Raw genomic sequence first — 72,089 nt, forward strand, 5'->3', positions numbered from 1 at the left:
CTTTCTTGCGTCAATCAGTGGTGCTCTGGTGGTTCTCATGTACCTCGACATTAGTGTGTTGACGTCTTCTGCACTGATGAGAAGGCATAATGTTGTGAACAACTGGGGATCCAACAAACTGGGTCTTTCACAAGTCCCGGATTTGAGGCAATCTAAGCTTTTTTTCGCGTTTCTATGACTTTGCACTAGAAGTATGGCTGGCTTTAAATAAATAATTATTGGAATAAGTGGAATGAACCTGGTTATCAGATGATATTAAACCAAATGCCCATACTCCTCTTCTAAAAAGCCCATAAACCAATAATGGCTAAAGGAAGAAAGATGAGAAAATCCAGTCTTGATTATATCCTACAATGACTGTAACTTGCACACTCCAGAGTGCAAGCTTCCCTGCTGAATCACCCACAAGAAGCTGAACAGATCAACCTTCTCTTTTTTTTTCTTTTTAAATTTTTTTTAACGTTTATTTATTTTTGAGACAGAGAGAGACAGAGCATGGACGGGGGAGGGTCAGAGAGAGGGAGACACAGAATCCGAAACAGGCTCCAGGCTCCAGTCTCTGCACTGTCAGCACAGAGCCCGACGCGGGGCTCGAACCCACAGACCGCGAGATCATGACCTGAGCTGAAGTAGGCCGCTTAACCGACTGAGCCACCCAGGCGCCCCCAGATCAACCTTCTCTTAACTGAACCACAGTGACACCTTTCCCCCTCCTCTGTGATAAATGAATTCTTACTTTCCATATTAGATAAAGCCACAAAATCATTATCGGCACATAGTTAGGCACTGCAAATTTAAAACTGCTAATTCCCAGGGCACCGGGGTGGCTGTCATTTGGGAGCCCAACTTTGGCTTGGGTCACGATCTCATGGTTTGTGAACTGGAGCCCCGCGTCGGCATCACTGCTGTCAGTGCAGAGCCTGCTTTGGATCTTTAAAAAAATTAAAAGGCTAATTAGTTAACTAAACAATATTTTGCTAAAAATTTCAGAAGAACCTCATGAAGGGCACACCTATGTCCTACTCTACCTTCCTGAAGGCTGGCGAGATCTTGTTTAGTCCTTTCATTATAACACAACCTAATGGCAGATCTGTTTTCAAGTATGCCATGTTTAAAGCATTGGAGTACAACTCAGTACATGGGCAGAATATTGCGAGTGGCATAGGCTTGCACCAAACGTGATCCTGTATGCATCGTGACAAGGGCTCAGTTGCTAGTAATGGAAGGAGGGACAGACACTAACATTTACTAACAATCCACTACATGCCAGGACCTACTCCTACATTTTTCTCATTTACTGCTCAGGTAGGCTATGAGGAGGGGTAATACTTTTCTTGCTGCAAATGAGGAAATGGGTAAGAAGATAGCAAGCAACTTGTCTAAGGTCATACAGTTACTAAATAGCCTTGTTGGGATTCATACTCTAAATGAATGAAAAATGTGTCAAACTCCAAAGCTCATGCTCTTTCCACTACAGCACATGGGGATAAATCTATTCCAGACAACCAACTGCAAAGAGGCAGAGCAATGTCAAAAAAAAAAAAAAAAAAAAAAAAAATCCAAGTAGTTGTCCTAATATTTAGTATTTCCTAATTGTTTGATTTGAGATACCAGTATAAATATTATCACAGTTACAAATAAAACTATTAGGTAACTAGTATAACTATTATCAAGGCAGAGCTATTATAGTAATTTTGAGTCAGAAATAAAGTAAATGAAGAAAACCAATAGACTAAAAATACGTTAGGCCAAGAGATAATTCTGAAGCCAACAAGATTTATTAAAGGCATTCTCTTTATAACATTCTTATCAGTGCACATGATTCTATAGCAAATATATGTTTCATCATTCATTCAAATACTGCATAACAATTTACTTGAAAGTATAAATATATATATATACATACGCAAAATTTTACAACACTAACAGATTTCTGACCAATGAACTTATGAGTTTAGAAAGCAGAGGGTAAAGATAAAGTACCAAACATTAAGATGAAAACTACTGTACTGATACTTTAGAAAATTCTTCAAAGAAGTACAACCTTCAAGAAAAGTTCTTTAATGTACATCTAAGCGATAAACTTTATAAAACTTGATCGCAAAAGTGCTACTTGGCAGAGCATTGACTATTAAAAGTATGTTTAGAACTTCAGAAAGAATGCAAGCTCAAATGCCAAACATAGAAGGAAAAAAAAAAAAGAAAATGAAAGCAAAATTTCCTACTCTGCACCATTTGAAAGCACCTGGCAACACAGCACGTGGTGTATTAACATTGTTCTGGCTACGATAACCGGTATTTATTTACAGTCTCTCCCTAACAAAGAAATGATCAAATTTACTTATGGTATTAACATCTGATTTTCACTAGTCGTGTCAAATGTGCAAGTGGTACCTGCAAGTGAAAAGGACAAATGCAAGAATCAAGTTATTTACAAGAATTATTCTCAAGGAACTACTCGTTATCATCTAAGCAGAACCATTAGGTATCTTCCCAAATTACACATATGTGTGTGGTCAAAAACCTCAAGTCAGTTCCTTAATGAAAGATCCCAAAAGTAGAATATTCTCTTTATTACTTGATTGCAAATCAAAAGTGTTTTAAGCTGTGAGATATAATAAAGATCTTTCATCTTTACCAAATCATGTACAAACTCTTTCATTATGTATTTAACAAAACAAGCATTATCAAGAAAAGGTCCAGCCTCTGATTTCCTAACCCCATTCAGTAAGTGTGATTCTGTCAATATTTAATAGGTTTTTAAATTATATTCATACAGCCCTCATTATGGAACAGAGATAACATAGTGAATTATTATGCCAGCAAGTCATATTAATATATAATCATACTATATTTAGGTAGCTACTTATAATTTGGAAAGAAAAGGAAACCATGCCTTGAACACACTATTCAAAATGGCAACCAGTTAACCTTTCAAGAAAAGAGTTTTAGATTTAACAATGTAAGTTACGTTGCCCTAGTTAAACACATTGGCAACTTGACCACAAACCTCATCTTAGCTACTTGCAGAGGAGAGAAGGCACAGGCACAAAGGTAGCTGATTGTTCACATGTTTCCACTCATGAGAAAATAACTTATAATAACTATAGTAACCATTTACAAACAAGCTAAAGAACCAACCAGAAATAGTATATCAATATTAAAAACAAACACTTAAAAATTCAAGGCAATGAGAACGTGGAGAAGAGACCATTCACTTGTTTTCAAACTCCTAATTTCATTCTATTGCCACCATGTTCCAATACAGAAAATGTCTATTCAAAATTGTCTCAGAAACTTCTGAATGCACATTCTGAAATCAGGATTCCATGCTGCTTATGCTGTCCCTGCCCAGTGGAAGACCACCAACATACATGCACTTCTTTGAAACATTTATGCTGGTTTCCTGCTTTTTATATTCTATGTGAGGAAAATTGCCTGCCCAGTGTTCTCTCTCTTTGATGGATGGGCGTAAAGTGCCTACGTAGCAGAATTCATACCCACTGAATCCTACTGGGTGTGCTTTCCTCTGACGCCACTGCTGGGTATGAGCCATGGAGTTCATAGACACGCTTTGGTACACCTTTATTCCTCACGGAGTCAGTCCTGCTTGATTTAGATTGTTCTTCTTCTCCGGTATTCTGATTACAAGTTTCCCAGGGTTTCAACAAATTAGGACTCTCTTCAGATTCAAAACAGAAGAGGAGTGACTTGACTAGAGACTCTAGCCCCCTGTGGCTGCCCTGAGGCATTCTCTTCTCACAGCTGTCAAGAGAAGCAGAGCGAATGCTGAAGTCATCTTGAAAATCCTTGGTCAAGTTGCACAGACTTTCAACACAATTCTTGAGAAGATTTTTGTCACTGTGGCATCCTATGCAAGGAAAAGAAAAAGTTAATTAACCTTTTCATTTTTTATCATGTATTTATTACTGTTATATGACTGTAAATATCTTTTAGGTCAAAGTAACCCTATCAAGACAAATCTAAACTACTTAAGATTACTCAGTTTATCTGCTAACTAAGCACCTGGTTTTTTAGGATCTAATTATTTAGGTAATGTACTTATATATATTAAGTGGGAATGCAACCATTCAAGTTCCTATATTGGTAATTAATGTCAAGGAAGTAGCATTAATTAGACTTGGATTCATGAATTAAACTAGAAATTAAAAGAACAGATGTCTGAGAGTCTTTATACTATAAAATTTTGATTAATTACAAATTCCATCTGGAGCATATACCTCTCAGTGCAGAAATAATAATTTGAATAGTTTGCTCTAAGCAATGTTTTAACTTCAAGAATTTTGGAGCAAGATTAACCATCTTCTTCAAATCTTGGTATCCAGAATTTTCTTGTTGTAGTTCGCTTCTGAAACTTTTCTGTAAATAAAATTAATATTTTTAAAACCACACAATAGACTACATGACAGTAAAGCTTAGTCAATATGATTTTAATCACCAGAATCTTATGTTCAAGAAAGAGTTACTTTCCTCACGAATGCTTAATTCTGTTTCCACAAGCAAGACCAAATACAATATTAATAATTACTGTTTTCAAAAGAAATAAGAATTTTATTTTTTTAATTAAAAAAAGTTGGTTTTTAAATTTTTTATTTTTATTTTTATTTTTTTTGAGAGAGAGAGAGAGAAAGACAGAGACAGAGCATGAATGGGGGAGGGGCAGAGAGAGAAGGAAACAGAATCCAAAACAGGCTTCTGGGCTCTGAGCCGTCAGCACAGAGCCTGATGCAGGGTTGAACTCACAAACCAAGAGATCATGGCCTGAGCAGAAGTCAGACACCTAACCAACTGAGCCACCCAGGTATCCTCCACAAAAAAAGTTTTTTTTAAGTAAGCTCTACACCCAATGTAGGGCTTGAACTCGTGACACTGAGATCAAGTCACATGCCCTACAGAATGGGCCAGCCAGGTACCCCAAGAATTTTAAATTAATTTTAAATCAAAATCCAGTCATCCTATTACATGGGAATGAAATAAAACCTTAGTACCCTTTATTACCCAATATCATAAACGATAAATTTATTTAATTTTTTAGAGTTCAACTTAGTATCTCCTATTTATTTTTATTTAAGTAAAAATTTTTAGGACATAGATATTTCCCTCCTTTTTAACACATTGATTATATACTTAGTTTATATTTTTCTATCTACTTGTCATATGAAAATAAAATAATTTGTCTAATTCACCTATATTTTAAAATCTTTAAGCATATTATTAACCACATTTTTCTAACCTTTAATGTACTTTATTGTTTTTCTTTATTTTTTTAATTTTATTTTTTATTTTTTAAAATTTACATCCAAATTAGTTAGCATATAGTGCAACAATGATTTCAGGAGTAGATTCCTTAGTGCCCCTTACCCATTTAGACCACCCCCCCCCTCCCACTACCCCTCCAGTAACCCTCAGTTTGTTCTCCATATTTATGAGTCTCTTCTGTTTTGTCCCCTCCCTGTTTTTATATGATTTTTGTTTCCCTTCCCTTATGTTCATCTGTTTTGTCTCTAAAAGTCCTCATATGAGTGAAGTCATATGATTTTTGTCTTACTCTAATTTCATTTAGCATAATACCCTCTAGTTCCATCCATGTAGTTGCAAATGGCAAGATTTCATTCTTTTTGATTGCCGAGTAATACTCCATTGTATATATATACCACATCTTCTTTATCCGTTCATCCATCGATGGACATTTGGGCTCTTTCCACACTTTGGCTATTGTTGATAGTGCTGCTATAAACATGGGGGTGCATGTGTCCCTTCGAAACAGCACGCCTGTATCCCGTGGATAAATACCTAGTAGTGCAATTGCTGGGTCGAAGGGTAGTTCTAAATTTTTAGTTTTTTGAGGAACCTCCATACTGTTTTCCAGAGTGGCTGCACCAGCTTGCATTCCCATAAACAAAATTTTTTAAAGTTTATTTATTTTGAGAGAGAGAGAGAGAGAGAGAGAGAGAGAGAGAAGGATGGGGGGAGGGACAGAGAGGGAGGGAGAATGAGAATCCCAAGCAAGCTCTGTGCTATCAGCCTGGAGCCTGACAGGGGCTCACTAGGTCTCAGGAACCATGAGATCGTGACCTGAGCCAAAATCAAGAATTGGATGCTTAACCTGCTGAGCCACCCAGGCGCCCCTATTAAACACAATTTTTCAGCCAATGACTATCTCAGCAAAAGCTGACAGTTACTAAACTAAGAAATAGATAAAATACATCAATATTAATCAATTTCTATACAATATCTTATGTATTACTAAAACAAATAAGTTATGACATCCAAGAGGAAGTAGCTAGGGAGCTACTGTACGTGCTTCAACTAAACATGCACAAAGGAATTATCTGGCTAAGGATAAAAACAGAAATAGGGGCACCTGGGTGGCTCAGTTGGTTGAGCATCTGACTTCAGCTCAGGTCATGATCTCATGGTCTGTGAGCTCGAGCCCCGCGTCAGGCTCTGTGCTGAGGGCTCAGAGCCTGGAACCTGCTTCAGATTCTACGTCTCCCTCTCTCTCTGCCCCTCCCCTGCTCACACTCTGTCTCTCTCTCTCTCTCTCTCAAAAATAAATAAACATTAAAAAAAATTTTAAAAAACATAAATAAACATATCATATCTACACTTAAACCAAATGAAATGATAAAATACACCAAGGAAAAGTAAACACAAAAACAATTTAAAGCTTCTCTTACTGTTTTCCACTCAGCAAAGATGTTTTCAAGAGATCCAATCAATCCCATGGCATTAGCTTTCATCTGTTTGGTAACCTATAGAGAATGTTAACATATTTTATTATACAAATAATTATTTAGAAGTTTAGAAATCCTAGAATTCTATGGGACAAGACAGGGAAGAATTTTCGTCTATGAAGACAAAAGACTCGAGTTCTTTTATTGGGACTATAATTAAACAACTGGGGTACCTAAATCATGTGAGCAAAATTTCTTTCAAAATAAATTGCATATTGATTCTACATTAAATATAGATACCCTCTGAAGTTTGTTATAATAATAGCATTTTGCCTTATATTTAAATATTTATAGGAATGAAATTTCCAAGACTTCCCTTGGAAGAGTATAACTAATATAAAGCAAATATTATGCTCTAAGAACTACAAATACATTTCCCCAGTTTTATTAAAATATATTTGACAACTAACATTGGATTAGTTTAAGGTGTACAACATGATCCAGTATACTGCAAAACGACCACCATAGGGAGTTTAGTTAACATTCATTACCTCATATAGTTACAATCCTTTTTCTTGTGATGAGAACTTTTAAGATCTATTCTCTTAGCAACATTCAAATACCCAATATAGTAGTACTGTTAACTATAGTCACTGTGCTGCATTTTACATCCCCAGGACTTATAACTGGAAGTTGGTACTTTTGGACCACCTGCACCCATTTCCCCATCCCCACCCTCTGACTGGTAACCGCTAGTCTGTTCTCTGTTTCTATGATTTAAGCTTTATTTTTAGATTCCACATATAAATGAGATCATATAATACTTGTCTTCCTGTGTCCAAGTTATTTCACTTACATGTTTTATTATTTGCTTCTCCATTACAGCCCTATGCTGCATATGCAATTGTCCTCCTTTTACAAATAAGAAAACAGATCCCGCGCTCCTACGACTCAGAGCCAGGGCCGGAACCCCAGTGTAAATTCTAAGCCTTTGCTTTTGTGCTGCTCAATGCTGCCCCCTAAGGTGTCTTCTCGCTTAATTTCTGCCAGGGGATTCTATTTTAAGAATTTAATTGGCTTTACCCACACAGCTCTTCCCTACGTCTTAGATTTCCTGTATCTGGTTGAAAAAAAAATCTTTTTTCCCCTTGACTCCAGCTTTACAATTATAACTCCTATGCCTTATGTTTGAGCCTATTTTCTATTTCTTTAGATTCTTTGCTTTCCTGCCATAGGTTCTTGAGTTTTAACTTCTAAGAATACGATAAGCTAAAACCCCACCATGACTAAATAAATAGCTGTGGCATACCACAGAGAGAAAATGAGAGGAAGGGAGGTAGAGGTCTGCATGAAATGCAGATAATATGAATTTTATGCAAGATGGGCCTGACTCATTTGCTGTTTATTTCCTCAAAACAATAGCAAAGCTAACATCCACACCCTGCTTTGCTACTTGCTGTGCACATTCACATGCATTACTTCATCTCTGCTTTTCATTAACTTATTCTATAGCCTCTTGCACTTACTGCCAGCAGACATTCAATCTGCAAACAGTGATAGTGTTTTAGTGATAAATGTGCTGCTGAGCAAAACCAAGCTGAAGATGTCAGCAGTGGCCAGTAGGAGTCCACTTTCTTCAAAGTTGCATTATAGAACTGAAATCAGCCTCATGTCTCCTACAATATGATTAGACCCAGATATCTTGATCTAGTGACAAAATGAGCTCCTTTTGGATGAGTTTTTATTTTAAAAACAAAATAAAAGCACAAAGTGAGAGAGGCAAACATCCACAGAGAACAAGACCAAGCGAGCTGAGGAACCTGACTGGCCTGGCACATAATCCTCAGAACAATTTTACGAAGTACCTATGATCATCTTCACATTTTAAATGAACAAGTGGGGCTCAGGCAAGCAGCTCAAAGCTACACAGGAAGTGGGAGAGCAACTTAATGTTCAGGGTCTTTCTCCAGTTCTGAGACGGTTCGGACAGTGATTAACATATAAAGCCCTTTAGTCTGAGGAAAGGAATGGAGATCCCCTCTGGCTTATATGGAAAGTTTCCCCCAGAAAGATAAGCTAGACATACATTAATGAAAAAAAAAAAATTAACTTACTCTATGCCTTCCTGGAAACAACCAGCCAGAGGGGTGGAAGCTAACAGTCTTCCCCCGGATTTACTTCCCTAGGTAAATCAATATGTATGTAAATGATATCCCTCCTAAGGGGGATGATCTCAGGAACCAAAACCCCAGGGAGCTCCATCCCAGCTGACTGACTCCAGAAAAAGAAAGGGAATGGGCAGAGATGGTTTTAACAAGAAGTTGTTACAATGTGACTGCTGAACAGACGCGTCTCTGAAACTCACTGTGGTAAGATTTGAACTTACCTTCTGAATCCCCAATTCATTACTAGTAACTCTCAGTGAAGAAAGTTAGTGCCTGAACAATGGCTTACAAAACTTATTTAGTTAGCGTTCTGAGCTTCGGAGTCAGGTGGGTAGAATATAAAACCCTGGCTCGAGACTGGACAAGGTTCTCCAGCTCAGTGAAACACACAGGAAGATGAGTAATTCCTACCTTGCAAGTGGGGAGGTTCACCACTATTACACATAAAGCACCAGTCCTGTAATTGTCACTGAGAGATGATTTAATAAGTGACTTAATAAATTTAATAAATAATGTCACAACCTAGGACATAGGTATTATTACATAGGACACGTGAGGAAACAGAGTCAGAGCACTGACTTGATGAATGATTGCTGGAAAATAACAGAGACAGGTTTTAACCACAGTGCCACCTCTAAGACAGCATTGCTTTTATGCTTTCATGTTAGTTAGCTGGAGGAGGTGGGGAGGAAGCATATTTTAGGAAGTTACTCAAATCTGTGTTGGTTCTGTGTCTTAATATGAAATAACAGAGGTGAACGCCTCTGTCAAAATATTTAGTTTAAAATATTGGATCAATAAATGGTAGTTTCTATTCTTTTTTTTTAATGTTTATCTTTATTTTTGAGACAAAGACAGAGCATGAGCAGGGGAGAGGCAGAGAGAGAGGGAGACACCGAATCGGAAGCAGACTCCAGGCTCTGAGCTGTCAGCATGGAGCCCGACGCGGGGCTCCAACTCGTCAACTGAGAGATCATGACCTGAGCCCAAGTCGGACGCTCAACCGACTGAGCCACCCAGGTGCCCGGGTAGTTTCTATTCCTAAGTGGACAAGTAGAGACCTAACCAAAGAGCAAGAAGAAAAAGACAAGCAGAAAGTGAACACTAGGTGTCAGCGCCACACTCCATTCTGCTCTGGAGTGTATCCACAGGCTGAATTTTCATGGATAATAACTGACAAAATTATACAACAGAGGCTGCAGTAACTCAAGAGTAACTTGGGGAAAACATCACCATGACATAATGATAGCATCAGCCTTTTCAATAAAATAATTATTCAACACAAATTAAAATACATAAATCTATAAGAATCCAATTTATTGAACTAATTTCTAAAAAATTTTTTGGTGTTTATTCATTTTTTGAGGGACAGAGAGACAGAGTGCAAGTGGGGGAGGGGCAGAGAGAGAGGGAGACACAGAATCTGAAACAGGCTCCAGGCTCTGAGCTGTCAGCACAGAGCCCCACGCGGGGCTCGAACTCACGGACCGTGAGATCATGACCTGAGCTGAAGTCAAACACTTAACCAACTGAGCCACCCAGATGCCCCAGAACTAATTTTTTTAAATCACCTTTACAGACCATCTGGTACTATGTAGAATGTTCTTTCATTCCTCTTACCTCATTTTGGGTACACTGCCTTAAGAGTCCATGCTGAAGTTCTTTTGCTTTTTCTAGTCCAGAATCTAATAGAATCTTCACTCCTAAGCCTACACCATCACAAAGAGCATCCATGAAATCCTCCTAGAAAAAGTTTTTAAGTATTAACTGGAAAACTCAGGTTTTACATTTTTTTAAAAATTATCAAACAACTAATTTTATTTTCTGCTTATTGTAGGATTATAATAAGTTCCAAGTTTATTAAATTCAACTAAAGCTGGAATAAGATCTAACAGTCTATAAGAAAGGTAGCAAACCTGTAATTTAGCATTCCACATATAACGTGCTATAAACAATGTCTGTCATCTTAGACAGGACAATACATTCCTAGAACACAGTAACATTCTATTACTATGTTTTCAATGGCATGAAAACTTAAAGCAAGCAAACACAAATTTTCTAGAATTATAGAGTTCTTCATATGTTCATTGGCTAAGTAGGTGGCTATCATGAAAGCAAAGATCCAAAAAGTAAAATGAGGATTTCAGAATTATCCAGTACATTTAGCCAACTTAGATTGAAACCGTTTTAAATTATATTGCTAAACTATTAAAAGTATGAGCTATTTTCAAATAAAAACAACTTATCATGTTTAGTGATACTATTATCAGGAGTCTACTGTTCCCTCAGATGAAGTCTTTCAAAACTAATGTTACCAAATTACCTGAACACTGGTAGCCTTATTGCTACTGTTTTCCAGAAAATGTAGCTCGCTCCCTTTAAGAACTGCTAACTGTCCCACATACTTCACAGCTTGTTGTACAATTTGGACTATTTTGTTTTGAGCTTCTTTTACCATTGATGAGATATCTGAACAGCATCCCTATAAAATAAAAATGGACCATTACATAAGATACATGAGATTACACAGGGTGGTAAAGACAAGAAAAGCAATTTGAAGAAAACAAATTCTGCATTCATCGATATGGTGACTATGCTTCATAAAAATCTCAGAGCCAGAAAACATGCAACCCTATAGCTCCTAACGAGGATAAAATGACTAGGATATAGTCTCTACCCTCAAAGACCTTACACACTAATAGGAGACATAAGACAAGCATGCAGTTAACTAATATAAGAAAGAAGTGATAAGTGAAAGTCCCTCACCCCCCAAGAAGGAACAAAACCATGGCGCTTTTGCCTTTGAACTTTTCCTGTCCCGGGAGCCATCTGACAGATGGTGGGCAAAGATATTTTCTTTTATCAGGGGAGAAGGAAGAAGAAAGGGAAGGAAAAGGGGGAGAAGACCACCCTCCAAACAAAAGGCTTCTCCTGCACCAGAGTGCACATGACCAACGAGGAGGTGTTCCCCGAGCTTTTCTTTCTGTTACCTGCCAACTACAGTGATTCTCTTCAAAATACTTCTCTTGGCCTGCTTTCTGGGACATGCTTATAATACTGCTAAAAGGTAAGACTTCTCACACCATACTTAGCTAGTAAGTGTAGTCACTAAATTCAGTTGTGCCAACATAACGCAAGTGTCTCCTGAGCTCCGTCTAACTTCCCCTCCAGGTCACCTGTTCTCTCCATCCTCAATTCCTATAAAACATTTCCCATAGAGCTTGTAGGTCGCAACCCCTAAGTTCAGAGTGGTCTTTCCAGAGAATGAAAAGAAGGAAAGAAACTACCCACCAGTTGCTCTAACAGGTACCTTCTTATCACATCCATCCATCTGATCCTCATGGCAATCTTGCCAGACAGGCCTTATTTTTATTTTCCCGGTGACAAAATGGGAGACTCAAAAAGTGAAGCAGCTTGCCCAAGGACACAGAACTAATTCAGCATGGGTTCAAACACTGGTTTTCCAAATGCCAATAGTGGTTTTTTTGTTTTGTTTTGTTTTTTTCTGTTCCTGAACTGCCTCTCAAACCTAAGAGCCAACTAAGACTAAGTATATCTCAAACTCTCTTTTCCACCACAGACCACCCCTCTGCTAGCTTCCTCTTCCAGGCTCAAGCATAAGTCAGATCCTCAGGTTTTGGCTCCCCAGCTTTGCTCTCTGGCCAGCTTTCCCTTTCATCTTCATGGCCCTGTGCTCAGAGCATCTTCTTCACCTAATACTTCACCCACACCTGTTTGCAGTCCACCTGTCTGTCTTAGGGTCATTCTGTTTCCTCACCACTTATATCCCAAGTGATCCTTCATCCAGTGTGAATTTTTCATTACCTCAATAACAAGTATCCAAACAAGCAGCTATCGTATGATGAGTCCTTGTGAAAAAAGACCCACTGTCCCTCTAACTACCCAAAGCTTACTCTGCCCAATGAGGTATGCAGGCCTGTAAATATGATATATTAAAGGGCATAACAGGTGAAGTACAGGCCTAACAGAAAAACAAATAAGAGAAATGTCTAACCAAGTCACGGGGAGACCCAGAAAGACCTCCTAGGGAAGAATAATGGATAATTAAAAATAAACATTTGATTTCAATTTGACTAGATTACTCAACCAAATAAACATTTCCAAATCCTATCAATAAATAAATAGCCCACTCAGGAAGTATTTGATACAACTAACCTTCTACTACAATAGTAGAATGTAGAAAGTCTCTTGGTGGGCGCTATAACATAAGATTTGTTCAAATATTCTAGAACATTTTGTCAAGAAGCCAAGTTACCCATTTTAAAAAGTGGAACCTATCCCCTTTGGTATTTTCATAACTACTTCCCTCAGACAGTCAAGGAATTCTTAAGGAAGAGTTCACTGATATGGCAGATGACTAGGTATTAACCAGTATCAAATTCTCTACTTCTTCCATGGTAATAGAACTCTTGATTTTTCACTAGGTACACAGCTGTCCAGAATAAAAAATAATTTCCCAATTATACTTGTGGCTAGATGTGGTCATGTAATGAAGTCCTGGCCAAAGACTTATAAAGAGAAATGCCATATGGAAATTTCTAGAACCTACCCTTAAAAGAAGGCCCATTTGGCCTTTCCCTTCTTTGTCACTTCTTTCATCCTGCTGCACTGAATTCAGACAGAGCTCCACCACTAGGGTGTACCATGAAATAAAGGGCATGCATGAGGCTTGGCAGAGGGTACATTAGAAGGAGCTTAGCTCTCAAGGTGTGGAACAGAGCCACCATGCCTCCTTCCAGATTTTATGTGACAGCCAAGAAGCTTTTATCTTACTTCTTCTTCACAGCCATGCCTAATCTCACTTGATATAAGGTAAACAGGAAAAAAAAATTACTTTTCTTGACCATATACCAGTGGGCTTGTGACTCGACTCATTCAGCACAAGTTGATACCCAATATATAACCAAAGCAAGACTCCGCCTTTCTTCCCAATAGCCATTATTGAGGGCTAGCATAGTATAATATGTTACTGGTTATAAAACAGGAAAGACTACATATCCTGTGCCTCCATTTCTTCATTTATAAAATGGTGATTAAGAAAAGTACCTACTTCTAAAGTTGTTAAGAGAATTGAATGAGTTAATATTTGTCAATCACTGAGAATTCTCAGTGCCTGGCACAGAGGCAATAAATAATAAACAATCATAGAAAACCACACTTTCAGAATTGCAAAACAGAAATCACTTCTGAAAATCCTACAGATCTAATTTTAGGGAAGATGCAGACAGTAGAAGGTCAATAAATACTTGCTGAATAAATGACTTCTTCAAATGACAATCAGCAAATCAACTTACCTGCAAAAATAACTGTAAGTAGCCTCCTAGTTTTTTAACCTCTTGTCTCAGTTCATCTTCAAGTCTTGCTGTGCTGGTACAAGGTAGAATATCATCCAGCCAGTGTTTGATTAGAACCACAAGCTGCTCAAAAGCACATGTGACCTGGATAGTAAGTGACTGGGTTGCTCGATCAGAAGAGAACACTTCGAAAGAAGAAGGAAAATTATTGGAAGAAATAATCTCCAAATAAAAGATTATTCTAGTCTAGGGGCACCTGGGTGGCTCAGTCAATTGAGCATCCGACTTCGGACGCTTTGACTTAGGTCATGATCTCACAGCTCGGTGAGTTCGAGCCCCATGTCGGGCTCTATGCTGACAGCTCGGAGCCAGGAGCCTGCTTCGGATACTGTGTCTCCCTCTCTCTCTGCCCCTAACCCACTCTCATTCTGTCTCCATCTCTCTCAAAAATAAATAAACATTTAAAAGAAAAATTTATTAAAAAAAAAAAAAAGATTATTCTAGTCTAGGATTCAGGTTAGGGTTAAGGTTAGGATTTAAAATGTTTAAGAAACATTTTACCATAGTCAGAAAATGCATGCCAAATGTGGCAATCATTCAAAAGCAAATGTAATGTGCAGAAAATAGTCATTCATGTAAGTTAATAAAAGCAGTAAGGTTGCTTACAGTTATCTTGACTTTCTTCATCTTGTTCTTCATGAGCTTTGGAAATGGCAAATAGCCCATGATAAATTTTAAGAAAATTATTAATCAGGCTGTCTGCCAGGCTTTTTTCTTCATCATAACTCTGTCCAAGAAAATCTAACGATGACCCAATCAATTCTTTGCAAATTCCAGGAAGAAAAGATTCTGCTGAACTTGGGGAAATGGTGCTCGATTTCTCCAGTAAGCCTATATGGGCAGAAAATAGCCATGTTAAGCCTACTTTTCAGGCACAACACTTTCCAACAAATACATTAATGCAAGCATATTATGGACTCATTCGTCAGTAATTTCAAAGCAGGCTGTTCTTATTTCAATACACCCTTACTTCTATATGCCAAAGTGAAAACACAAGTCCATAAAGGAAGTCAATTAATCTTTCAATGGCATCAATCCATAGGTTAGTAGTTCAACAATATAAATAACAGACAATTCAAATAAACTAAATAACCACTGGTTCAATCTCCTTCTTTATTTACTTTTTGGGAACACCTAAGAAACAGTGAATTGGTGGAAACAATGGCAGTTACATGAAATAAAATAATATAAAAATAATAAATATAAATATCATAATGTAAAGTTAATTTAATTCATAAGCTGTAAACGTAGGCAATAATAAAGCAAACTATATTAAGAGGAATGTCTCAGTAGCTCTACTTTTAATAGTTCCATCTCTAAGTATACTATAATCAAAATAGGCTAAAGCCAATTATCTACAGTTAATATATCACATCTCTGGGAGACAGACTTTCACTATAATTTTCTAAGCACTATCCAAATCAGAAGTAAATGGAAAAGCTTGAAAGAGCTCATTTGGAGCCTCTGGAAATAACTTTATACTAGAATGCTAACTCATGAGTATAATGATTCTCATTTAATAAATAAGATTATTTTTTTGATACAGTTCATAGGCAATACAAACAGCAAACTAAAAGGAAGGTAGAATGAGGGCAAAGGACGGGGACTATTAAGAGTCTAGAACAGGGCACGTAGCTGGCTCGGTCAGTAGAGCATAAGAATCCTGATCTCGGGATCAGCCCCATGTTGGGGGTAGAGTTTACTTAAAAAAACAAAACAAAACAAAATAAAAGTATTAAAAAAAAAAAAGAGTCTAGACCAAAGATGAATTTGATTTGGGAAGAGAAAAAACTCTACACTGCAGGGTAATAATATTATGATAATAATGATTATAATCTAGTCATCATAAATAGTTACCAATATAATCTCTGTTTAAGAAGGTAATGATGTTAATGCATTCTAAAATCCAGCATCAGGGCACCTGGGTGGCTCAGTTGGTTAAGTGTCCAATACTTGATTGGGGCTCAGGTCATGATCTCATGATTAATAGAAAGCTACACGCACTGACAACACAGAACCTGCATGGGATTCTCTCTCCTTCTTCCTCTGTCCCTCCCCCACACACCCCACCTCATGCTTGCATGCTCTCTCTTGAAATAAATAAATAAATAAATAAATAAATAAATAAATAAATAATAAAACAAAACAGAACAATAGCAGGGAGCCTGGGTGGCACAGTCGGTTAAGCATCCAACTTCGGCTCAGGTCATGATACCGCAGTCTGCAAGTTTGAGCCCCGTTTGGGGCTCTGTGCTGACAGCTCAGAGCCTAGAGCCTGCTTCGGATTCTGTGTCTCTGTCTGCCCCTCCCGCTCACAATCTGCCTCTCCAGCTCTCTCAAAAATAAATAAACATTTAAAAAAAATTTTTTTAACTGGTTAAAAAGAGTCTCTTATGGTTTGTTTCCTATCTTTAAAATAAATAAATAGGGGCGCCTAGGTGGCTCAGTCGGTTGAGCGTCCGACTTTGGCTCAGGTCATGATCTCACAGTTCGTGAGTCCGAGCCCCGCGTAGGGCTCTGTGTTGACAGCTCGGAGCCTGGAGCCTGCTTCTGGTTCTGTGTCTCCCTCTTTCTCTGCCCCTCCCCTGCTCATGCTGTCTCTCTGTCTCAAAAATAAATAAAACATTAAAAAAATTAAAAAAATTAAATTAAATTAAAGTAAAATAAAATATATAAATAATTTTTAAAAATAAAATAAATAATAAATAGATAAAATCCAGCATCAACATTTTACAAAGCCTTGCAAAACTCTAGTTTAAAAATATGGCCCTGGGTGCCTGGGAGGCTCAGTCGGTTAAGCGCCCTACTCTTGATTTGGGCTCAGGTCATGGATTCACAGTTTGTGAGTTCAAGCCCCACATTGAGCTCTGCTGACAATGCAGAGCCTGCTTGAGATTCTCTCTGCTCCTACTCCACTTGCCGGCGTGCACGCTCCGTCTCTCAAAATAAATAAATAAACTTAAATTTTTTTTTTCATTAAAAAAATATAAATATATGGCCCTTAAGGTGAGAAGTTTAGACATTTGCTCAACTTCCCAGAGCTGAAAAGTGCACCCTCCAGAACCCGCAGCCCGGGCGAGTCCATACTAAATGCAGATGGGGGTTTCTGTTTCTCTCTTTGAAAACTGCGAACAAGCAAAGCCCTTTTGTATTTTACTTAATTTTTAAATATGGCCCTTAAAAAGGCAGCTTTAATTCATCTGGAAAAACTACTTTTGTAAAACCTCTTACTCTCAAATAATACTGAATAAATAACGATACCACAGATACATAACCTTTTATTGTGCTGGTAAACAAAAAGCCTACAGCTTATTTTGTTTCCCTTAGATTAAATAAGTATTAAGATAATTATCTTCCTAAAAAGTAATTTTGGGTTTAAAAAGAAAGAAACTAAATTTCTCTATTTTAAAGTCAAGATGAAATATAATTTCTTTTACGACTACTTGTATCCCATTAGTGCCCTTATCACACAGATTATTAACTTATACAGCAACTTTAAAACTTTTTGTTTCCTAAGGTATAGTTTATCCTCTGTAAAGTGTGCACGTCTTAAGTATACAGCTTATTGCTTTCACATGTGTGCGCGCCCCCTCTTAGATCAATGTATGCAAGGTTTCCACAAGCACATTCCAACAGGTTCCCTCTGGAGCCATTATTCTCTTCCGAACTGCTCTGGCTTCTGTCACCATACATCAGTTGTGCCTGTTCCTGAGCTTCACAGAAATATAATCATACAGTATGTACTTTTTGTTTCCTGGTTTCTTTCACTCAATGGAACGTTTTTGGGATTCATCCAGGTTGTTGAGTGAAGTAGGCGTTTTTCTCTTTTATTGCTGTATAGCCCCTACTACCTGGTAGTAATTTCAACTCTTACAGGTAGTTACACATGCAAATTTACAGGGTGTCCACCTTCTATAGGAAAATTAATACTGTCATCCATATTCACATAAAATAATTATTTGCTGGAAAAATTCCTGTAATTTTTTCTTTTAAACTTTCCTTCCACATTTGAATTAGGCACTCTATTAAAAGGCTCTGAGCACAGAATTTTAGACATGGAAAGGGCCACCCAGCCCACCCTCTTCACTTTGCAAAAAAAGTGAAAGTTTGGATGAAATGATTTGCAACAAGAACATGACACAAGGTAGTGACTGAGCCAGGACTTGATGCTTTTCTCAGGATGTAAGAAAATTTGATGAAAAAATACCTGATGAATGGGAAGAATGCAAATTCTGAATTGGGTAGGCTTGTATATCATGTAAACAACCAGAAATTCTCCTGTTCTTCATCAAACTTTTGCTCCTAAAAAAGATAAACCATAAAATTAGTAGTTATATACTACATGGAGTAATAATATTAATAATATTCTTTTTTTAAAAAAAAAGGAACAGATTTTTTTTTTTAAAGTTTATTTATTTTGAGAGAGAGAGAGAGAGGGAGAGGCAGAGAGAGGGGGAGAAAGAGAATCCCAAGCAGGTTCTGTGCTGTCAATGCAGAGCCTGATGTGGGGCTCAATCCCACAAACCACAAGATCATGACCTGAGCCAAGATCAAGAGTCAGACATTCAACCGACTGAGCCACCTGGGCACCCCAAGAATATTCTTAATTCTCTAAAGAAATTGGGTATGCACGTGTGTCTTTTCTATGGAAACCTTTTCATCAAGAAATAGTTCATTTGGTTTACTGAGCACGAACTTTACTATTTAGAGGTATTATTCTAAGCATACAGTTAGTTATTAATTAAACAATATTTGCTTGATATTTGAAGAGTATTACTATTTACAGGCTCTAGATACTGTGGTTAAACAAGCAAACATGGTTTCTGGGCTCCTTTTCTGTAACAAAATTAGGCAAATAATTACAATAAAGTGATGTTTCATGAGAGCAGAGCATGCCGTGGTAGATTCTGGAGAACTCAACCTGGCCCAAGGAGTCAGGAGGGCCTCTGGGAACAGTGACACTGAAGGATGCACAGGAGTTAGCCAAATGAGGAGGCAGGCTTGAGAAAGAAGGAAGAGTATTCAGACACGGGCGCCAGGATGCGGGAAGACCCGGCGATGAGAGAAAAGTACTGCGCGTGCAAAGAGCCAAGCGAGGTTTGGAAGGACCGCAGTCTAAGATGTGAAAGAGCAGCAAGGGATGAGGCTGGGAGGTGTGTGGGGGCCAGCTTGAGGCTGACCTCGGATGCCAATTAAGGAAGCTTGGATTTTATCCTGAGAACATCCTGGGAAGGATTCTAAACACTTGAATAAACATTCAAGTAAGTATTTGCTACAGTGTGAAAAGCATAACACCTGTGAAGTGTAGCAGCAATAGCACAAATGGAGAGAATGACTCTATCCTTAATCACTCTTTTGGCTGCCTCTTTTCCCACAGCCCATAAAACCACTCAGATTTCTCCCTTGAGTGTGACTGGCTGTCTAGCTGTTATTCATTCTTCCTAACTGCTACTGGAAAAGGCGGCCTACTTCCAGATTGCCTGCCATTCATCTATCAATTTTCTAAACTCCAACTCCAGCCCTCATTACATCCCTGAAGACACGAGTGGTGACCTGGATCTAAATCTAGGGGATCCTTTGAAGTCTCTTTCCTGACAGAACTCTCTATTACCATCGGCCCCTCAAAGAAAAATGCTGTTTGTGGAAAAGACCGTTAAACAAAAACGCGTTCTATCTGTAGTCCTCTAAATGTTTCAAATTTAATTTTTCCCCATGAATTCCTACAAGAAAAACACAGAAATATAACTGATAACAGGGCGAGGAAAAATCAACTCTCAGTATGACTGGTAGTAGGGAGAGGAAATGTCAATTCTCAAAAGTAACAGTTTTTTGTACTTAGGGACGAAAGGAAAGGGTATATTATTACAATAAGTCTAAACTAGGAAAACTTACTCTTTTAACACTATCGTGGTTAAACAATGTTTAAACACAAATAAAATGCTTGTTACGTTCTTTTCACAGAATTTTCACTTAACCTCAGGGGAAATTTTACTTTTAACTGTCCACAATACATATCAAAATTTATAGGCAGCCAAACCAGTCTATTTTATTGCAGAACAGCTGTGCGTATTGTGGCCGGGTAGCAGTTCCATAATTAAGAATCTGTCAGTGTTTCCATTACCTGGAGGCATTCTCAGAGTTTGCAATTCTGTCATAAACATTCTTACAAGGCTGAAACTTCATATACAAGGTCTCTGACCAAGAGCAATTCATTTTTTTAAAAAAATATGATACTTTTAAATTATAGAAGTTCTCAAAAAAACCTCTTTACCAAACGAAAACACCTGGATTTCAAAATCTTAAAAAATATTAAAAGAAGCTTTGGCTTTTCAGCAACAATTTAAACTTCTGCTGGTTCCCTAATTCTTTTTTTATTTTTTTTAATGTTTATTTATTTATTTATTTATTTTTAATAATTTATTTTTTAATTTACATCCAAGTGAGCATACAGTGCAACAATGATTTCAGGAGTAGATTCCTGGTGCCTAATTTTTTCTGAAGTTAGCAGAAAATAAGATGTAAATCACAAACTTTCACTAAGCTAAAATTTTGATGTTCATGATTTATTTATTTTTAATTAATTTAAAATTCCAGTCTAGTTAACATCCAGCATTCTATCAGTTTCAGGTGCACAATACAGTGATTCCACACTTCTGTACGTTACTCAGTGCTCATCATGCTAAGTGTTCATCCCCTTCATCTATTTCACCCGTCCTGTCACCCACCGATGTCCATTAATTATTAATGCTCATATTGTGATCCACAATTCTAAGTCTGTATCTGTTTATAATAAAAGATAATAAGAAACCAGTAATTATAAAATCTAAAAGGATTTATAATTCACCCCCTCAGGCATTTGTACTTCTGGTTTGAATTTTTGGGAGGCTTATGTTACTCCAGGTTAGCGTAAGTACTCCAAGCCCATCCACTCAATTTCCCCCACAGGCCATCTTTAGCTCATTTTGGAGAGCCCAACTCTGTTTTGAAGTCCTCCAGATAAATCACCTAAAGATATCACTATCTGTTTATTGGTATTAAATCGGAAATCAGATCTCAGATCATCTCTGAATTCCAAGATTTAATTTTACTTAATACATATTAAGCACCCAATAATAATAAGAGCTGCCATTTATTCAACACCCATCCACTGCAGTGGGAGTTTTACATGCTTTATCTCTTTTTTATTTTTTTATTTTTTTTTTTAACATTTATTTCTTATTGAGAGACAGAGAGAGACAGAGCATGAGCATGGGAGGGGCAGAGAGAGAAGGAGACACAGAACACGAAGCAGGCTCCAGTCTCTGAGCTGTTAGCACAGAGCCCGACATGGGGCTCGAATGCACAAAATGCCGAGACCATGACCTGAGCTGAAGTTGGACGCTTAACCGACTGAGCCACCCAGGCATCCCTACATACTTTATTTCTTAATCCTTATAACTACTTCACAACATCATCATCATCAGCCCCATGGTGGTCATAGAAGTAGCAGGAGAAGCAATTGTTTTTATATATGACCTCACTTAAACTCAGTGATAAGCTCTGTAGAATAGATATGTATTACTGTCTCCATTTGGTAGACGAGAACACTGAAGCCTAAAGATGTAATGTCACTTGCCCATGGCCACACTCTGCATAAATCACTATACCTGAAACTAGCATAATACTGTAAACTATACTGGAATGAAAATTAAAAACTTAATACAAAAAATTAGAACCCAGGACTGTGACATGAGCCTGTGACTTTCTTATTATACTACATTGTAGGGGATACAGATGTGTTCCCTATGCTCAAGGAATTCAGAATCTGTTTAAAGGACAAGGTCTGTATTTCTTTCAGCTTGAAACACACAGCTGTTGTGTATATAACATATAAGATAACACGTATCAACTATTAGATCTTGGCTATTTCTTACTGCAGCTTAGGAGCTGGCATACAGCAAATAGGACAAAAGTACAGGGGGAAGAACCCCTATAAAGCAATTACATCTCTCTGAAATTTTACGAGTTTAAAATGAGTCCAAAACAAGAAAGGCCTGAAAAGGTCTGGAAACCCAAACGGATTCTGAGCTGCAGCTGACAGTGATGAAGTGGAAAAAAAAATTATTTAACCAGAAAGATTCTGTCCTTTCATATGCAAAGGAGGGGCTATCCGGCAATGGCAGTCAAGGAAGTCAGGATCTCTGGAGTCACTCAAACCTGGATTTGAGTGCCCATTCTTCCCTTATTAGCTCTATGAGTTTGGACAAGTTACTTACCCTCTTTAAATCTTTGGCCTTTTCATTTGTAAAAGGCAGGTAAGGACAGCACTAACCTCATAGATTTGTTGTAAGAACGACATGAGATAATACTTAGCAAGCATTCAATAAATGTTCTTGATAATGATGATGCTTCTGTTGGATGGATGAATGCCATTGACCCTTATATCCTGAAAATTCCCAAATCCCTCCTTCAAAGTTCTTGACCTGAATATACACTTGGATGCTCCCTGGAATCTCAAAGTCATCAGGGTCAAAAATAAACTGATCTGAACCTCCATTTCAGAGAATACCATCTTCCCCTCACCAGTCACCCTAGTTAGACCAGGATTCATTGTGGAGCCTTTTATCACCCTCAACCCCACAGCCAGCCAAGTTCTTGCTGGTTCTTCCTCCTGAATATGTATAAAACCAGGCTTTCCTCTCCAGTCCTTCTGCCTGGTTTAATTTTGGGTCTTTATCAACTGTTCCTCTAGTTTCCTCAGTGCCTGGTCTTTGAGGACAGAGAGTATTTTTTATTCATCTTTATATCCTCAAGACATAGCAGACAGTAGTCTTGTTTAAAAACAAACCAAGAAGTATTTATTTAAAAAGAAGTCTTTGTTTAAAAACCAAACTAAGCAGCTAAATTGGTTCCAAGACCAAGGCCTTTCTATTATACCATTTTGCCCTCTGTAATCTAAGTATCTGAGGTCTAAACAGAGCTAGTTTTTTCTCAAAAAGCATCTATTCACCGTGGAAGTCTTTTATATTTTTAGTTAATAAGCAGCCTTTGTCATATACAGAAGTTCTCTATCACCATGATTTATTCTTCTGTGGTGTTCATACTAACTTGACAGCATTTAAAGTTCTATAACTTATAATAACATATCATAGAATATGCCAAGTTCCTGAAAAAGGGTAATTTAAAAGTAATAAACACTATTCATTTTTATAGGAAATTAGATTTAGTTTCTTATGTCTTAAGTCATAAATATGACTTAAAAAAAAGTTATGTTATTTATGTCTTATGTCACTCTTAAGACTTGCTGGTGAAATGCCAACCATTTTTGTTCCTATTCTAACTGACTGATAAACAACTTAATGCCCCAAGTGCTGTAATTTGATCAATAACATACTATTTCTCTTATGTTACTGGGTTTCCTGCACAGACATATTCATTATGACAATAGATAGTTCTTTTAAAATAAGGAAATGATATATATGTGTACCCAGAACAAAAAAATAAAAATGTCTTTACCTCCTTCTAGAAAGGGAAGAAACTGGTGCATTTGTAATGTCAGGTTCCCATTCATCTTCAGGATCACAAAAGATATCTTCACTTTTGTTATTACTATTACTCTAAAAAAAAATATATATATATATATGGTTTCTACTAAGTTGGGTTAAAAATGTTTAGCTACTAAGAGAAAAAAAAAGTTTAAGTTTGTTACATTTCAAATTTAAAAAATTAGCAAAAGTATAGGTTACCCGATAGAAGTCTAAAAATATCCCATTCCTGATAAAACAAAAAATCAAGCACATGATGCTAGAAATTGTATTAAAAGAGCTCTACTAATAAAAGAAACAGAAACCATTAAATGATTCAAAAAAATAAACTTGGGATTTAGAAGACATAGTAAGAACAGGAAAGATAAATCCTCAGAAGGAAAATAATATGACAACATTAAAATTCAATCACTCCCTGGTTAAATATATTAATCCTGATAATAATCTGAATTTTAAGTATTTAAAGTAATATTAATTAAAGTTCTAAAAAAATACTATGCATATAGAGCTTGATTCAGAAATAGTATAATTATATAGAAAAAATAATCAAAGAATATTGCAACAGCTGAAAGTAGGAAGATAATGAAGGTAACTCACAAACCATACTTTAATGCATCTATCAAAGCAAGAATGATCAAATGACTTCAATAGTTTTTTTGTTGCTATAATTACACAAGCAATCCACATTCATTGCAGAAAATTTGGAAATTATTACATTAATTATATTAATTTTGTATATTCTATTAATCTGTTCACACAGTTATAATTGTGTGTTTTCAAACTTTTACATTTAAATTTAAGGGAAGAAGAAATTTCATAGACATAAAACACTTTGTATCATTTGTAATGATCTTCAATGCCTATAATATGCATTTTACATAATTAAATTTATATTTCCCCATTGCTGTGCTTTTTGGTGTTTCTAATTGTTTGCTATTTTAATAGAACTAAAAATATATCTGCGCATATTAGTTTTTAAATATTTTTTATTTTTATTTTTTTGAGAGAAAGAGAGAGAGAGGGAGAAAGAGAGAGAGAGAGAGAGAGAGAATGAGCTGGGGAGGTGCACAGAAAGAGAGGGAGAGAGAATTCTAAGCAGGCTCCACACTGTCAGTGCAGAGTCAGATGCGGGGACCAAACTCACGAATCGTGAGATCATGACCTGAGCTGAAGTCAGATGCTTAACAGACTGAGCCACCCAGGCGCGCCCCTACATTCATAACTATATTAAAACAAATCAATAGAAGCCCATCTATAGGCAAAAGTAAAATAAACATACATAATTGGTAATACCGGTTGGTTTGGGTAATGTAAATTGCCTTTTCCTTTATTTACCAATTTTCTTTACTAAGAACATGTCACTTACATATTTTTTATTTCAAAAAGTTTATAGAGATTTTAATAATATTCCAAACCTCATAAAGTTCTTTCATTGCTGCCAGCTTAGATTCAAATTTTTCCAGACTCCAGAAAGTTGAGATCCCTAGTTGTAAGTTACGAACCCGCACAGAAGTGTCCGAACTACTTCCTTTATCTGATACATCATGTCTGAAAGAAAAACCAAAGAAAACTGCTTACCCTAAAACATACATACACATTTATACTAAGGGTTTTCTGAATTAGAATAACTTCCATGAAAATGCAGTCCACTGATTAAATATCTCTCTCCACTGTTAACATTTTTATTAAAGTAAAACTCATGTCTAGTATATATAAGAATAACTTCTTATATAAAAATTTTAAAAATCAAATTCTAATCATGTATATTTCTTTCCAAACTTGTAATATTAATAAGTTTGTAACTCAAAAGAAAATTAGTAAATTCCTAAAACATCTGAAATTATTATGTTTATAAAATAAGTATATTTTATTGTATACTTAAATATACTTAAAAATGCTTAAAATAAATATTTATTTTATAAGCATACTTAGTACAGTATGGCAATTGTTGAAAGTCTTTTACTCCAGAGTGAGTCCGGAAAGGGGTATCTGCGAGTGTTGTTGGGGATTCTGATACTGTTCTAGGCAGGCACTACAGACACTGTACCTTTATGGAAACTAAATTTAGAAAGCAATCATATGAGGGTCAGTTAGTTTAAAACAAAGAATTACTGTATAATTAAGATAATTGCTCACCTGCCAAAAACATAATATTTTTTAAATTTGTTGCTGATGGCATTCGCTTCCTGAATCATCATTGAGAGTTTCATGGAGCTCCAATTTGGCTGAACTAGTAGAAAGCACAAAGAGAAGATTCAAAATACACATATGAGCCCTAACTTCTATCATTAGGCAGACCAACTCCTGAAAAAAATATATTGATTTCAAATAAATGGCTTTAACTATTTATTGCAGAAAGTAAGGGCAATATGTGAGTAACTTTTCCTCAAGCCTGAAATAAAATACTCTTCATAGAAAATGAGGTCTTTCACCTGTGGAGATACAGAAAAAAGGTGCTGAAGGTGACACAGAAAGTTGATACAGAAAAGATTTTGTAAGAGAGGAAATGCCAAAGACAATGCTTTTTCTTCTATCTTTAAAGATTTGTTTTTCTCATTTATTTCTTTCCTAACTTCTAATTTGTTTAAAATTTTAGGTAAAGTATACTACAGCCTTACTTATATAGAACTACAATCTTTTTTTTATTTTGCCTGAAAATTAAAACAAACAAACATATGTTTCAGGACATCAAAACAAAAAAGGGAAATAACTTAGGCCACAATTCCACTTTCCTAAGTTACATTTCAGATTTTATCATAAATATTTTCTGTATTACTCAAACTTATAACCAATATTCCATTAGAACACTTTTTTTTGCAAGGATAAAACTCATTATTCACATGGTAAAAAAAATCAAGTATTCATTGCAAGGCACTGTTTTTAGGCCCTAAGAGGAATAAAAAGATTTATTAGTGAGTGTATTTTTTTAACCTCTTGCAACAGATATAACAACAGTTATATTATATAATAGTTTTCAATGTGTTTAAAAATAGAAGTTATAAAAAGTATACAATACAACTACCAAATATTCTGCTAAAAAACTGAATGTGAGTCTGACAGGCCTGCAGAAATAACTACTTTATGGGGAATCTAGGGGCAGAGGAACCTGTTAGGCAACACCATGGAGATACAACAGCAAAATCCAGAATGTGGGAAACTACAGGATAAATAACCTGATTTTTTCAACAAACAAATTACAAGGGGAAAGAGAAAAAAAAGAAGAGCAAATTTACAGATTAAAAGAGACTTAAAAGGGGACACTTGGCTGGCTCAGCCAGTAGAACATGTGACTCTTAATTTCAGGGTGGTGAGTTCAAGCCCCATGTTGGCGTAGAGCCTACTTAAAAAATAAATAAAATAAAAATAAATAAATAAAAGAGACTTCAAAGGCATATCCACCAAACACAACATGTGGATCACACTTGTATCCTGATTCAAACAAACAAGATATAAAAAAAAATTATGATATAACCCAGGAAATTTGAATGTAGACTAGAAATCTGATGAGTGTAAGAAATTATTATTAATTTTTTAGGTTTGATAATAATATCATGGTGATGGTTAAAGAGTGACAGCGAAAGAGAGAAAAGAGAGTCCTCATCTAATTCAGAGATACACAGTGAAGTGTTGATAGATCAAATGGTAGAAGGTCTTAGACTTGCGTCAAAGCAGTCCAAGGAGGCCGGGGGACTGAGCATAACCAAAACAGGACTGAACATGTTGGTAATTGCTAAAGTTGGATAATAGGGATATAAGATCTGTTGTAGTAATTGCTCTACTTTTACAGTTTGTTGAAAATTTTCCATAATGAAAAACATTTACATTAAAAACATGCGTGTTCTATACAGCAGTGTAGAAGTATACGTGAAAAATAACATCCAAGTGAAAAAGAAGATGAACTACACAGTGATTAGGTTCCATTTAAATACAAGAACTAAAAATTAGAAAAAGATTATTTTTTTAATGTTTATTTATTTTTGAGAGAGAAAGAGAACACGAGTGAGGCAGGGCAGAGAGAGAGGGAGACACAGAACGTGAAGCAGGTTCCAGGCTCTGAGCTGTCAGCACAGAGCCCGATGTGGGGCTGGAACTCATGAACCATGAGATCATGACCTGAGCTGAAGTCAGACACTTAACCAACTAAGCCACCCAGGTGCCCCAGAAAAAGAGATTGTATTTAAAAACACGTTACATGGGGCACCTGCGTGGCTCAGTCAGTTAAGCGTCTGACTCTTGATTTCGGCTCAGGTCATGAATTCATGTTTTGTGGGATCTAGCCCCACGTCAGGCTCTGTGCTGATAGTACAGAGCCTGCTTGGGACTCTCTCCCTCTCTTTCTGCCCCTTTTCTGCTTTCACTCTCTCTCTCAAAATAAATAAATAAGCATTTAAAAAAAATAAAAACATCTTACACATTAAAATAACACTTGAAATTTTGTTTACTATTTGCCTTTGTAACTAAATATTCTAAAATATGAATATTCTAGGGGCGCCTGGGTGGCGCAGTCGGTTAAGTGTCCCGACTTCAGCCAGGTCACGATCTCGCGGTCCGTGAGTTCGAGCCCCGCGTCAGGCTCTGGGCTGATGGCTCGGAGCTTGGAGCCTGTTTCAGATTCTGTGTCTCCCTCTCTCTCTGCCCCTCCCCCATTCATGCTCTGTCTCTCTCTGTCCCAAAAATAAATAACGTTGAAAAAAAAAAAAAACAAAAAAAACAAAAAAAAACAAAACAAAAAAAAAATATATGAATATTCTAAAACAGTCATGCCTACAAACTTATTTATTTAGATCCAAAAGGTCAGCAACATCTAGAATAAACCATTTGTAATATACAAAGGCAAGTAACTTTTTAGTAATTATATGAAATAACATATAAAACTTGAAAATGCCTGCTAAAATCATCATATACTCACTTAAAAAAGTTTTATCCCTATTACTCTGATTTTGCTGTAGGATTTGTACTTCTTTAGCAATTTTTTGCTTCTCAGTTTCTAAAGCTTCCAGAATTCTTGCATGGCGGATGCTGTGGTCTTCTAAAGCCTAATTGGTATTCATTCACATAGACCCACACATGAGAATATACAAAAAGAGAAATTGTAATTGATAATGGTAACACAGTATAATTAAACCTCATTTTCATACAAGTTTTGTATATTTTATTAAGCAAAAAATGTTTTTAAAAAGTGATTTATAAAATATCTTTATGAAATTTGCCCCGTAACAAAATCATTAGGAATTTCTGATGACATAAATTAATCTTGTTCTTCCCATTGATAGGAAGTAAAAAAAAAACCTTCAGGAAAAAAAAAGAGAAAAAAACTGCTCAAAAGAGTTCATTTGTTGACTAAATAGACTTACATTTAAAAGACACCAAGAAAACCTCATTTGATACAAATAGCCCATTAATAATTACTGTTTTCAAGATTTAAACAGCTTTTTTTTTCTTTTAAGACTCTCAAGTGATTCACTAGGTACTTTGTGTCCTAGGGTAATGTACCATCACTACATTATTGTATCAGAACTTTGGGGTTACTAGAGGTATTTTCTTCTACCCATAGTCTTGCCACAAAACTTGGAAAAAAGAAAAATAAAATTGCCACTTGAGGATAAAACTTTGAGGTTAAGATACAAGGAATCAAAGCAGAGATAAAAACAACACTTCTCAAACTTTAGTATTTGTCAGAATTCCATGCAAGACTTGTTAGAATGGATTCTGGGCCCCGCTTCCAGAGCTTCTGATTTAGTAGTTTCTGGAGTGGGGACTCAGACTGCATTTCGAACAGTAATGCTGATGTAGCTGGTCTAGAGACCATACTTTAAGAACCACTAATGTAAGAAGAAAGAATAGCCAAAGGTTGATTAAAAGGCAATTGAAGATATTAAAATACTGACATTCTGGTTTTATGCTTCAGTCTTGTGAACTTGATTAATGTGAGTCAGCGCCTGGAAGATGCCTCTGTCCTCACTGAGATGACAAAAGTTTCAGTGATTGAGTTCATACAACTGGGATAACAAACACCCTACTGTGAGTTCTCTTAAGAGTCACTCAGGCAAGTAGCCTGCTGGCCACTCTTTTCACAGATGGAGAAAGCTTCATTCTGACATTAGAATGTGACCCAGTATTAGAGCTGTGTCTTTCTTCCTTCCACATATTGTGCCCTAGCACTATTTCATTCACTTACATTATTTGGCATGACTGATCACAGGACAGTTGTGGAAGCATAACAAGGAAAAAAAAAAACGGTAATAGAACCAGCTAGAAATAAGAGCTCTGTCCCTTTTGAAATATTTGTGTGATGATGTGAGAGCAGAGCTGTGAGCATTACCAGGATGTAAGCTTTCAGGCAAGAAAAGCCCTTCATTCACATATATATATATGTATATATATACATTATATATATACATTTTATATATAAATATATACATTTTATACATTTTATATATATATATATATACACACACACACATATATATATAATGTATAAAATGTATATATTTATATATAAAATGTATATATGTATAAAACGTATAAAATTTTATATATATATATATATATATATATATATATATATATATATATATGTATGAAGTGATCTTAATCAAAACAAAAAGAAGAGCCCTTCTCATCTGGAGACCCAGATTCAGCCATCTCCTCTCAGGTCCCTTAAGTTCTTAAAAAAAAAAAAAAAAATCAAACTGTTGCTCAGAATACAGCCAAGTACCTACAAAATGAAATTACCTGTTTTGCAGCCAAAGTCTCCATTTCTAATCGCTTTTTGTTGACATGTATTTCTTGCTCAAGACGCTGTTTTGCCTTTTCTAATTCCTCGATTTTGTCATTAGCCTTTTGGTTATTTATTTCCTGCATTTTCTTCCTTTGAGACTCTTCTTTCTTTAAAGAACAATAATAAAAAATAACTAGGGCAAAAATACACAGCATTTTTCCAAAAATAATATAAAAGTGTACGAGAGTCCATTTCTTTAATCAGTGTGTAAGAAATCCACTCACCAATAGAAAGTTGCCCTGTAGTTCCTCTGCCTAATTCAGCCTGACTGATCTAACTTAGAGTAAGTATCACAAGTCAAACCTTGTAGAGCATTCTCCTCTAAAATGGGATGTGGGAATGCAAGATGTCCCTTTTGAAATATTTGTGTGATGATGTGAGAGCAGAGCTGTGAGCATCACCAAGATGTAAGCTTTCAGGCAAGAAGGGCCTTCTCATAAAAAAGAACAGAAGCTTTTCGATTTTTCTTCATCTTCCAGCAGCCATTTGTCTACTGCTAACTTGCTTTCTAAAGTAAAATTAAAGAAAGCCAAGACCCACTGTGGTTTTATCTCTAATCTTTGATATCTAGGGATACAATCGATTTTACAGCCAATACGTTACTTGGGGTGCACCCGCAGAGAAAGAGAAAACCAGTTCTGCCTTTTACCAGTTCTGCTTCCAATGCTTTTATTTTGTTTTCATATGCAGCTTTTTGAGAGGAAAGCTCTTGCCGAGCCATTTCTTTTGCAATTTGGATTCCTTGTATCATTTCTTCCTTCGCTCTCAATTGTGCCTCTTTTATTTCTGCTTCAAGTCTACAAAGTAGCAAGATATTCACAGAATATATTAAGAATCCTCTATATACCATAGTTCTTAATCAATTTAAAATGTTTCCACTAAACAAAAATTTTAAACTCAAAATTTTCCCATACTCAACCAACAGTATTCTTAAACTTTTACTGCTCTTAGAATTGTTTACACCATGCAATATAAAAGGATAAAAATTTGCTTATTTCTAATTTGGTTACTAGAGCAGATACCTGATATTTAAGTAAATATATTTTTCTAATCTTAAAGAAAATAAGTCATATAAAAATATGATGTCATAGTGAACACTGCAGTAAATCTTATAGCTAACATTACAATAAACATAAAATTTTATGTTTAATAATGGTTACTACAAAAATTTTATTTCAAATATCAGTAACTTTTAATTCACGTTTAAGTCATAGATTAGGAAAAAATTGAAATAACTAAAAATAATATGAGAGCTGATAAAACAGATAGTATATGTTTTCAACCATCTATAATAATTTGACATTTTGATAAGTCAAAACATTAAATTAGTATTGTCATCTTTCAATATGTAAGGGAAAAAGCATCAAGAAATATAGAAAACTAAAAGCTTCTTTCTTCCCAATAAAATCAACGCTTTAGCAAGTACTGTATAGAAATTTCCATTCCCAATTTTACTGAAAAAAAGAATAGCAAAAGAAAGGAGGCTAGCAGTGACCAGGGCCCAGGGCAGGAGGGGGGCCAGAGGGAGAATGGAGAGTCAGTTTAATGGGTACAGAGTTTCATTTGGGGGTGATGAATAGTTTGACGGCTGTACACATTGCAAACATACTTAATACCATTGAAATGTACATTTTAAAATGGTTAAAGTAGTAAATTTTATGTTACATTATATTGTACCATAATGTTTTTTAAAAAGAGCAAAAGCAAGTTCAGACTTTTAAAAGATAAACAAAGTAGGGGGATGCTTGGGTGGCTCAGTTGGTTGGGCGACTGACTTTGGCTCAGGTCATGATCTCACAGTTCATGAGTTTGAGCCCTGCATCGGGCTCTGTGCTGACAGCTCAGAGCCAGGAGCCTACTTCAGATTCTGTGTCTTCCCCTCTCTCTACCTCTCCTCTGCTCATGCTCTGTGTCTCTCTCTCAATAATAAATAAATGTAAAAAAATTAAAAAAAAAAAAAAAAAGATAAAGTAGGATTAGCCCAGTCCATAACAGTCATTCTGATTCCTCCTCTTTTCATCTTCTTTGTTCATCAAGCCTGGTTGATTCTTCCTCCTTGATACTCTCTCTCAGATCCCACCACACTGTACTTCTCTGACTTCGACAATCTCTGAACTGCATTTGCAATCTACACTCACTCTGACTCGAATCCATTCTCCAGACTTGGCTCATGGTGAGCTCTAAAACCGTGATTTCTGATCATGTCTGTCTCTTGTCTGCTTAAAATTCTTTAATGACTCCATATTCTTTAAGATAAAGTCCAAACTCCATAGTATTTTATTTATGTATACTTCACCAATTAGTTTACTAGGATACTGCTTAACTTAGAAATCCTACAATATTGCAGGGACTAAAAATGGGGCAAAGAAAAAAAAAGGTTACACTCCCCCTGTTCTGCTGGCTAACTTCTAACAGTCTCTTGGGACTCCATTCCATTGGATGTCTTCTTATCACCTAGAAAACTTTGCTGATTCCTGGTTGGGGCTAGGAGTACCCCTCACTCCATAAACTGCACACAGGGCAGGACTCTGTCATGGAACTCTATCACAACTATCTCTCAGACCATGAGATGAAAAATTCCTCCAGGGGAGTAGTTAAGTTTCAGCCATGTTTTGTATTTCCTAGTATGGTGACAGATACATAACATCTGCTCAATAAATGCTGTTAAATGAATGAATGTGCCAAGAGAAAGATCATATCACCAGAAACTAACACCCAAAGAATTAATACTGGAGACACACAATATGATTAACTCTCTCTTGTAGACTGCTCTCATATTCTTACTATTTCTTATTAACAATAATACTTACTGTGATCTCTGTGCCATGAGCAACTCATTTTTTGCAAATTCAAAGTCCTTCGGACCCTCACTTATAAGAGTATCTCTACCAGATGGCCTTTTTCCTTTCTGGACTTCTACTGGATGATTAAATCTAAAATAATGATCTCCACCAAGAATCACCCGATCACCCTAAAGCACACAAAAAATTTACTACTTGAGGTGAGTTTGAACCACAAACTTACATGGGACAAATCATTAATCTCAACAATTCAATATAATCTAATATGGTAATAATAAACATACAAATCATAGCAACTAACATTAAATATTTTCTATATGCCAATCGCTGTGTTAAACAACTTACATATACATTATCTCATTTATGTCTCACAACAACCCAATGAGACACTACTATTATTTCAACTTTAGGAATGAGGAAGCTAAAGAGCACAGAACTTAATTAACAATAAGCACTTGCTGAGCTTACAATTTGCAAACACTGTGTTAAGAGCTATACATTATTTCATTTAAGCCTCCCCTACCCCGAAAAGTAGGATATATATGAAGTGACCAAATGTCTTGCTTTGTCTGCAACACACTGGTTTATGCCTGTTCTCCCACTGTAATTATTGAAAATGTTCTCGGGGTACCGGGGTGGCTCAGTCGGTTGAGCTCAGGTCATAATCTCATGGTCTGTGGGTTCAAGTCCTGCATCGGGATCTGTGCTAACAGCTCAGGGCCTGAAGCCTGCTTCAGATTCTGTGTCTACTTCTCTCTCTGCCCCTCCCCGGCCTATGCTTTCTCTCTCTCAAAAATAAATAAATAAACATTAAAAAAAAGAAAAGAAAAGAAAAGAAAATGCTCTCAAAAGTGTCCCGCTTTGGGTGATATATAATCACCCTAGTTAAATAATTTTTTTCAAAGATCACCTAGCAAATGACCAGGGCTTCAGCCTTGTCTGGCCTAATTCCAAAGCCCAGCTCTTTACTGGACATATAATGATGTTATCAGTGGTCAGCTCTTCAGGTACTGGTTTACACTGATACAACCTGTGTCTTTACACAAAGGCAATTAGTAAATTAATAGAAAAGATAATTTTAGAACTAAAAAATCCTTAATCTAGTTCACTACCTTATCTTAGGAGAAAACTGGGATTCACATGAAGTAAACAACTTGCCCAAAGTGAAACAATTTGTTATATTTTTATCACCAGCTAACTTACATGATGTAATACTGTGGATTCCAAAATATGTTTTCCATTTATATATGTCTTTGCCTCTCCAACTGGGATGATACTCACTATCCCATCAGAATTGTTTATAATACTGTTAAGATAAGAAGCACATTGTTATAATTACAAGACAGATGAAAAAGTAAGAAACGGGCAATATGAAATCATCCTGCTTGGGCTATTCCTTTGGTGTTAAGGTTCGTATCAATTTCTGACCAAAAAAACTTAAAATTCTTTTATTTTCCTCCAACTATATTTTGAACTTCTGGTGAAAAAAAGCCTGGCTTATTTAGCAATTCTGTCCACCAGTGGTGGGAAGGATGTTCACTATATATATTTTGATAACAACTACTTTAAAAAATACCAATCCTCTCCCCAAAAATAAAATGAAATAAATTCAAGGAAAAAAACATTAGAAGATTGACAATAGTGACCTATGAATGAAACAGTTTTAAGTGTTTTATTTTTTAATTTCTGGTTTTATGTAGGAGTTTTAAAGATGCATAGGAAAACAAACATTCTCTTCTCATGAAAAGTAGGGTAATACAGAAGGAAAAGCATGGAAGCACTTAGATGCTTAGATTAGACTCCTTAAATCTAATTAACTGGACCCTGACACTATGGAAAATCAGCTATAAATGCTACATGTTCCTTTGAGTCTTTTTATTTAGAGAATAGGAAAGACACTCCAAAGTCATCTTTGGATTAACTTGACAGAGAGGAAAAAACAGCAGCAAAAGCTGAGTCCTAACCCAAAACCTCTAGCTGTCGATTCGGCTCCAAGATCTATAATTAAAGAATAAGGGTTCAAATGGAGCATCTAGAGAAAAGAATCTGGAAGGAATAGCTCACCCCTAAGCAATACATCCTTCCTACCAGTCTAGGGTCTTAGCCAGGTAAAGAGTTAAACAATATCTACTTGTTCTGATTCCTTCTCTCTCCTAGGTCTATCTACTCTAACATCAAAATTCCTTGGCCTGGCATTCTGAACTCTCCACAATCTGGCTTCAACCACCAACATTCTTTATCCATCACTGTTTCCCCATAAGAATCCTATCTTATACTCAACCATCCATATCAGAACCCTGAATTTGCCTTGACATCAGCTTCTCTCTTTTGAGTCATTTCTTCAACATAGGAAGAATGTTATTGCTTCCGTCCTTCAAGGACCAACTTAAATGCTAGAAGCTTGGGGCGCCTGGGTGGCTCAGTCGGTTAAGTGTCTGACTCGGTTTTGGCTCAGGTCATGATCTCACACAGTTCGTGAGTTCAAGACCCACATCAGGCTCTGTGCTGATGGTACAGAGCCTGCTTGGGATTCTCTCTCTCCGTCTCTGCCCCTCCCACACTCTCTGTCTCAAAATAAATAAACTTAAAAACAATTTTTTTTTAAATGCTAGAAGCTTGTCTTTAGGATTCACACTATAAGTGGACTTTACTTCTAAGCACTAAGAATGCAAGACCCATGTAACATTAATACACATTGACAGCTACTGAAGTTCTTTCATTCATTAAGCCCCCATGTACTAGGTATGTCTCAGCAACGAAGACAGACACAAACCCAGCTGTCATAAAGCTCACTGTGTGGTGAGTAAGACAATAGTGATGAGTGTACTAAAAGGGGAAATACAGACTGCCAGGCAAGCAGGGGACTTCCTAGTCCCCTACTGGACCATTAACACTTTGGGATTATGTTATGTATCTTTGCCACTGGTGTAAATAACAGATTTATTTGTTATAGAAAGCAGTGAACTAATAGAAGAACAAAAGGACCTGAAGAAGGGGATTTGCCATACTAGATACAAAGACATTATAAAGCTCAAATAATTAAGACTATGGAGAGTATTAGTGAGAAGAAAAAGATTCCCATATTTTTGGAAATTTTTTATATGAACACTACAGATCACAAAAGAAGCAATTATACTATTTAATATATGATACTGGGAGAATTGGTGATTCACATGAGAAATAAATGAATTTAGATCCCTACTTCACACCAAACAAAAAACCCCAGAACTACTTAAGGACTTAAATGTGAAAGCAAAACTTCAAAATGTCTAGAAGAAAATTTAGAACATCTCTATGACCTCAGCGTGGAAAGGATTTCTTAAAGAAGACACAACTGTTGTAAAGGGAAAAGATTGATGCTATGTACTACAATAAAATGAAGAACTTTGATCCATCCTAAGGCACAATAAGAGAGTGAAAAGATAAACTACACACTGGAAAAAAAAGATACTTGCAACACACAAAACAAAGGCTTGGCAATGAGAATATATAAAGAACTCTTACAAATTACCAAGTAAAAAAACAATCCAACTAAAACACAGACAAAAGACATAAATAGGCAAGTCACAGAAAGACAAACTAGTGGCACCTGGATGGCACAATTGGTTGAATGCCCGACTCTTGATTTTGGCCCAGGTCATGATCTCACAGTTCGTGAGATGGAGCCCCATATTGGGCTCTGCGCTGACAGCCCAGAGCCTGCTTGGGATTCTCTCTCTCCCCCTCTCTCTGCTCCTCGCCCACTTGCTCTCTCTCTCTCTCTCTCTCTCTCTCTCAAAATAAATAAACATTTAAAAAATAAAAGAAAACTAAAATGGCCAATACATGAAAGACCATTAGTCAAAGAAATGCAAAAAGAATCCACAATGAGATACCATATCATGTCTACCATACTGGCATAAATTAAAGTCTGAGCATACCAAGTGTTGACAAGGATATAGAAAAATAGGTACTCTCAATGCCAATGGAAGTAAAAACTCATAATCATCTTGGAAAACAAATTTAGAAAACTAATTTTGGAAAACTAATTTGGAAAACCCTTTGGAAAACAAATGGAAAATTATTTTGGAAAACAATTTGAAATTACTTTGAAGTAAAGTTGAATAAGAACATATCCTATAATCTCAAGTATTCTTAGATATAATCTAAGAATGTTTCTCAAACTTTAAAAATTAATATTATTTTAGCATAATTAGACCATCATAATATTTATACAGCAGATCAGGGTAAACGGAAAGGCTGCTCACAGTTAAACATGACTGGTCTGGTAGGTCAGGCCTCCCAAGTTCCTACTGGCTACCACTTGAGGGCTCACATCTCAGTTTATCATCTGAGAAACTTACTCTAGAGAAACTCTCCACATTTGTACCCAGAGGCATGTATAAGAATAGACACAGCAGTAACATGGTAACAAAAAATTAGAAACAATCGAAATGTCTATCGACAAGAGATATACTGTAATAATATAAAAGATAGATAAATACACCTAATAAGATACTTCACAGCAGTAAAAATAAAAGAACATCAACATGAATGAATCTTGAAAACAACACGGAGCCAAAACAGTTTACGTACACTGTCATCCCAACAATATGTATATAATCATTCAATTCATATGAACAAAATTCACATCGAACAAAAAACTTTTAATTTCTCAGTCCAACCAAAAATCTTGCCATGTAAGGTGGATAGAAGTTTGGGGTGCCTGGCTTGCTCACTCAGAAGAGCATGTGACTCTTGATCTTGGGGTCGTGAGTTCAAGCCCCACATTGGGTGTAGAGATTACTTAAAATAAACTTAAAAAATAAAAAAAGATGGATGGAAGTTTAGTTTAATGTCAATGATTATCATTCCAAGAAAAGAAATGATCCCTCAACCAAGAGATCACATACACCAAAACAGAAATAGCATTACACTGTACCTCACACTGAGAGTAATTAACCTATCTTCCTTGCGAAACACTCAGAATGTCAGTTTGTCTGGCTAAAAGATGCATTTGAAGAATTATACCAAAGAATCAGTATAAATGAACGCCTCATGTGAAGGAAACCATACATTACCAAGATACAGAAGCCTATTTAAAAATGAACAGGTGCCTTTTTATTTTTAGAAGAATGACATACCAGTGATCATCAGCAATCAGCACCCCAGATAACTGAATATCATGGCTTGAGTTTGGTCCATACTTTCCAACTGTCGTTGTTCCTTCTTTTATCATATATAACAGCATCTCTGATAGCTGAGGATCTTCATTGAGATTGACAAGGTTTGGCAAATGGTTGTCCATTTGAAATGTAATTCCTGCTTTCTAGCAGAGATCAGAGAAAACAAATTAACCGTAATGACAAGCATCAAATTATTAAATCCACCTAAAATAAATGGTCTATGTTAAACATTAAAATCACTGTATGTGAGGTCTCAATAAAGGTTTCTTAGACTCTCTACTTCATGACTTCTCTATGACTCTTACCATCATACTTCTTAGACTTTTAGAGTTATGCTAACCTTTCTTTGATCTTCACCATCCTCAGCCCTCTCATACAACAATCCATCATCCCCAAACTGTGACTATTCTTATTGACTGATTGTCTTTAGAATGGGTCAGTTCCTTTTGCTGTGTCTGCTGCCATCACCTTAGTTCACACCCTTATCACCTCATACTTGAACGACTGCAGCAGCCTCCTGATCGCCCTGTCAACAATTCCTCCTGTCTTCAGTCCATCTTACATCCTATACCAAATTAATGCTCCTGAAAGAGTATTCTCAAAATGTCAACTCCCTGGTCAGTTTCAATCACTTTCCGGTTCACACAGGATAAAACAAATTTCTTAGCTTGAAAATCAATAAACTAACCATAACATATGCTGCCAATTTTATCTCCCTATGACCTTATACAAACTGCCTGCTCCCATAAAACTGATCTACACATCCTCTTCTGAGCACACCTTAAACTTTTAAACCTTTACTCTCACATAATTTTCCTTTCCTAGAATGCACTCTTCCTTTTTTCTGCCTATCAAAATCTTGCCCAAGCTTCAAAGCCAAATCTTCAAAACTCAAATCTCACTTCTGTGAAGCTGGACTGACCACTACCAAGGAATATTCCACCCTTCCGCTCAATTCTTATGATACTTTGCCTACCAATCATTTGAAATGTTTCCTTGGCTGCCAATACCTTTGCCCTTGACCCATGCTCTCCCATCTCCCTTTAGAACCTCATTCCATTAAGGGCCTTTGATTCCTATAAAAAAGTTTAAGTCAGGGTGCATGACTCAGTGGGTTAAGCGTCTGACTCTTGTTTTCAGCTCAGGTCATGATTTCATGGTTTCTGAGATCAAGCTCTGCATCAGGCTCAGAGCCTGACAGCATGGAGCCTGTTTGAGATTCTCTCTCCCTCTCTCTCTCTGCCCCTCCCCTGTTCAGGCTTTCTAGCTCTCTCTCAAAATTAAGTAAATAAATAAATTAATTTTAAAAAGTTTAAGTCTCTTCCATCCTTTAAAGAAACAAAACCAAAAGGAACAAAATAAAACTTACCCACAATCTCATAGCCCCTTCCTGATTTTTCCTTAGTCATTCTTTAACCCACTGTCGTCGGACTTCTTTGACCACACTGATGACTTCATAATTTCACAATGCAATGCACACACTTCAGAAACCTGGGCATCATTCTTTACTTTTCCATTTCTCTCAACACACACATCGAAAAACACCCTGTGCGCCTATCAATTTTAACGCCTTTCTATCTCATGAATCCAGCTCCTCCACTAGACATTCCCCCACCACTTCTTTCCTCCAAGCTCTTACCATCTCTTGCCTTAAACATGGTAACAAGATCCTACATGAATAACCTCCCCACACATCATCAGTCTTTCCTCTGTCAAATCCACCATTACCAGAATAATCTATTAAAACACAAGTCTACTCATGTCACTCCCTTTCCATTAAGAGCCCTTCAGTAGCTCCTAGTCACCTAAATTCAAATTCATAACTATGTCATGATCTGAATCTTGCATCTCCCTCAGTCTAATCTCTGTCACAAGCATTAATACACAAGTTAATTCCGTGAACATCCAAGCTGTATTGTCCCTCCATGATTCTGAATATGGGACTTCCTGCTTAGAAATCTTGACTTTGGTAGCCTAACAAAATCTTGTCTCTTTCTCTTTAAAGTCCTCCTTAATAACCATCCCCATCAAAGTTAATTACTCCCTCCCATCTCCTGCTCTCTACCTTTTATATGCTTTTCATTGCATTAGATTGAACCACATGACCCCATGACCCTCCCAGTGTTCAACCATTTTTTATCTAAAAAATGGCAGTGTCATATGGTTCAACTGAGTCAAGTCAAACTGCATTTCCCTCATCTATTTACATTTTGTAAACCTCCCTTCAGATCACATGCTCTCTGAGGGCCAAAAATACATTTTATTCATCTTGGGCCACCCCCATGCCCAGCACAGCACAAATATTTAATATTTGTTGAACCAAAGTAAATAGAATTAGATGGTTTGTTTATATTTTAACTTTCCAACACAGCCATGGGCTCTAACTAATCACAATCTTTATCTCGACACTTCTTTACACCAGTTCTGTTTATGGTATTGCTTTGTACAGAGTCAGTATGCAATGAGTATTTGAGAAATTAGATTTGCATATTTACTGTCATCTTTATTTAATTTTCAAATCAGTTTAGAGAGTTGAAATGATACCTGTAACTCCTTTGTTTCTTGAAGTTTTCTTTTTTCGGCTTGTTCAAATTTTTCTTTCCAGGCTCTTTCCAAAAACAAAAATAATAAGAGTTAAAAATATCCAGACACGTAATACTGAGACTCAAAAGACCATCAGTAAAGATTAGGAAGCCACTTCGGAATATTTAACAAATGACAGTCTGGGATGGACTGCTCTGTTCACACAGAAAGTAGAGAAACAGAGCTGCAGACCCCTCCCAAGCTCCTCCCTCTCCACCAGCCCCAGCCCCACCAGTCCAATGAGTCCAGACAACACCCTGACATCTGAAGTACTGACTACATTCCACCTGTGCATCTCCGCCATGTCTCTTTCCTGTTGATGCAGTTTCATTCTTAAGGATGTTATTTCTTGCCGGCACAGCCTATATCGTTCCGGGTCAATATTTCGGCTGTTTCTTTGAGCAGCTTTTAGTTTTTCAATTTCCGCTTTCAATTCTAAATATTTGTAAAAAGATGCATGATTAACAACATCTGATATGTAATAACTACCACAGGAGGCTTAATCCTCCAATCTTACTTGAAATTTTAAATATTATTAAATAAAACAATATTTGCAGAAATCAATTTTACTTTACTTACATTACCTATAAATCCCTACTTAACCTGAAAAAGTGCTCCCATGTTAATGAATTCCACCCCCCCCCAACTGCCTCATAAACACTATGGCCATATAATGTAGTGTCCAAAGTGGGACACTTTTGAGAAGGAAAGGCAGAACTATTCATCACACTGAGACAGCAGATATAAACTAGGACGGCCCTGGCAAACTTTACTCATAAAAACATGTCTGATAAAAATCAAAGATTTTTCAAGCTGGAATTCAGAATACTTATTTTTAATGAAAACAGCCCTATTTGTGAAAGAGAGGGGAATCCAAAAGGGAGAAAATGGACTGTGATACAATAAACTCGTTCTTCTCTGGCCTTCTCCTCTGAAGTAGCTATTCACACTCTGCTGCTCAAAAGGACCAGAGGACAAAGGACTATGACAAGATGGTAGTTCCACATAAGCCAAGAGAAACTGCACAAATCAAGGGTTCCTAGCAGGTGCTCAAGCCCATCCTCAGCAGGTGATTCCCAAGAGATAAACAGAATGTAGTATTTAGCATAAATGAAGTTAGGCCTTTGCTAGAAACTCAAGCCTTTAGATCACTATCTTTTTTATTTATTTATTTATTTTTTATTTTTTTTAATTTTGTTTAATTTCTTTTTTTAATCTTTATTTATTTTTGAGAGAGAGAGAGAGACAGACCATGAGCAGGGGACAGGCAGGGAGACATAGAATCTGAAACAGGCTCCAGGCTCTACGCTGTCAACACAGAGACTGAGGTGGGGCTTGAACTCAAGGACTGCAAGATCATGACCTGAGCCAAAGTCGGACGCCCAACCGACTGAGCCACCCAGGCGTCCCTGTATTTTATTTTATACATGGAGAGAGTGCATGAGCAGGGAAGAGGGGCAGAGGGAGGGAGAGAGACAGAGAGACAGAGAGAGAATCCCAAGCAGGCTCCATGCTCAGCACAGAACCTGATGCGGGGCTCAATCCCACAACCCTGCATCACTTGAGCCGAAATCAAGAGTCAGACGCTCAACCGACTGAGCCACCCAGGCACCCAGGATCACTATCTTTTAGATCAATGAACTAAGCAAGAGTAGAGCTGATAAACAGAATGACAATGGAGAAAAGGTCATAAGAGAAAAAATAGTAAATAATATTATTGTTATTTTGCTGTATGCATCTACGGCTCAGTCTGTAAGATGATTTTGCTATACTTGCTATTTCCCCTTTACCCACTCTCTATTTTCTACGCAATTTTCCTGATGGTTTCTTTATTCTCTTTCCCATTGTCCTTCCATCATCACTTCCACCATCACTGTAGAATGATGACTAAAATCTATTATAAATAAGTATGAAAGAAAAATCTTTAATTTTCTTAAATTGCACATTTTCATGACTAAAATTAATATTTGAGATTTAACTGTTACAGAATAATTTTTAAATTTTTAGAAACATAGTCACCTCTAATTAACTTAGCATTCATATCTTCATTTACTTTGGCGATATTGATTATCATGCGGGCTTGGCTGGCGTATCTAAGCGTGCTTAATGTTTCCTCAATGTTGCTGGCAGCAGGACTGACTGTAGCAATCATTGCAGTTTTTGAGTTTCCACCCAGACTTTCTTTTAACAGCCTTCAAGGGAAGTAAGTTATAATTAGACTTTGCTTCTACAACAACTTAATAGCAGTGATTATCTAGAAAGCACAAAACAAGCTAATAGGGTATAAAACACAGAATTATACTCTTCACTCAAACACCATTCCGAACTTTTTTTTTTTTTTTAATAAGCTCTGTGGCCATTGTAGGGCTTGAACTCATGACCCTGAGATCAGAAGTCGCATGCTCTGCTGACTGAACCAGACAGGCACCCCACCATTCAGAGCTTTTTTGATATTTGTAGCTACTTTTAGATCTCACGAACATTTTATTTCCTTTTATACTTTTTATATTGTTTCATGAAACAATAACCAGTGCAAAGATTTTAAAATATGGCTAACCATCAAGTATTTAGTAAGGTAGCTCTTCCCTCTCCCCAGGCTAGACTCTGAGCTACTTCAGGAAACAAACGATGTGTGTTGCTCATCCCTGTAGTTCCAGTGCTACCACAACCTTTCTGAACAGGTGCTCATATTGAATATGATGAATGGACATATAAACAAAAATTTTGTTTTCTACTATATGCAAAAGCCTTACTTTAGAAGAAAAAAGGTAGTATGAGACTAAAATGCCTATCTTTATTAATGCAGAATGAATTTCACTATTCTTTAACTTTCAAAAGGCACACACACACACAAATCAGATTTTCCCTTACGTGTTTTGAGGCGACAACTACATTCTAATAAGCCAATTGTAAAGACATGTTGCTGTCAAGTAGAGACACAGTCCTTACCAGAATTATGATGTATTAATGCTTGTCACAAGTAGATATTAAATCTATACAGATGTAATTTGAATGTAATGTATCTGATTTATGAAAACATATTCATTAATGAAAACACATATTGAACGCTTAAAATGCTAGCCAAATAAACAAGACAATTTCACTTTACACACATACCAACATGTTCGGTGATATCAAACATTAAACATTAAGCACTAAAAATAGTAAGTATAGTAACAGGTGCTTACATGGATATAGAACATACTATGTATTAAGAGTTTTATGTTAATTATTTAATCTTCACTATAACCCTAAGAGGTAGGCATTGTTATTATCCCCATTTTACAGAGGAGGAAACAGACTAGAGTATTAAGGATTTGGGGCGCCTGGGTGGCTTGGTCGGTTAAGTGTCCGACTTCAGCTCAGGTCATGATCTCACGGTCTATGAGTTCGAGCCCCGCGTCGGGCTCTGTGCTGACAGCTCAGAGCCTGGAGCCTGCTTCGGATTCTGTGTCTCCCTCTCTCTCTGCCCCTCCCCTGTTCATGCTCTGTCTCTCTCTGTCTCAAAAATAAATAAACGTTAAAAAAAAATAAATAAAAAAAAAAATTCTTAGAGTATTAAGGATTTGACCAAAGTCACATAGCTTATAGGATGCAGAGCTGAGATTCAAATCCATGTAGGTCAGCTCCAGAATTCACACCACTAAGCACTTCTGCTCTGTCCCAAAGCTACATGAAGTCAGTCGATTGTTCTTTTCCCCACAGTATTCACTATATTTTATACAATTCTTTGTACTTCAAAAGATACTTGCCATGTAAGAACAGATTCACGGTAAGGAACAAAACCTCTCTTCCGGTTTGCTTGTTCAGAAAGCGCAGATATAACCTTTCCCAATGTGAGCAGGGACTTGTTAATACTCACACCTTCCTGCATACAAGATAATAACATCTAATTTAAAATAACTGCTCAGCAATAAATTTATTTCACAAAATATATTCCTTCCCTCATATAATTATTGAGTAAATATTTTCTACCATAAACTACCACCTTTTTACAACTCAAAATTTACTAATTTTCTTTAAAAAGTAAACATAAACGAAAGGTAAAGATCTCGTTTTAAACCACAGCAATGCAATCTATAAACTGCACATAAAGTTTTTTGTTTTTTATTGTTGCTGTTGCTCTTGCTAAATATATTTCATATTAATCTCCTAAAAATAATGCCGTGGGGAATAAGTTTTATCAAAATTAGAAAAGCCTCATATTTTTTGGTAAAGATTTTACTTCTTTAATTAATCTCTACACCCAACGTGGGGATTGAACTCACAACCCCGAGATCGAGTCACATGCTCCACTGACTGAGCCAGCCAGGTGCCCCACCAAAGCCTCATATTTACCTTCAGGCGCTCTCCGCTAGTCTGAGCTGTGGAGCAGCGCTCACTGCCCGCCAGATCTATCAAGTTTATCCGACTTGTTATTCTGTGATCATGTTCTTCACCTTCCACAGATTCTATCTGTAGCAAAATGATAGTAAAATAGTATGTCATAAATTCTTCTACGACTTGCTATCAATGTAAGTCTTGAAATGGAAAGTTATACAAGATTACAAACCACTCATTTATTTTTGAAACTATCCCTTCATGAATCTGTGACAACTTATAATGCATACATATCCAAGAATATACGGAGTAATGCTTGCATTATGCCACAAAGAAGTGACTTTAAAGAGAGAAAAACTCACAACTACTCTATTAAAGAAAAAAAACCATAAATAGAGCAAAAGCTTAATGAACACAAAGGTGTTGTTTATCCCAACATTAAAGGAGCAAGGTATTTAAAAGCAACATAAATGTCCAACAGTAGAGAAAAACTTGAGGAACTGGAATAGTCAATGGAATATTTCACAGCTATGAAAAATTATATTTGGCAAAGAATTTTAATAGCATAAAATTGTTGTAGATCTTGTAAATGTGTTTAAGTGTGACTGTAAAATAACTAAAATATACCACAATATTTAGAGATGCTTTATTTGAGTAGCGGAACCTATGGCTGAATTTTTTTAAATCTCTGACTTTCTGATAGGTTTTTCCAAATACTATACAATTACCATATATTGATAACCTATTATCATATATTGATATGATAACACCAATAATATAAATTAATAATCATGTTATTGACTTTTTAAACAGCAAAAAAAACCCTGCCATATATACTAAAAGTCATTCAGTTATATTGTGTATACTCAATTCCAATTATGTTATATATATAGATTACTATACTCTTACCTTTGATTTAAAGAATAAAATAAGAAAAACATAAAACCTGAATACAGTCGTTATCTTACATAAGAAAACAATCAACAGAAAGAATACCTTGGTCTGGGTCATCACCAGGGTAAAAACTGAATGTGATCGGGAGCTTTTATCATTCATACCAGTAGCAGCCGTCGCTCTTTGTTTATTTCCCAATTCTAGCCAACTCTTAGAGGAAAGAAGAGAGGGAGGTCAGAACTGTAAACTAAAATTTATCGGAACAAATTAAGGAACAAAAAGTTACATAAGCATGTTTGGCAACATATATGCTTTATAATCTGTTTATAAAATGAAATAAATACATGTTTATCATTTAATAATTTGTATTCCCATTGTCAATTTGTTTCCATCACAGGTATCTGAAACAGGAAATCACACCTTTTTTTATTTTTTTTTTTTTTAAGATTTTATTACGTTTGAGTTATCTCTATGCCCAACTTGGGGCTCAAATTCATAACCCCAAGATCAAGAGTCACATGCTCTACCAAATGAGCCAGCCAGGCAAATCATATTTTTAAAATGCTATTTCAATAACTCTCAGCTACTATGATCGTCAACTTTTATTTTTAGTTAAGAAGAGTAATTCTTTTGATTAAAGTTTAACAAACAAAATCAGCTCATAATGAATTAACAAGATTAACTTTTTACTTATGTAAGTAGTAATTAAGGAGAAATATTCTTATGAATACTTAAGATTATGATCTTTATCTAGTGGAAAGAAAATAAAACACAATCAATCTTACCTGGATATCAGAGTAAGAACTGACAACATTCCTATTTTTAAAAAGTAAGAAGACAAAATCAATTTAACTGATTATTACACTCTTATTCTCATAATATAATAACCTCTCAATTATATAATTACCCTCTAACGACCACAATTGAATAATTCATAGGTATTATTATACTGATTCTCACAGAATCTTTCACTATCTCCATTTTTGAAGGGTAGAAAATAAAATGCTTTAATTTTACCAAAAAGTATGATTTTAATTAATGAAGCAGCTTAGCTCTTAACATTATAATTTTCAAGTCTAATTCATGAGACTAAAACATACACTTGATGTATACATGGGGGTGGATATGCTGGTATGTATGGATCTTAACATAATCCCAGTTTTATTAAATGGAGCCGAATCCATTCCTAATCACTTTCCCTTTCCCTTAAGAAAGCATTTAGTGGGAATGCAAACTGGTGCAGCCACTCTGGAAAACAGTACAGAGGTTCCTCAAAAAGCTAAAAATAGAACCACCCTACAACCCAGCAATTGCACTACTAGGCATTTATCCAAGGGATACAGGTGTGCTGTTTCGAAGGGGCACATGCACCCCAATGTTTATAGCAGCGCTATCGACAATGGCCAAAGTATGGAAAGAGCCCAAATGTCCATCGACGGATGGACGGATAAAGAAGATGTGGTATATAGATACAATGGAGTATTCCTCGGCAATCAAAAAGAATGAAATCTTGCGATTTGCAACTACGTGGATAAAACTGGAGGGTATTATGCTAAGCGAAATTAGTCAGAGAAAGACAAATATCATATATTCACTCATATGAGGAATTTAAGATACAAAACAGATGAACATAAGGGAAGGGAAGCAAAAATCATACAAAAACAGGGAGGGAGACAAAACATAAGAGACTCTTAAATATAGAGAATAAACAGAGGGTTGCTAGAGGGGTTGTGGGAGGGGGGGATGGGCTAAATGGGTAAGGGGCATTAAGGAATCTACTCCTGAAATCACTGTTGCACTATATGCTAACTAACTTGGATGTAAATTAAAAAATAAATAAATAATAAAAATAAAAAATAAGAAAGCATTTGGGAGTGTTGAAAGATGAAGTAAATGACTCAGTATGTTTCACACTCTCAACACTGACCTTATCTTATTGCCTTCTCCCCTCTTCAGCTTCAAGTAATAGATATATAAAGCAGCTCAAGAGGGAAGGCTTAACTTAATGGGGAAAAGGCGGGGGGTAGGGAGAAAAATCAAGTATTTCACACACAGCATAACACTCTACGCTCGGCACTTTACACATGTTGTGAAATACATAAACAAATACAAAAACACGCAGCCCACACTCTAGTTGGAAAGAGAAGGAATGGTTATTTGAATAATATTAAGAATAGAAGGCTAAATAGTTATCCAGGGTTTCAAAGCTGGGGAGGCAAATGAGAACAATATTCACTCTACTCATTGCTTTTCTCCTTGCTCTTGCTGAGCCAAACACTTACATTGACAGAGCTTCAACATATGGTCCAGAAACAGGATGCTCCCTTACTCTCAGCTAGTGGAAGCAAACATTGGCACTATTAAGGGCATGACAAATTATTTCATATAAAATATAATTTTAAATGATTTTTTTGTCTATATTTTGAGTTTAAGGCAAAGAGATTTGCCTTTACTTGACCCAGGGGTAAATATAAAGGTTCTCACAAACACAAATCTGTAAGGCATTAAGACAATTTCGATATCCAAACTGTTTTCTAATCGCACAATATGCTACAGTTGACTGTAGCATCAAATATCTTACTAGTTCTATATTCTTAAGACCTGCAGTAACTAGTATCTCTATGCTTCTAAATATGTCTCTAAAATATGTTCGATAAATTTCAGACACTTAAAATTGTTTTCAGTTTTACATTATACATTTTAAACTTTGTAACCACAAATGTTATCAATTTGCTAAATAATCTGGTAAGATACATATTCTATAATAACAACACAGTTTTTAAACTTCTGGTTTTGGCTTTTATAGACTTTTAGGGATTTGGCATTTGACTTAAGTGGTCCGACTCAACTCTGGAACAAATATTTTATCTTTAATTTGTATACAATATTTGCTTTACAAGAGGTTAAATTTGATACCTAAGTTAATTTCCACTAACAATAACATTCAGCTTATTTACTATCGATTTACTTATTTAGACTGTAGATTCCAAGCATTTGCTATCATTTAACAGCAATTTTAGTCAAAATGTAAGCTCTCTAGATCATCTTGAGAACCAATATAACTACATGCATTTACAAAAACAAATTAAAAGCAAATTATAAATTGTTTCAATCTTACTGGTTGCTTTCTCTGCCCATTTTCACCTTTACAAGCCAGAAGGTCATGAATTTTTTCATTATATACTTCAAAAAAGCTCATTTCGAGGTGGTAGCTGACCTAGTAGGAGGAATAGAGACACAGCATGCAACTTATTTTAAAAACCCTTGTGTTTTTTTTGCAAATCATATATCTGATAAGGTTCTAGTATCCAGAATATATAAAGATCTCTTACAGCTCAACAACAAAAAGACAAACAACCCAGTTAAAAAATAGGCAAACGACTTGAATAGACATTTCTTCAAAGAAGATAAGTTTTACTTACTAAGATCTCTCAAATGTTTAACCCTACAGTCACTGACTTAATCTAGCTCCTTGTCATGCCTTCCTTACACAGTTTACAAGTCCCACAGCTGATCTCTTTGCATCCAGTTAGTTCTACTTCCTTTCAATCCATTCGCCACACTGCAGCCAGAGCTATCTTTTTTTTTTTAAGAACAAAGATGATCCTTTGACTTCCCTGTTGACCTTCTATAGCCTTTCAGATTCCTGGAAGCATGACTCATAAAGTCCTTCACAAGCTGAGTTCTGCCTGCTTCTTTAGTTTCATCTCTTGTCACCCCCACCCTCAGATTCCATGCTTAAAGTAAACAATTTATAGATTCCCAAAGTCTCTCTACTTTTTTTTTTTTTAATGCTTATTTATTTTTTGAGAGAGCACAAGTGGGGGTGGGGCAGAGAGAGAGGGGGACAGAGGATCTGAAGCAGGCTCTGCACTGACAGCTTCTGTGCTGACAGCAGCTAGGCCGATGTGGGGCTCGAACTTACCAACCGCGAGATTATGACCAGAGCCAAAACTGGACACTCAACTGACTGAGACACCCAGGCGCCCCCCTACCTTCTCGTTTTCAAATCTTTGCACACACTGCTCCCACTGCCTAGAATGTCCTTCCCCCTCTTCACCAAGCTAATAACTGCTGTTTCCTTCCAAAATAAGCTCAGTTGTTCCCTCATCTAAGAAAACCTATCTCCCTCTTATCTTGTATATTCTCTCACAGCACATCTTCCATTATTTCCTTAGTGGCGAGGACTCTGATTTTAATTTGATTTGACTGTTTTCTAGTCTGATATGAAGGTTTACAGATGAGAACATACCTCTTGGGTTTGTTTTTTGGCTACTTGAGCAAAAAGATCTTCACAAAACCTTGGAATTATTCCTGGTTCCTCACTAAGTCCCATCATCCTGAAAAATACATAATAAATGGGGAGTGGGGTGCGGGGGAGAAGTTACATAAAATTAGCATTTTTAAAATTCTTTTTGGGGAAAGGGGTTTGGGAGTGAATGGGAAGCAAGCTAATTAAACCTCATTAAAATCTAATAATGTAGGCTCTGAAGCCATATCTTCCGGAGTTCAAATCTTGATCTCACCACTTATTAGGTCTGTGACCCTGGACAAGATACTTGACCCCAATAAACCTCAATTTCCTCTTCTATAAAATGGGAATAAATAGGAACTATCTAATTCAGAGGGTTGTTGTGAGACAGTATAAGCAGAGTCTTTAATACAGTTCCTGGAATATAGTAAGAACTCAGTAAACGTTAGCTACTGTTAAAATTCTGAGTATCTCCTTCTAGGACAGGTATACCATTACCATTTATCAGATGACTTACTTTTAATTCTCACAAGAATACTTACAAAATAACCTCTTAGGGCTTTGGTTTATACAAGAAATATAATGTACAGTCAAATGGGCCATTGACACTTACAAGCTAAACAGTATCTTTTGCATAAGCTGAAGCCCAGAGGTTAAGTAACTTGCCCAAGTTTGCAGAACCGGTATATAAAATGGATGAGATCTGAGCCTAGATCTGTATGGTTTCAAAACCACATTCTTTCTATCAAACCATGCTGCTTCTCACCAAAGACTTAAAGGTTTCTCAATAATTGTACTTGGAATAAAACTTACGTATATGATTTTCCAGAGCCGGTCTGACCATAAGCAAAGAGACAGGCATTGTAGCCTTCAAAGGCTCGTTCCAGGAGCGGAACGGCTAGGGTCTCATAAACAGTTGTCTGGCTGGCATAGTTTGGATGGGATTCATCAAAAGACCAGAATGCAACATCATAAATAAAATTATAAACTTGTTTCATGTCGGGATGTTCCACAGCGATTTCCTCTCCATCCATGAAGACCACCTGGGATGCTTTTTCAACCTTCTCTCTTTAAAAGAAGCACAAAAAAAAAAAAAAAAAAAAAAAAAGAAAAGAAAAGAAAGAAAGAAAAAAGAAAGAAAGAAAGAAAAAAGAAAAAGAAGCAGAAAGAAAACTATTAAGTTATTTTAATTATTTTGAGTATTTTTCCCATGAAATATAATAAGAACCTCAAAACCAGTTAAATATAAAATTCCTGTAGGGCAAGATAATTCTTTAGTTTTCCGTGGACAGTGCAGACCAGCTAACATAATTATGGTGGTTTTCCAAAATATACTTCCCCTGGCTCCAATTGCCACCACTTAAAGGGCAAATGGAGTTCCAAAAATGTTATCTGAAAAGTTACCCTCCTTTTACAGGATTTTCCATCTTTTTCCTTTTTCTCTTGAGCTCTCCCTTCTCTCATCCCACCTACTATAACCTACCTCTACTCTTCAGTTCAAATCTGGAAACTTTTTAATATAAATCAATTTTGTAGGTGCAGATCTATATGAAGCTGACATGAAATGCAAATATAAGTGCAACAAACTCAGTTAAGTATAATTTCAATCATAAATCTCTTTTGGCCACTAGCTATTGTTACTGTTAATCCAAAGGCGCCTCCCTCTGTTAGGTTATCTCCCTTAATATTATGGATCTTCATGTCCATCCTTCTTCCATCTCAGACCTACGTAGAAATCTTTCACTTACTCTACCTTTGCAGGAGAACATTATCAGTCCTTGTTTGGTCCCAGATACCCCTTTTTGTCCCAACTCTGCTTTAGATCAGAATTCGTCCTGGAAAGCACCTGCCTCATCAATTTGACAAATGCCCCTCCACCCGGGCTATAAACACAGTTTACAGGGCTTGTCTGATGAGTCTGGAATCAGGCACTGGGTCCCTTGCTAAGTTCTCTTCGGGGTAGTCCTCCATCATGGGGTTTGTTCCTACCAGCTCTGTTCTTTCTGTTGCCTCTCATCCTATCATGATTCTGGAGGCCTTTTAGGTTTCCCCACCCTCTCTCTCTCCAGTCAACTCACCCTCAGTTCTCTCACCTGTCACTAACCCCACATTTTTACTAACAGGCTTTAAAGCACTGTGTAACTTGTCTCAAACTACTGATTTAGGTTCAAACTAGAGGCTCCTTCCCATTGCCACCATATCCTCTCATATCTTGCTTAGATATACAAGTCAAAAACTACTAACTCTGAAGCTTTTCACGGTCACTCCGTAAAGCACTCAAAAATAATCAGATGCCACATTCACGTCCATCTTTTTCAGCCTTACCTGTAATCTGTGACCATCTCATTCCCAATCACTTTGGAGACAGATTTTTTTTTTTTTTTTGCCATCAAAATCAAATCTAATATATCACTGCATTTATAACTACTATAGATCAGAGATGATGATGGGGATGATTCTACACTGGAAGGGGTTTTGGAAGGGCCTTTATGGGGAGTAAGTGAGCTAACAAGTGCTCTTTTTAAGGGAAACAGAGAATAGCCCACCATATCTTGCAGATTTGAAAGCAGACTGCATTAGAGACTTAAGTATTTCCGACTTTTTAAAAGCAGTACATCGAAAGAAATTTACATTTGCAAACTCCAGTGACTTCAATGTTTTAATTTTACAGCCAATCATCAAAAATACTCAGGGAACTACAACTAAACCTAAAAGTCCTCTCTACATAGAAATGCCACGCCACGCCTGAAGATACGCGAATACGCTCACTTTCCAAAAGCAGAGAGGAATTACACACATTACGTGTCACTAGCTCAGCCTTAGACATTAAAAGGTGAGGGGCGCCTGGGTGGCTCAGTCGCTTAAGTGTCCGACTTCAGCTCAGGTCATGGTCTCAGGGTTCGTGAGTTTGAGCCCCACGTCGGGCTCTGTGCTGACAGCTCAGAGCCTGGAGCCTGCCTTGGATTCTGTGTCTCCCTCTCTCTCTGCTCCTCCCCCGCTCACACTCCGTCTACCTCTCAAAAGTAAATAAACATTAAAATAATAATGATAAATAGAAAACATAAAAGGTGTAACATACCTCTTGCTGAAAGGCCTCACCCGTACTGCCACTGTCACTTGACTGTTCTCCACCTTTAAGGGGTCTGTCTCTGCAGGGGGGTTCCGACCTGCGGTTTCCTCTTCAAGAGGGAGTGTATTTTCTCGTGACCTTTCCCTTTCATTTGCAGGCAGAGAACTTGTTCGCTTTTGTGTAGCTTGCAGGCTAGGCACCCTCTTTTTCAGCAGTGACGATGCAGCTGGGCTCGTCAGCTGTGATGTGTCACACTTCGGTGTCAATCGGTGTCCTGCGATGTATTTTGTAGGTGTTCTTCTTTTTTCTAAGCTTTCAAATTTATTTGCAGATTTTGCAGTATCCTTCCCAATACTTCTGTGAGGTAGGTTCCCCGACACTTTGATGTTCACCTTGCTCGGAAGAGGTTTGGTTGCCAAGCGTCCCGATGGAACAGCTTCAGTCTGACCCTGGGAACCAGTGGGTGCTCTGTTACTTAAGTACTTAAGTGCGACCTTTTCATTTGCCCCAGGGAGGGCAACAAATGTCTCTTTGTGGTTTTCAGCGGCCATCATTTTAATGCGTTTTGGGGCCGCTAAAGGTACAACCGGTGCAATACAAGGGTTTTTATCTTTATGTACAGTCCTTACATTTGTACTAGCTTCCAGTGAGGCACCATCATTTTCGGCTGCACTGCCCACATTCTGTGTTGTTTTCCACTTTTCCCCACAATCTGTTTGAGCTGTTTTCCGCTTCTCCACTGATTCTGGTTTAGCACGCCGCCGCAACGTAAGACGTGTTTCTGCAGTGCTTTCGGCGGAGTCTCCCAACTCACTGCCAAGCAAAGAGGATTCTTTGTTCCTTGTGACTCTTCTCTGAAGTGCCAATCTACCTACAGGGTTAGGAGTCAGAGGTACATCTCCTGTTTTTTTACAGGCAGAAATCACATAAGTACTGTTTATGTCTCTGATTTTCCTTGCCGATCTCAATAATGGATCATCGTGTTCACATTCTGTCATATCCGACATCAAATGCAGCTCAGGTCTGCTACCATGGGTGAGGACATTCAGCGAGGAACTCCCTGGGGAAGAAGGTATACCAAGGATATCGCTGTTGTTTCTATTATGTGTGGTGAACACTGACATTGTGGCAGCAAGTTGTCTTAAAAAAGGAGGTCAGTGAAGCAACTAAGCTCTTCTTTAGACGTTCATTTGACTTCCAGCCATATTTTAAGTATCAGTTTCCAAAACTATCGGCTAAACTGTAAAAAAAAAAAAAAATGAGATTACACAGACTCTAAACAGACTTTAAAAAATATGAGAACCTTAGGGGCACCTGGGTGGCTCAGTCAGTTAAGCATCAAACTTCAGCTCAGATCATGATCTCGTGGTTTGTGAGTTCAAGCCCCGCGTTGGACTCTGTCCTGACAGCTTGGAGCCTGGAGCCTGCTTCAGATCCTGTGTCTCCCTCTCTCTTTCTGCCCCTTCCTTGCTCATGCTCTGTCTCTCTCTCAAGAATAAACATTAAAAAAAAACCATTTTCTTTTTAAATATGAGAAACTTCCATTGTGAAAGTAACTTCCCGGAGGAACACATTAGAATAAACCACGATCTCCTCCTCAGATACTATTCCCAAGCAGTTTCAGACAAATCTCTGCCTTCAAAGAGCTTACAATCATTGTGCAACAAATATTTACTGAGTCCCCATTATGTGCCAGGCCCTCTGACAGATACTATGGATTTCAAAAACAAGACCCTGTTCCCATTTCCTTAGTCTAGAAAGAATACACAGATAACCACTATATCAGGCCAAACGTCCCAAACGACTTAAAAGATGTAAAAAGTGCATTTCAAAGAAGATATATGAATGGCCAACAAGCACATAAAAAAGATGCTCAACATCACTAATCATTAGGGAAATGCAAATCAAAACTGCAATGAGATTCTACATCACACCCATTAGGATGGCTACTAACAAAAAAACAGTCTTGGCAAGGACTGGAGAAATTGGTACCCTGGAATACGACAGGTAGAAATATAAAATGGCACAGCCAGTGTGGGAAATAGTATGGAAGTTCCTCAAAAAATTAAAAAACAGAATTACCTTTTGATCCAGAAACTTTACTTCTGGATATGTAACCTAAAGAACTGAAAGCCGGGTCTTGAAGAGACATTTGTACACCCATGTTCATAGCAGCATTATTCCACATGACTAAAACATGGAAGCAACCCAAGTGTCCATGGGCTGGCGAATGGCCTTACCAAAATGGGGTATACGTGTACAATGAAACATCATTCAGCTTTAAAAAGAAATTCTGCAATCTACTACAACATGAATGAACCCTGAAGACATAATGCTAAGAGAGATAAGCCAGTCACAAAAAAAAAGACCAATATTGTATAATTCCACTCATAGGAGGTACTTAGAGAGGTTAACATCATAAAGACAGAAAGTATAACGGTGGTTGCCAGAGACTGGGGGCAAGGGACAATGGGAGTTATTGTTTAATAGATATAGAGCTTCAGATTTACAAGATGACAGAGGATTATGGGAATGGATGGTGGTGATGGCTGCACAACAATGTGAATGTATTTAAGGATATACACATTAAAATGTGTACATAGGGGCGTCTGGGTGGCTCAGTCGGTTAAGCTTCTGACTTCAGCTCAGGTCATGATCTCGAGGTCCGTGAGTTCGAGCCCCACATCGGGCTCTGTGCTGACAGCTCAGGGCCTGGAGCCTGTTTCGGATTCTGTGTCTCCCTCTCTCTGACCCTCCCCCGTTCATGCTCTGTCTCTCTCTGTCTCAAAAATAAATAAATGTTAAAAAAAAAATAAAATGTGTACATAAAAGTAGATAAGATGATAAGTGTGTATTTTAACACAAGCAGCAGCAGGAGGAGGAGGAGTAAGAGGAGAAGAAGAGGAGAAGGAAGGGAGGGAGGGAGCGCCTGTCAGCAGAGATTTTTATTTAAGTACTCTGTGTTTGCAGATTAGGAGAGGGACTAACAGAAACCCTAGCCCCTAAATCAAAGGCTGGAGTAAAGCATTTTGATAATACCTGTTGCATGTATGTTAAATACAGGAACAGTCATGGGGATTAGTTTGAGTGGTGTCACAAAACAGAGTATTCCCAAATAAGTAGTGCAGACAATAAATAGAAGTACTGTAAATTAATTACTTGTGTTGAGAAAAATTATGCAAGATTAGTGGACAGCTTGCCCTCTAGCAATTAGACAACAAAGTAGACAGTGTGTAAGTAAATATGTCAACAATATCTATCCGGCATTAATGTCTAGAAGAAAAAAAACAGCAGTGACAGCTAAAAGGCCTGGCTTCTACTCAGCTCTGCCCCAAACTGGTTATATTGATGTAAAGAAGTCTTTAAATTTGCATGTCGGGTTCTAACTTGTAAAATGACACTTGCTCAATTCCGTAGATAATGCTATTGAGGAACAAAATAATAGAAGTTAATCTTTAAGTAAATCTTTTAAAGTTCTAAATGAGTAACAGTCATTACCCCCACCCCAAAAAAATCGTCAGGACGTAAGCTCCTCCCTTCAACCTTTTCTCTTAAAAAAGTATAGAGTGTTCCTATTATGGAAAGAAATGTAAAGGCAAGAAGATTCCGGAAATTCTAGGGCAGCTAAAAACTATTTGCTACTTACGCTGATAGACACGGCTTTCTGTTTGTTTGGGGGGGGGGGGGGCAGGAGGGGGTTCGCCATAGAGTTTTAAAAGGAGTGGAATGAACAGAAGGGGGAAAAAACTGTCACAACCCAAACCAAAAGATCCCCGTGGATGGGTTCTCAAGCTAGTCACTCCGAGGGCTGGGACAGCGAGTGTACCTCTTAATGTCAACCGACTGGGCGAGACTTCGGTGGGTGAGGCTGTGGGCCGAGAGGCCCTGAAGTCCGGCTGCGCTGTCCCCGCAGAGGCGCCGCCCGTGCGCGTCCTCCGGGGGCGCCTCCGCCGCCGACCCGGATTCCGGGGTGGTGGGGGACCCGAGCTAAGGCCTCCGCCCGCACCTCAGCGGTCGCCGGTAAAGAAGACGCCCTCTCGCCCCCACGACACCGATACTTCGCCCCTCCGCAGGGTTCGCCACTCTCCGAGACCTCCCGGAGGAAGTCCCCACACCGCTCACAGCCCCCACAACCTGCTCCCTCTGCGGCAGCGATTTGAATGGGCGCCCTGCATTTTGATTGGCTGCTGGACGTGGCGCCGGGCACCGCGCCCTCGCTTCCTCCCACCCCCAGGAAGCGCCGTTGTTAAGTCTCAGCGAGTCCAAACACTAGATCCGACCGCCCACTTCTCCTAGGCAACGGGGCCCGCCCCTCCCCGGCTCAGCTACCGCGCGGAGCTTCGGCCCCTTTAAATCCGGCTGGAGGGAGGAGCTGGATTCTGAGTGACATATGGCAGCTCACTAAGGTGGATTTTTTATTTTATTTTATTTTTTAATGTTTATTTTATTTTTGACAGAGAGAGAGGAGTTGTGGGGAGGCGGGGTGAGCAGGAGAGGGCAGAGAGAGAGGGAGACGCAGAATCGGAAGCAGGCTCCAGGCTCTGAGCTGACAGCCCTTTGCAGGGCTTGAACCTACAGACCAGAGATCATGACCTGAGCTGAAGTCAGAGCTTAACCAACTGAGTGAGCCACCCAGGTACCCCTTAGATGGCTTTTAAATGAGAAGAGTTGACTTTTGTCGATCCATAGTATAAAAAAAACATGGTCTGTCCACCTTAAAATGAAGTTGTAAAAATGGCTATTTGTCCTCAAGCTAAGCACAATAACGCGTTTCTAGTGCTGTATTTCCTATGCAAAGCGTGTAGGTGGAAAGTATACTAAATGTCTTACAAGGGATTTTTTTCATTTATTCCTGAATATTTTATGAGGTAACTATTAATATTATCCCCAGTGTCCAGATGAAGTTTACAGTTAAAGGTTTTTCTTTTAAATTTTCTTTTCAAAATTTTTTAAAGCATAAGTATCTTTTAAAAGGCAAAAAGTGCACCATTTGCAACTACATGGATGGAACTGGAGGGCATTATGCTAAGTGAAATTAGTCGGTCAGAGAAACAAAAATCATATGACTTCACTCATATGAGGACTTTAAGAGACAAAACAGATGAACATAAGGGAAGAAAAACAAAAATAATATAAAAACAGGGAGGGGGGTACAAAACAGAAGAGACTCATAAATATAGAGAACAAACTGAGGGTTGCTGCAGGGGTTGTGGGAGGGGAGATGGGCTGAATGAATAAGGGGCATTAAGGAATCTATCCCTGAAATCATTGTTGCACCATATGCTAACTAATTTGGATGTAAATTTAAAAAATAAAAAAGAAAATTAAAAAAAGAGAAAAGGCAAAAAGTACAGGTAATAGAAATGTATTCAATAGGATATAAAGGGAAATCAGAAGTGCCTCCAACTATATAGAAAAACTGAATGGATGATAAAGTACTCATTCTAAAACTAACTTTAAAAATCATCTAGGGGTGCGTGGGTGGCTCACTCAGTCGGGCATCTGACTCTTGCTTTCAGCTCATGTCATGATCTCATGGTCCTGAGATGGAGCCCCACCAGGGGCTTTGTGCTGAGCATGGAACCTGCTTGAGATGCTCTCTTCTTCTCCCCCACTCGCACACAGGTTCACTCTCTGTCTCTCTAGAAAAAAAGATTCTAAAATTTAAGGTTAAGTTATAGAGCAACCATCAGAAAAAAGAATATAATATTTATCAGATCTATGGGAAAATAGTCATTCGGTTTGTAGGCAAAAGATATACCAAAGGAAAGACTGACAATCTCAAATATATAAAAATTTGAGAATTATGTGTAATTCAAAATAGTAACAATGAAATGATAAAATGCAAGTAAACAAGAAAAATATATTAAATATGACAGAAAATGGAAACATTTCTTTCAATTTTATAAGAAAAATAAGTTTATAAGTAGAATAAGAAAGAAAACAATATGAAAATGGGCAACAGTATTTCACACAAAAGAATCAACCTGTACACAAAATTAATTCATATAAAAATAGAACATAAACAGCCAATCATTAAATGCAAGTGTAAAAAAATTAGTTACAAGTAAAAAAAAAAATGTTTTGTTTTGTTTTGTTTTTTTTAATTTCAGTGCTGGTGATTTAGCATCAAAAGTAAAAGTATAGAGGCACCTGGATGGCTCAGTTGGCAGAGCATGTGACTCCTGACCTCAAGATCGTGAGTTCAAGCGCCATGTTGGCTATAGAGATTACTTAAAAAAAAATCTTTAAAAAAAAAAAAGTATACATTTCTAGTGACAGAAATTGGTATCTTTCTTGAAGGCAGAGGCCATAATAATGTATGGGAAGAACCATAAAGATATTCACATCCTTTGACCTAGTAACTGTACTACAAAAATGTATTCTAAGAAAATATTTCCATGGGGCGCCTGGGTGGCTCAGTTGGTTAAGCGGCCGACTTCGGCTCAGGTCATGATCTCGCGGTCCATGAGTTCGAGCCCCACGTCGGGCTCTGTGCTGACAGCTCAGAGCCTGGAGCCTGTTTCCGGATTCTGTGTCTCCCTCTCTCTGACCCTCCCCTGTTCATGCTCTGTCTCTCCCTGTCTCAAAAATAAATAAAACGTTAAAAAAAAAAAAATTAAAAAAAAAAAAATATTTCCGTAGAAGCCAAAAAGTATGCAGGAAAACTGTCAATCCATATTGGCCCCAAACTGGAAAAATTCTCAATGCCCAACCATGAGGGAATGCGGTAAGTGGTTAAAAATGAGAAATAAATCCTATTAAAACTATTAAGTGTCCATTAAGGTTATCGCTAGGAGTTAAATAGGACCACAGACAATGCATGGCCTCAGAACCAAATCGTAATCTGTCCCCCAAGACCATAAGCCCAAAATGAGCAGGACCTTGTCTATCTCACTCTTGTCTCCCCAAGTGCCTGGCCCTGAACTGTTCACAGAACACTAACCACACTTCCCTCTTCTTATTCACTTTTAGAAGCTCCCCCAATTTAATTCCAGCCACAGAAATAATACTCCACAGAATCAAGCATCACCCATGAGCCATCTCCAGATTGTATAGGGGAATTTTGATCTTTTATTTATTACACTGAGATGTACTTCTCTCTTCAAATCCTGTCCACAGCTGACCAGAAGAGAAAGTCACTTAATTCTGGGTACCTCAGGTTCCTCATATGGAAATTGAAAATGATAATGCTACCTACCCTAAAGCATCGTAATGAGGATTAAGTTAGATAATGTATGCAAAGTGCTTAGCATAGAGCCTGGCAGAGGATTAATGCTCTGTAAATGTAGGCTACTAAATTGCATAGCTTAATAGAACTCTCCCAAACACTGAAAAACCCTATTCAAGGCTAGTGATGAGAAACTGGGATCATGCATTTTAGAAGCTCTCTGTTGTAATAATGACACATCTTATTTTATGAAGGATGAGGATTATGACTTAATCCCTGGCAACAACCACAAGATGGAACAGTCATTTTGTAATGGACTCACTGTAGTCTTAAAAATCAAAAGAGCAATGAAAACCCATCTTTAAGAGGGAGCAGTGCTAATCTCAGTTTTGCTCCAAGTTGATTAATTTTTTTAGAACCTCAGATTTTGTAGGAAGATAAGAAAAGGGAATCTAGGGGCACCTGGCTGGCCCAGTCGGTGGAGTGTGTGACTCTGTCTCTGGGTTGTGAGTTCGAGCCCCACGTTGGATGTGGAGATTACTTAAAAATAAAATCTTTAGGGGCGCCTGGGTGGCTCAGTCAGTTAAGCGGCCGACTTCAGCTCAGGTCATGATCTCGCGGCCCGTGAGGGCTGTGAGTTCGAGCCCCGCGTCGGGCTCTGTGCTGGCAGCTCAGAGCCTGGAGCCTGTTTCAGATTCTGTGTCTCCCTCTCTCTGACCCTCCCCTGTTCATGCTCTGTCTCTCTGTGTCTCAAAAATAAATAAATGTTAAAAAAAATAAAAATAAAAAAATAATAAATAAATAAAAATAAAATCTTTAAGCGGTGCCTGGGTGGCTCCGTTGGTTAAGCATCCGACTTTGGTTCAGGTCATGATCTCACATTTCATGAGTTCAGGCCCCATGTTGGGCTGGCTCTGTGCTGACAGCTCCGAACCTTGAGCCTACTTCATATTCCGTGTCTTCTTCTCTCTGCCCCTTCCCTGCTTGCACTCTGTCTCTCTGTCTCAAAAATAATAAATATTTTTTAAAAATTGTAATAATAAATAAAATCTTAAAAAAAATAAAAGAGAATCTAGAAAATGTACTTTTGGCCAACATACGACTCATAGGGTGAGCAACCGGAATGAACCTCATTTCGTTTCAAGGCTGGGTTTTCTGAGCCAGTGGCTAGCATCTGCCTGACTTGGGGCATAACTCACTCTCCAACACCCAACTGAACCCTGCTGTCCAGTTCAGGCAGAGTGTTTTGTTAATGCCAAAACAGCAGCCCTTTAAAATGCCTTATATTTCCAAATCTGTTTCCAAATTTGGCTCACTAAAATAATAGTTCCTTTGGGAGACTAAAGTCATAAAACCTTCTTGTCACGCAAATTGCTTCATCTATGTCTCAACTTTGGCTTCTTTAACCTATAAAATGAGATAATTGCTAGAAAAATCAAATTAGATAAAACATGTGAAACAATTTGATAAATGTGAAACATTACTGTGTATAAATTTATATTGATACATGTTCTGACCATATACAGTTGACTGTTAAATATATTTATGAGAATTACAATAGATAACATAGGGTGTCTGGGTGGCTCAGTGCGTTGAGCGTCTGATCTTGATCAGGTTAGGATCTCAGGGTTGTGAGATTAAGCCCTACCTCTGACTCGAGATGAGTACAGAGCCTGCTTGGGATTCTCTCTCTCTCCCTCTCTCTCTACCCTCACACACACACACACACACACACACACACGCACTCTCTGTCCCTGAAACAACAACAAACAAACAAAAAATCAATAATGTATACGAAAATCACAAGCACACTGCAAGGAACAGAAGTTCTCCATAAATGTGAACTAAATCAGTACCAACTGCGTCTTCAGTCATCTAAAATAACTCTACTGATAATACTTTTCTTAGTTTCCAGTCTCATCCACAGCTAGCTACAAACTTCCTTCCCTTCATTTGAGCCCTTGATTAGCTCAGGCTTCAGAGAAATCAGTGTTCTTCCTGCTACTTGGGGCTAGTCTCACACCTGTACCCTGGCTTTCATTTTCTCCATCTCCCAGGGGCCTCCCTACATCAAGTATCCCACTTTCCTTCCATCTTCAGCATCTCTCTTTTCTGAAAAAAAATAAATAAATAAATAAGAGGGGTGCCTGTGTGACTCAGTCTGTTAAGTGTCCGACTTCAGCTCAGGGCATGATCTCACAGTTCATGAGTTCAAGCCCCGCATCAGGCTCTCTGCTGTCAGCACAGAGCCCACTTCAGATCCTCTGTCCCCCTCTTTCAATGTCCCTTCCCCGCTCATTCTCTCTCTCTCTCTCTCTCAAAATAAATAAACTTTAAAAAAAGAAAAGATGCCCACTCCTGTTGCTCTTTCTGCCCTCTGGCTCCTTCTCTACCTTTCCATCCCTCTTCACGTCAGTGCTCCCTTAGAGAAGGGCATGGCAGATGTAGAGGGGTATGAGGCACGTTGGATTCATGTAGAAGAGGCTGCCTCAGGCAGGGCTGGTGGCCTGGGCAGCTGGAAGTGGTAGAAGCCAGAAGGAAAACACAAGATGGTACCCTAAAGAAAATGCTGCAAACTTAAGACTGTCGTTAAAACCAAGAAAGAAGCAGGGGCCGTGGAGGCCCCAAATAATCAGATTTCCAGCAAACACAGGAATAGAGCTAAAGGTTAAGAACAAAGGTGAAAATAGAATAAGGGAGTCTGGGACTTCTCCACGGACACAGCTGACATGTCCATGATTCTTTCTGCTTGGAGGCTAACCTCACAGTATGAGGTTGGGTCAATCATGACAGGGATCAACACAGGACACTTCTCTCTTCATGTGAGTTTCTTGAAGGCCAACACTCCCTTTCTGTACTTCTTTATCCCTCCTTTCACTTCTCAGTTCACTGCCAACTAACTTCCACCCCCCACTATCTCACCTTTGTGATAACAGTAAGAGGCAAGAGAGGTGCAAATTCTAACCCATGAGCTTCAACACTGCTTGAGCAGGGCTCTGATCTACAAAAAAGTGCAGACACACCCTCCCTAAGGTCACCAATCACGTTACCGTCAGCTCTAATAAAAGCTGACCTCAGACCCTGTGTGACTTCACCTCTCTGCAGCATTAGCATGATTGGCCATGCTCCATTTTATTTATTTATTAAGATTTAATTTTTAAGTAATCTATACAGCCGATGTAGGTCTCGAACCTATGACCCCAGGATCAAGAGTCCCACACTCCACCAATGGAGCCAGCCAGGTGCTCCTCACCACTCCATTTTAGATCACTCCTCTGTTGTTTTCTGAACTCTCTCACCTCAGCTCCAGGGTTTCTATACCTCCTTCTCAGTCTCATTTTATTGCTCTTTCTTCTAGTGACATAGGGAGCTAGAGAACAAAAGGGAAGAACTTAGTCTGGGGGTAGAAATCAGTTAGTTTAGGGGCACCTGGGTGACTCGGTTAAGCGTCAGACTTTGGCTCAGGTTGTGATCTCGAGGTTCATGGCTCTCTGCTGTCAGCATGGATCCCACTTCAGATCCTCTGTCTCTCTTTCCCTCTGTCCCTCCCCCACTCTCTCTTGCACACACTCTCTCTCAAAAATAAATAAACATTTTTAAAAAATTTGTGAAATCAGTTTATTTTCTGGGAAAATTGAGTCTGAAGTGCAAATATAGATCTCCAATTAGATAAACGTATACAATGGCTGGAGCTCTGGCAGTCATTTTGGACCATGAAGACAAAAGCCACACCCTATGGACGGAGGAAGTGGAATTGGAAAGAGCCTGGATCCCCAATGACAAGGAGCTCCATATCAAGCTACTTCCTGACTTCTTTTACATAGATAGAACTGAGCTTCTGTTTTTTAAAAGCCACTTACTGGATTTTGGTTTTTGCAGCCTAATCCAAATTACCTACCAAATAAGATTCAAACATAACCAGTGACTTGGCCCCTGCTTACCCTTCCACTTCATCTCTTCCCATAGCATTTCACCGCTATTTGCTTGTACTTTGTTCCCAGCCATTTCAAACCACTTGTAGTTCTCTGAATACACTTTTGTGTCTTTGCATGTGTTTATCAGTGCTCCTGTTGGTGTCATGGAGCAAATGCCGTTAGCCTATCTCTACCCTCCTTGAATTGGAGTCTCTGCAAAGACTCCCACCCAGGCAACACAGTATTCTAGGAATTCCACAACATAAACCAGGCTGACAACAAGATGAGCTCTTAACTTGTGCAAAACCTGTCCCAAATAATCCATAGTTATTCTGAAAATAAAAGCTAGTATTTTTTTAAGATCCACCAGAGGGAGACAAACTGAAAGAAAACAGGTAGAAAGAATTCAGAAGCAAAGCAAGCACATTTGAAGCCTTCTAGATTAAGATTTAAAGAAAATGATTAACTCGTACTAATTAATGGTCTTTTAGGATACAAATCTATTACAATTTAGCCAATTTCATAACTTTTTACTTGTTAAAACATGGGCTATATTCTTCTGCTTTGTAGGTGTTCGTATTTAGTTGCATTTGAGGTCAGTAACAAAAAAGTGCATTAAGACTATAAAAATTAATCATTTTAAAGTCCAAAGGAAAGGGGCACCTGGGTGGTTCAGTTGTTTGAGCTTCTGACTCTTTTTTTTTTTTTTTTTTAACGTTTTGTTTATTTTTGAGACAGGGAGAGACAGAGCATGAACAGGGGAGGGTCAGAGAGAGGGAGACACAGAATCCGAAACAGGCTCCAGACTCTGAGCTGTCAGCACAGAGCCCGACGCGGGGCTCGAACTCATGGACCGCGAGATCATGACCTGAGCCGAAGTCGGCCACTCAACTGACTGAGCCACCCAGGCACCCCTGAGCTTCTGACTCTTGATTTCAGCTCAGGTCATTACCCCAGGGTAGTGAGATCAAAATCCGAGTTGGGATCCGCAATAAGTATGGAGCCTGTTTAAGATTCTCATTCTCTCTCCTTCTCGCCCCCTCCCCTACTCCTATTCTCTCTCTCTCAAATATAAATAGATAAAGAAGTAAATAAATAAACAAACAAATAAATAAATAAAAATAAGTCCAGAGGACAAACTGGAAGTTGAGGAAAAGTGGTAAGAGCACAGCAGCTGAATTCCAGCTATGTCTCTGTCATAACTTAATGATAGGACCAGACTAGTCTCTGCTGCCATTTTCTTACCTGTGAAACACAATTACTGCATTAAATAATTATAGCTAGCAAGTATTGGCTCCCTTCTTTAGGTGAGATATATACATTATCTCATTTAATCTCCATAACCCTATAAGGTAGGTACTATTACTGTAGTTATTGCTGCTTTACAGATAAGGGGAAACTGAGTTTCCAGGAAGTTAAATAACTTGCCTGATACTGTACACTTACTAAGTCACAGAGTCAGGTTCAGGAATCAGGAAATTGGGCACCATTGCCTGTGCTCCACACCACTGCTCTTTTTTTACGAAGATTCTTTCTGGTTCTCAAATTTCTGTGACTTTATGATAAGCATAAGAGTTAAACAAACGGGGGCGCCTGGGTGGCTCAGTTGGTTAAGTGTCCAACTTTGGCTCAAGTCACGATCAAGCCCCATGTATTGGGCTCTGTGCTGATGGCTCAGAGCCTGGAGCCTGCTTCAGGTTCTGCGTCTCCCTTCCTCTCTGCCCCTCTCTCACTTGTTCTCTGTCTCTCTCTCTCTCAAAAATAAAATAAACATTAAGGGGGAAAAAAAGACTTAAACATAAAGATAGTTTAAAATCTGTCATAGTTTGTATGTTCTTTCTAAATTCTAACACACGTTAGACCAAGAGCCTTGGAAGTATGTACCATAATATGCTTGTACTTTTTGATATGGTCTCATGATGAAATCTGTATGAATTCAGCTGTGATCACTCAGAGACACATTCTAAATACATTTACCAATACTACCAGTAATTTAAAAACAATTACACTAAGCTAGTAATCCTTTTTTAATATAAAAAGAAAAGAACTCAGGGATTAGTAAATGTTCCAGCAGCTCTTTTCTCTTTGTATCATACTGGTTTCATTCCAGAGAAGATTAGTAAGATTTAAAAACCATTGGCAGCCCCGAGGCCTATTGGGTAACCAGTTTTTATATAAAGGAAGCTCTAGGGTTCACTTAGGAAGAACAATTTTTTTAAACAGGCCAGTTTTGACTTTCGTTGGTGTCTTCTTCCCATGGTACTTTGCCAACATGGCCCAAGGTCATTGTTTACATTCTGTTGAAAACATTTTGCTGACGCTTCCAAGTAGAATTTGAAGGGGTTCAGGACAGGCCCCCCAGAATGTGCCACTTTGGTGTGCGGATTATTTTGAGTTGAAAGCAATCAAGACTCTACTAGCTCAAGAGAAAGTTTTGCCTTTCCCTTAACTACATAGATGAATCTAAATGGATGGGGGGAGGTGGGGAAGGGGGGAGTCTTTCCAGAACAAGGGTTATTACCAGAGATAAATTTTATCTGAGTAACCCACCGTATGGCAGGGCAAACACCTAATTACCAAACATCTACTCTCCTTATTATCCTGTGAAGTGCATTCCTTTTTTTTGAAATCACAGACCCTTAGCCCCTTTTCTTTGGTTCAGGATGACATATATACTTCATTTTGCTTGATTGGCTGTAGAATTTCCATGCTATGTAGATTCTCTGTACGTATGCTATTAAATTCAATTTTCTCCTGTCAATCTGTCTCATGTCAATTTGGTTCCCAGTCCAGCTAGATGGACCATGAAGGGGACAAGAATTCTTGCTCCCCAAACAGGGGACAGGACATTCTTGCTCTCCCCAAAATTGTAGCTGCTTCCCCAAAGGGAATGAAAAATAAGACTAACTTACCTTTTGACAAGTATAAAAAAAGACGAGATGGTCTCAGAAAGAATGTTGAATATGTGTAAATCACTCAGCTGTCCATATTAACCCGCAAAGAGTTTATAATCTCATTTCTTTTATTGGTTAAATTTCAACCCCAGTACTGTCTAGAATGCCTAGAATGGTCTAGAATGATGTACATTCAGCTGTGTTTATAATCACTCTTTGGTTTGTGTGTTCATATAAATCAGTGTTCTCATTTAAAAAACAGCATGAAAAAGATTGTGCCAAGTGATTGCTACTTATATTTGTGGTTTTAGGAGAGCAGTTGCCAAGTGGGAAGCCACCTGGATTACAAGAATTACATACATCCTCAGTCTTTCCAGAAGGGAGAAAAGGGAGTGTCTCTCCAGTTTTGTAGCTTCATGAATAATTCCACACCCATCCGCATGCCTTTACCCGTTTGCATAAGGCTTTTTTTTTCTTCTTCTTTTTTTTTAGTTTAAGCCACAGTCTGTTCTCTGAGTCACTCAGGAAAAAAAGAAATCCACAAAGAGAAAGAGTTTTACATGTTTTTTTTCCAAACACAATGATCTGGGGCACAACAGAGTTTAGTGTTCTCCTTAGATTAACATTTTCTCGGTTTCCTCTAGCATACAAAGATGAGTAAATGATGGCATTTTGCTGTCTTCTATGAGGAACAGTGTTTCACAAGCCATGGTGGAGGTTTAAATGGACTGTATGGGCTTAATTCACGTGAAACTGTGCCTAAATAATTTGTCTTGTTCACTCTGTCCTTTATTCCTCCCCAGCTGCGTTTCTTAAATATTATTAATTAAATTTCTGTACCACAAGCCTTTCATTGGCCCCAAATATCCACTCTAATTGACAACAGTTTAGCTTGAGCAGTTCGAGATTATATTCCTGAGAAAAGCAAATGAAAACAGACTCCTAGTTTATCGGTTTGCTCCCCCTCTCCAGAAATCTAATAAAGGAATGCAAACTGCTACCCTAGAAATCCATTCCACTATTTGAAAATCGAAAGCAGGCTGTCCAATATAAGCTACATGTGAATTTTAAATTCTCTAGTAGCCATATTAAGAAAATAAAAAGGGTAATTCATTTTAATAATATATTTTATTTAACCCAACATATCAGAAATATCATTTTAATACACAATCCACCTAAAAATCATTAGTGAGATTATGTCCTTTTCTCAGACACACAGTATGTATTTCACACTTACAGAACCAGCCACATTTAAGTGCTCAATAGCCACAATATTGAACAGGGTAGGTCAAAAGGATCTGTCTCTCTTTCTTTCTCTCATTGCATACAGGAATGAGAGAGCAGGGCTCTAATATGTGGGTTCAAATATTATTTAGTCAGGGGTGCCTGGGTGGCTCAAGGTGTTTAAACATCTGACTTTTCATTTTGGCTCAGGTCATGATCTCACAGAGATGAGATCAAGCCCTGTGTCAGGCTCTGAGCTGACCATGCAGCCTGCTTGGGATTTTCTCTCTTCTTCTTTCTGTCTCTCCCCCTGTGCCCTCTCTTTCTCTCTCAAAAATAAATAAACTTAAAAAAATTTTTTTTATTTAGTCAGTCATGAGAGGATTGCACTCTACCCAGATGACAAAAGGACAGAACACTATGTCTCCCCATTTCTCTGACCATGTGCTTCATGGCCTCTCTTCATACCTCCCTGGGACTTCATATACCCCTGCTAATGTAGGTCTGTGGTTTGAGGCTGTTTCTGACTTCATGAAATTGAGCCCACTCCGTGCTCATGTATGCCAGACTGTGCTCAATTAATGCTAGCTTCAAAATTATTCCATTTCCTTTTCCCCAGCTCAGAATCCCTGCTCTCTCCCTGCATGAATTTAGTATCCTTATCGCAGAAATGCCCAGCAAAGTACCAAGTCAGCAAAAGAGTGAGGACAAAGCATGAAAAGGATTGTGGGGACCCCAGTCTGAAACTCCAGACACCTGAGCCAAAGTTTATTTTTTATTTTTATTTTTTTGAGTAAACTCCATGCCCAACGTGAGCCTCAAACTCACGACCCAAGATCAAGAGTTGCACACTCCGACTGAGTAGACAGGTGCCCATGGGCCCTGAGCCAAAATTTAAAGATTCTTCTTGTACTGAGCTCAGGAAAAGGATAAAAAATTCCTTTAAAAAATATTATGGCAGGGGCACCTGGGTGGCTCAGTCAGTTAAACGTCTGACTTCGACTCAGGTCATAATCTCACAGTTCATGAGTTCGAGCCCTGCTGTCAGTGTGGACCCTGCTCTGGATCCTCTCTCTCTGTACCCCCCTCCTCTCTCAAAAATAAGTAAATATTTTTTAAAAATATATGTATTACGGCACATTCCTGAGCTCCAAATCAACCTTTCCCGTTGTTTCTCTTGCTCCCCTCAGCCACTCCCCGACTGCCTTTTTTTTTTAACATAATGTTCCATTTCAGCATATCTACAAGCCCAGGATTACACCCAGGATTCTAAATGAGATGTGAGAAACTCATTTACGTAGACGAACCATTACTTCCTCTGCTCTATGAGGAAATACCCTGTTTGCAACTAGACTCTCTGTGATCTTATTATCCAGCCCTAGGACTCTTTCCTCGTTATTGTCAGCAATTCTAACAATTAAGACTTCACTTAAATGTATTATGGATTCTACTCTAATGCATGATCTTCCAGCTTTGCGAGACTGAATTTCATTAGCCTCGTTTCTGCCCATTTCCCTAAGCTGTTTAAATCTTTAGTAATCTGGCCCATTCCTGGAATGTAGCAACTGATACTCCTTCATCACGGGTTCATCTGTAAATTGACCTTCTTACCTGAGTGCACAATGCACTCAATTCTCCCTTTGTGTTAAAAAGTACCTAGCACAGGGTAATACGGATGGCACACTGCCGGCAGGGGCCCTGCTTTTCTAGGCTGGGGGTGTGGTCTGAATGTGGGGTACCCGGCCCTGGACCATCTGAGCTGTGCTCCTTACTTCTCCCCACTCTGCACCTTGGAGTTGTGAGGGCGATGGGGAATCCTTTTCACATTCCCAGAGTTTTCTCTTCATTCCAACCTCCCTGCCCTGCTATAACCCTCAGCTCCGGCCACACTTGCCTTTCTGCTTCCATTTCTAGGGAGGGGAGAGGTTTTCACTGAGAAATTAAATCCACGCAGTGGGTATGGGGATTCTCTTTCTCTTCACTGTCCCTCCCACCCCTTCCACATTCCTCCCTCTTCTCCCCACCCCTGAACGTACTCAGAGCAACAACAGAAATGCCAGCTTTAATGATGGCTAGTAATGCCTCTCAGTACCAATTTTGCTGTTCACCTGGGTGCTCTGGGTTGATGCTTTGCCCCACTCAGTGCCGGTGGGGGTGAGGGAGGGTGGGGAGAGGGGGGAGCTGAGCTTTAACCTGGCGTCCGTCTCCCACCTCCTCCCCTGTTTTGTGTTTAACCACAATGGCTGAGTCTGTTTGGTGACAAAATGGTAAAACTGGAGTTTGAATCCAGGCCTTTGTGCCCCAGGCTTGTGTCGAGATCAGAACCAGGCTTCGAGGAAGATGAGCAGACAAGCGTGTGTGATTGTGGGAAGCAGACAGAAGCAGGGCGGGTGGCTGAGGCAGGCGGGCCTGGTAAGGTCACTGTGTCGGTTCAAGCGTGAGGTAATGAGGAACCTGGTTAAGACCAGGGGCAGAAACAAGGCAGTCAATGTGACAGACATCTTGAGGTGAGGAGTAATACAACTTGGGAACCTATTATATGAGAGTTGGGAAAGAGGGGGTGAGCAGCTGATACTGAAATACCACGGAGCAGGTTGTCAGGAGGTGCCAGGAGGCCCAATCAAATCCGTTAAGCCTGTTAGATTCTGTATCCTCCTTTGTAAACTGATGTGGTTGGACAAACTGTCTCTCAATTACTTTCTACAGCCAGGGCTCCTTGGCTTTAATAGACGTCTGTGCTCTTCTCAACAAGTATTAAGCATTAAGCAATGCCCATCAACGTAAGATGTGTTTTCAAGAAACTGGCCAGTCTTCAGAGTGGTATAAGCATCATCTGAGGGATATGGTCCCATGAAAGTACTCACATGAGAGGTATCTCTTGCTTCTTTCACAGTAGATATCAGGAGCAAGACTTACTTAGACCCGGGCACCATATTCAACTCCCATGTGCTTCAGTTTTCCCATCTCTAAAATGGAAATGATAATAATGGTGACTACCATATTGGGTTGTTATAAGAATCAAATGAGTAAACTCATTTGCCTGGCACACAGCATTTAATACACTTGGTTATTGCCATTTCGTGTTTCTTGGTCCCTGAAGTCCCACTATTTAGTTTATCCAAATAGGACTTAATTGTTCCTTCGGGGGGGGGGGGGAGGGGGACAGGAAAAAAATTAAAGTAAGCCATTTTCCCCAAATCACAGTATGAATTAACTCATTAGAGTCCTTCTGATGTGAGCTAGAGCAAATTTAAATCA

General features: G+C 37.9%; 1 protein-coding gene across 1 annotated transcript; it reads right to left on the reverse strand.

Moving 5' to 3' along the window:
* Nucleotides 1-1,779: 1,779 nt before the first annotated feature.
* KIF14 (kinesin family member 14) lies at nt 1,780-57,713 on the reverse strand. Its single transcript, XM_060644044.3, has 30 exons — nt 57,444-57,713; nt 53,638-54,856; nt 51,372-51,626; nt 50,559-50,646; nt 49,425-49,523; nt 48,589-48,641; nt 47,092-47,122; nt 46,409-46,516; nt 45,431-45,547; nt 44,845-44,960; nt 43,112-43,284; nt 41,380-41,527; nt 41,054-41,117; nt 38,468-38,652; nt 34,548-34,650; nt 33,354-33,514; nt 31,193-31,340; nt 30,498-30,650; nt 28,672-28,798; nt 25,899-25,992; nt 25,178-25,310; nt 23,734-23,834; nt 18,446-18,540; nt 14,845-15,069; nt 14,179-14,363; nt 11,187-11,345; nt 10,484-10,606; nt 6,702-6,776; nt 4,242-4,380; nt 1,780-3,871 (listed from the first exon to the last, which is right to left on the reverse strand). Exons 2-30 carry the CDS (start codon nt 54,750-54,752, stop codon nt 3,495-3,497), a joined length of 4,950 nt encoding a protein of 1,649 aa, XP_060500027.3. The 5' UTR covers nt 54,753-54,856; nt 57,444-57,713; the 3' UTR covers nt 1,780-3,494.
* Nucleotides 57,714-72,089: the final 14,376 nt, after the last annotated feature.

Source organism: Panthera onca, chromosome F1, assembly GCF_046562875.1.
Source record: "Panthera onca isolate mPanOnc1 chromosome F1, mPanOnc1 haplotype 2, whole genome shotgun sequence".
NCBI lineage: Eukaryota > Metazoa > Chordata > Mammalia > Carnivora > Felidae > Panthera > Panthera onca.

Bases quoted from the DNA above. Each gene is read 5' to 3' on its own strand.
- KIF14 (XM_060644044.3), bottom strand. From the start codon at position 54,752: ATGTCAGTGTTCACCACACATAATAGAAACAACAGCGATATCCTTGGT. The intron at 41,528-43,111 runs GTGACTATGTTT...ACAAATATTTAG, and splicing joins GAATGCTAAGTTAATTAGAG to AATTGAAAGCGGAAATTGAA. The intron at 15,070-18,445 runs GTATTTTTTCAT...CTGCCCATATAG, and splicing joins GCATTCTTCCCATTCATCAG to GCTTACTGGAGAAATCGAGC.